Genomic DNA, 72,089 nt, shown 5'->3' on the forward strand with positions numbered 1-72,089 from the left:
ACAATATAACAGGGGGTGTAAAGGCATAACATATACGTTTTTCCATCAGCAGACTGTAATCGATCATGTCAAAAGTTACACTAACAAAAGAGTTCCCACAATCTTTTCATCATCAATTTCTCTCAGCCAATCATCAGTCATTTGTGTAAGTGCTGTGCTTGTTGAATGTTCTTTCCTATAAGCATGCAGAAAGTCTGTTGTCAATTTGTTTACTGTAAAATAGCATTGTAACAGCATTGACCAGTTACAAATAGCATTGTAACTGGTCAAACACAATGTATTCCAAATGTTTACCAAGTGTTGGTAACAGGCTGATTGGTCGGCTATTTGAGCCAGTAAAGGGGGCTTTACTATTCTTGGGTAACGGACTGACTTCAGCTTCCCTCCAGGCCTGAGGGCACACGCTCTCTAGTAGGATTAGATTTAAGATATGGCAAATAGGAGTGGCAATATCGTTTGCTATCATCCTCAGTAATTTTCCATTCAAGTTGTCAGACCCCAGTGGCTTGTCATTGTTGATAGACAACAATATTTTTTTTCACCTCTTCCACACTTACTTTAAGGAATAAAAAATGACAATGCTTATCTTTCATACTTTGGTCAGATATACTTGGATATGTTTTGATGCTGGCATCTCATGCCTAAATTTGCTAATCTTGCCAATGAAAAAAGTCATTAAAGTAGTTGGCAATATCAGTGGATTTTGGGGGTTATGAGTTTTATTTCCCAAAATGACATTTTAGGTGCTCCACAGCTTTTTACTATCTTTCTTTTTGTCATTTAACTTGGTTTCATAGTGTAGTTTCTTATTTTTTTATTCAGTTCAGTCACATGATTTATCAATTTGCAGTACCGTTTGCCAATTGGTTGTACAGCCAGACCTATTTGCCATCTCTTTTGTCCCGTCCCTTTCAACCAAACAATTCCTCATCAATCCACAGGGATCGAACAGTTTTTACAGTTATTTTCTTAATGGGTGCATGCTTATTAGTAACTGGGATAAGCAAATTCATAAATGTGTCAAGTGCAGCGTCTGTTTGCGCCTCATTACACACCACAGATGAACAAATATTATTTACATTAACAACATAGGAATCACTACAAATTGTATTGTATTACCTCTTGTACTCTATATTAGGTACAGCCTTTGGAACTTTGGTTTTCCTAGATATGGCTACTATATTGGGATAACTACATCCTATGGATTTGGATACTGCTTTCAAACAAATTTCTGAAGCATTATTAAAGATATAAAAACCCTCATAGATATCATCCTAACCAACTTGTCCTCTAAATACACCTCTGCTGTTTTCAACCAAGATCTCAGCGATTACTACCTCATTACCTGCATCCGTAATGGGTCAGCGGTCAAACGACCTCCACTCATCACTGTCAAACGCTCCCTGAAACACTTCAGCGAGCAAGCCTTTCTAATCGACCTGGCCGGGGTATCCTGGAAGGATATTGATCTCATCCCGTCAGTAGAGGATGCCTGGTTATTTAAAAAAAATGCCTTCCTCACCATCTTAAATAAGCATGCCCCATTCAAAAAATGTAGAACCAGGAACAGATATAGTCCTTGGTTCTCTCCAGACCTGACTGCCCTTAACCAACACAAAAACATCCTATGGCGTTCTGCATTAGCATCGAACAGCCCCCGTGATATGCAACTTTTCAGGGAAGCAAGAAACCAATATACACAGGCAGTTAGAAAAGCCAAGGCTAGCTTTTTCAAGCAGAAATTTGCTTCCTGCAACACAAACTCAAAAAAGTTCTGGGACACTGTAAAGTCCATGGAGAATGAGAACACCTCCTCCCAGCTGCCCACTGCACTGAGGACAGGGAACTCTGTCACCACCGATAAATCCACTATAATTGAGAATCTCAATAAGCATTTTTCTACGGCTGACCATGCTTTCCACCTGGCTACCCCTACCCCGGTCAACAGCACTGCACCCCCCACAGCAATTCGCCCAAGCCTTCCCCATTTCTCCTTCTCCCAAATCCAGTCAGCTGATGTTCTGAAAGAGCTGCAAAATCTGGACCCCTACAAATCAGCCGGGCTAGACAATCTGGACCATTTCTTTCTAAAATTATCTACCGAAATTGTTGCAACCCCTATTACTACCTGTTCAACCTCTCTTTCGTATCGTCTGAGATTCCCAAAGATTGAAAAGCAGCTGCGGTCATCCCCCTCTTCAAAGGGGGGGCACTCTTGACCCAAACTGCTATATATATCTATCCTACCCTGCCTTTCTAAGGTCTTCGAAAGCCAAGTCAACAAACAGATTACCGACCATTTTGAATCCCAACATACCTTCTCCGCTATGCAATCTGGTTTCAGAGCTGGTCATGGGTGCACCTCAGCCACTCTCAAGGTCCTAAACGATACCCTAACCGCCATCGATAAGAAACAATACTGTGCAGCCGTATTCATTGACCTGGCCAAGGCTTTCGACTCTGTCAATCACCACATCCTCATCGGCAGACTCGATAGCCTTGGTTTCTCAAATGACTGCCTCGCCTGGTTCACCAACTAGGTCAGCGTGTCAAATCGGAGGGCCTGTTGTCCGGGCCGCTTGCAGTCTCTATGGGGGTGCCACAGGGTTCAATTCTTGGACCGACTCTCTTCTCTGTATACCTCAATGATATCCCTCTTGCTGCTGGTAGGTCTCTGATCCACCTCTACGCAGACGACACCATTCTGTATACTTGTGGCCCTTCTTTGGACACTGTGTTAACAACCCTCCAGACGAGCTTCAATGCCATACAACTCTCCTTCCGTGGCCTCCAACTGCTCTTAAATACAAGTAAAACTAAATGCATGCTCTTCAACCGATCGCTGCCTGCACCTGCCCGCTCGTCCAACATCACTACTCTGGACGGTTCTGACTTAGAATATGTGGACAACTACAAATACCTAGGTGTCTGGTTAGACTGTAAACTCTCCTTCCAGACTCACATCAAACATCTCCAATCCAAAGTTAAATCTAGAATTGGCTTCCTATTTCGCAACAAAGCATCCTTCACTCATGCTGCCAAACATACCCTTGTAAAACTGACCGTCCTACTGATCCTCGACTTCGGCGATGTCATTTACAAAATATCCTCCAATACCCTACTCAATAAATTGAATGCAGTCTATCACAGTGCCATCCGTTTTGTCACCAAAGCCCCATACACTACCCACCACTGCGACCTGTACGCTCTTGTTGGCTGGCCCTCGCATCATACTCGTCGCCAAACCCACTGACTCCAGGTCATCTACAAGACCTTGCTAGGTAAAGTCCCCCCTTATCTCAGCTCGCTGGTCAACATAGCAGCACCCACCTGTAGCACGCGCTCCAGCAGGTATATCTCTCTGGTCACCCCCAAAGCCAATTCCTCCTTTGGCCGCCTCTTCTTCCAGTTCTCTGCTGCCAATGACAGGAATGAACTACAAAAATCTCTGAAACTGGAAACACTTATCTCCCTCACTAGCTTTAAGCACCAGCTGTCAGAGCAGCTCACAGATTACTGCACCTGTACATAGCCCATCTATAATTTAGCCCAAACAACTACCTCTCCCCTTATTGTATTTATTTATTTATTTATTATGCTCCTTTGCACCCCATTATTTATTTTTCTACTTTGCACATTCTTCCAGTGCAAATCTACCATTCCAGTCTTTTACTTGCTATATTGTATTTACTTTGCCACCATGGCCTTTTTTTGCCTTTACCTCCCTTATCTCACCTCATTTGCTCACATTGTATATAGACTTATTTTTCTACTGTATTATTGACTGTATGTTTGTTTTACTCCATGTGTAACTCTGTGTTGCTGTATGTGTCGAACTGCTTTGCTTTATCTTGGCCAGGTCGCAATTGTAAATGAGAACTTGTTCTCAACTTGCCTACCTGGTTAAATAAAGGTGAAATAAAATAAAAATATATAAATAAATATGATCAATACATATTGATGATTTCATTACCGTGCTGTTTGTAACTACCCTGGTAGGTTGATTGATAACCTAAACCAGGTTGCAGGCACTGGTTACAGTTTGAAGCTTTCTCTTGAGTGGACAGCCTGATGAAAGCCAGTCAATATTTACATCTCCCAGAATATATACTTCTCTGTTGATATCACATACATGATCAAGCATTTCACACATATTATCCAGATACTGACTGTTAGCGCTTGGTGGTCTATAGCAGCTTCCCACCAGAATGGGCTTTAGGTGAGGCAGATGAACCTGTAGCCATATTACTTCAACAGTATTTGACATGAGATCCTCTCTAAGCTTTACAGGAATGTGGTTCTGAATATAAACAGCCACACCTCCACTTTTTGCATTTCTGTCTTTTCTGTAGATTTTATAACCATGTATTGCTACCACTGTATCGTCAAATGTATTATCTAAGTGAGTTTCAGAAGTCGTCAGAATTTGAATGTCATCTGTTACTAGCAAATTATTGATTTCATGAACGTTGTTTCTTAAGCTACTTATGATAAAGTGGGCTAGTTTTAACACTTTTCTGGGATGCTTATTTTTCTTGCCTTACTGGGAAGCTTAGCAGAGGTAAACATGTTTATTAGTGCAGGGTGAGCTGCACACAGTGGACTTCCCACTGTGGACTTGCCACACCACCTCAGTACTAACAGTATAACTCTGGTTCCTAGGCATATGATTACTGCATACAATAGCTGTAGAATCAGCAGAGGAATTTCAGGCAGTAAGATGGACAGTCAAAAGTACCAGAAAAAGTTTGGACACAGCTACTCATTCAAGGGTTTTTCCTTAGTTGTACTATTTTCTACATTGTCGAATAATAGTGAAGACATCAAAACTATGAAATAACACATGTGTAATCATCTAGTAACCAAAAAAGTGTTAAACAAATCTAAATATATTTTAGATTCTTCAAATTAGCCTCCCTTTGCCTTAATGACAGCTTTGGACACTCTTGGCATTCTCTCAACCAACTTCATGAGCTAGTCACCTGGAATGCATTTCAATTAAAATGTGTGTCTTGTTAAATGTTCATTTGTGGAATTGCTTTCCTTCTTAATTAATGAGTTTGAACCAATCAGTTCTGTTGTCACAAGGTAGGGGTGGTATACAGAAGATAGCTCTATTTGGTAAAAAACCAAGTCCTGATTATGGCAAGAACAGCTCAGATAAGCAAAGAGAAACGACAGTCCATCATTATTTTAAGACATGAAGGTCAGTGCAGTCGACCACAACTCTTTTTTGAATACTACATGATTCCATATGTGTTATTTCATAGTTTTGATGTCTTCCCTATTATTCTACAATGTGGAAAAACGTAAAAATAAAGAAAAACTCCATAATGAGTAGGTGTGTCCAAACTTTTGACTGGTGCTGTACATTAGGTTATTTACAATAAAATCAGTTCAATATCAAATTATTAGTGTGCATGTAAACGTACTGCGTTAGCAAGCTAACTTTGTTAATAACCCAAAACAACTACTGCTTTTCTGGTTTATGAGGAAATCTAACCATAAGTAGATATGTGTTGTTGGATCAATTAGACCACACAGTAGATATGTGTTGTTGGATCAATTAGACCATACAGTAGATATGTGTTGTTGGATCAATTAGACCATACAGTAGATATGTGTTGTTGGATCAATTAGACCATACAGTAGATATGTGTTGTTGGATCAATTAGACCATACAATAGATATGTGTTGTTGGATCAATTAGACCATACAGTAGATATGTCTTGTTGGATCAATTAGACCATACAGTAGATGTGTGTTGTTGGATCAATTAGACCATACAATAGATATGTGTTGTTGGATCAATTAGACCATACAGTAGATATGTGTTGTTGGATCAATTAGACCATACAGTAGATATGTGTTGTTGGATCAATTAGACCATACAGTAGATATGTGTTGTTGCATCAATTAGACCATACAGTAGATATGTGTTGTTGGATCAATTAGACCATTCAGTAGATATGTGTTGTTGGATCAATTAGACCATACAGTAGATGTGTGTTGTTGGATCAATTAGACCATACAATAGATATGTGTTGTTGGATCAATTAGACCATACAGTAGATGTGTGTTGTTGGATCAATTAGACCATACAGTAGATATGTGTTGGATCAATTAGACCATACAGTAGATATGTGTTGTTGGATCAATTAGACCATACAGTAGATATGCGTTGTTGGATCAATTAGACCATACAGTAGATATGTGTTGTTGGATCAATTAGACCATTCAGTAGATATGTGTTGGATCAATTAGACCATACAGTAGATATGTGTTGGATCAATTAGACCATTCAGTAGATATGTGTTGGATCAATTAGACCATACAGTAGATGTGTGTTGTTGGATCAATTAGACCATTCAGTAGATATGTGTTGTTGGATCAATTAGACAATACAGTAGATATGTGTTGGATCAATTAGACCATACAATAGATATGTGTTGTTGGATCAATTAACCATACAGTAGATATGTGTTGTTGGATCAATTAGACCATACAGTAGATATGTGTTGTTGGATCAATTAACCATACAGTAGATATGTGTTGTTGGATCAATTAGACCATACAGTAGATATGTGTTGTTGGATCAATTAACCATACAGTAGATATGTGTTGTTGGATCAATTAGACCATTCAGTAGATATGTGTTGGATCAATTAGACCATACAGTAGATGTGTGTTGTTGGATCAATTAGACCATTCAGTAGATATGTGTTGTTGGATCAATTAGACAATACAGTAGATATGTGTTGGATCAATTAGACCATACAGTAGATATGTGTTGTTGGATCAATTAACCATACAGTAGATATGTGTTGTTGGATCAATTAGACCATACAGTAGATATGTGTTGTTGGATCAATTAACCATACAGTAGATATGTGTTGTTGGATCAATTAACCATACAGTAGATATGTGTTGTTGGATCAATTAGACCATACAGTAGATATGTGTTGTTGGATCAATTAACCATACAGTAGATATGTGTTGTTGGATCAATTAGACCATGCCCATTCCAATTGTATCTTTCAAAAAAAAAGAAAAATCTTACTTGCTATACCCCTCTGGTCTAGCCTTTTGACTTGAAGACCAAGTTCTGGCCAGTGGATATAAAACTATATATTATTAAACACGTCTGCTATGTGGTCCAGGAGGAAACATTTCCTCTTGGCCTGCACTTGTATTGATATATTTTATCAGTGATATATCAATGACATTCTCCAGAGTGAAACACAAATGTTCCATTACATAACTGTAACTCAGTTCTGTCGGTGGTGTCAGCCCTTTGTGTGTGTGTGTGTGTGTGTGTGTGTGTGTGTGTGTGTGTGTGTGTGTGTGTGTGTGTGTGTGTGTGTGTGTGTGTGTGTGTGTGTGTGTGTGTGTGTGTGTGTGTGTGTGTGTGTGTGTGTGTGTGTGTGTGTGTGCCTGCGTGTGTGTGATGTGTCAATACAAGCCAATTCCAAGTATACAAAGGGGTGCAGAGATGTACGTTAATGGTGATACTTTACCAAATATGGTTTAGAATGAAGACGTCGCAAGGAAGCCTTCTTCCTGAGCAAGGCAGTTAACCCACTGTTCCCTGGGCGATGAAGACGCGGATGTCGATTAAGGCAGCACCCTGCACCTCTCTGATTCAGAGGGGTTGGGATAAATGCGGAACACTAGTGGTTAGAGGGTTGGGCCGGTAAGCGAAAGGTTGCTGGATCGAATCCCCGAGGTGACAAGGTAAACATCTGTCGTTCTGTCCCTGAACAATGCTGTTGACTCACTGTTCCCCGGTAGGCCGTCATTGTAAATAAGAACTTGTTCTTAACTGACTTGTTTCAATAAATAAAAAATAAAAAATAATAATTCAGTTGAAGGCATTCAGTTGTACAACTGACTAGGTATCCCCCTTTCCCTTTCCATATAAAAATCTATTATCACAGTTCCAGTCTGTGGAAAGGGTGGTTGCTAAGCTCCCCCCAATCCCTCCTGCCTAGCAACCAGCCAGACGACTGCTTCAGACCTCAAACAAAGTTGTTTTTCTTCTAAGCTCCTCAGATGTCGATTTGGGCTCAGAACGCTCATAAAATCACCCAAAATATACTCCAATTACCGTGTGTGGGGAAAATCTGCAACATTCTGCCAAATCCTGTGCCTCTCCCATAAACACCAATGCAATAGCAGCTGGATCTGGTCTACTTTGTTCTTCCCCTCCCTCTCAACCCTGCCTGCCCTGCCCAAACCAGAAAAAAAAACAAGCCTATGAGATGTCTAACTTTCTATACCGTGTCTGATTTTACCTTGACACTTCCGGGTTTATCCTTTTAACTCAGCAAAAAGCACATTGAATTGTGGTAATGAATTGCATCGTGCTGAGAGCAACATATAATTCAGTTGTAATTGGTCAAGAGAGCATTTTAATTGATGCCTTTGGTCCCTCTCTAAATGATGTTTCACAGTCCGTCCAAACGTAAATTGTGTCTACTAAAAATAAACGCCCTTCACGTCTAATAAAAAACAGCCTCAAATTCTGACACTCTTTATGATTCTATTAAATGTAAAAATGCTTGATGGCTATACCTTTTCAGAGGCTAAAGCCATTAATTATTCAAGGTTCACCTTGCGGTACTAAAGCAATGTGGTCGCATAATAGAACTGCAAATGTTACCGCAGTAAAATTGGGAAATTATTATTTGGGCCAATTGAAATAGGACTAAATTATACCTGTCTGTAAATTAGATGTAAATACTGGACCACGGGAAGAGTAGAAAAATTATGTTTTATTTCACACGAGTGTAGCCACATTGTAGCAATAATGAATTGTAGTCGGACCTGTGTTACTGGGCTTGGTTTGTTGATGTCTGCCAGATAACAAACCAAAGTAATAGATGATTTCATACCGTTCAAATCAAATCAAATCAAACTTCATTTGTCACATGCGCCGAATACAACAAGTGTAGACCTTACCGTGAAATGCTTACTTGGTTAAGGGCTTGTAAGTAAGCATTTCACGGGTCAGGTCTACACTTGTATTCGGCCCATGTGACAAATAAAGTTTGATTTGATTTGAATGGTAGATTGATGGTAGATTGGTTTGGTGCGTGAAGTTTGAAAGTGTAAGTAGGCTTTTGTGAGACAGAATCCAGGTTTAACTAGCTAATTATATAAACTACACAGACTAATTGACAATGGAAGATGGTTTACTTTTAGACCAAGTTACAATATAAGGATTCAGAACTAAATTACGTAAATTATACTATTGTCAATGTGTGTTGTTTCTGGCCCCAAAATAATAGATTGTAAGTTATTGGCAATTTGTTACTAAGTTACTGTTAATTGGGCAGTGCAGTACTCTCCCATTGCAGATCTGAATAAATGTTCATCTTTTCCTACTGATGTGGACTTTAAAGTATACTCCTATGCTTATTTAAACAATTCCTTTAAGAGCAAAGCCAAGTTTTTGAAATCCCCACTTTCGTCCCCCATGTGTATATTATTGTGTTACCTTGCCAGGCATTTTGCTTTAAAATGTGCCAGCATTCAAACACCAAGTAAAGCCTCAATCGGCAATGTTGAAGCTGTGACAAATGATTGGGCTTTACGACTGTCTCACCAGGGGTAATTATCAGCACCCGATAAACAATCATGTCCAAATAGGCTGCAGATCTGGAGCCCGCGACATTGATTATCGATCTGTAAACATATTAGGATTATTCACGGATATTAAATAAAGGTTAAATAAATTAAAAATAATATATATAATCTATAATAGCTATGAAAAACTTGAACTATTAATCTCGGCCTACACTGCATCATAATACTGACAGAACCTGTGTCATTACAGTAATGATTGCTGATTGACTCTTATGATGCAAATCTTTTTTCATATGGTGTCCATATTAGCACAGTCACTACAGTTACAATACAAGACACTTTAAAAGAGAGGAACTTGCTGTTCAACAGCATCACTGTGGTCCGTATGTACAGTATTGGGATTCAGTAGCATGGCGGTCGATTCAGTTGTGTAAACTGATGGATAGCGTGCGATAATCCCACCTATTGTGGTCCCTCTAATTAGGTTCCCCATCTCTACAGAGATAACACTGTTTGCAAATTAAACACTGTATGTGCTTCCATAGCAGCTCTGTCCTTACAGCAAACTGGGTTTATGGCGCTAATGAAATGGCCATTCTCAGGATCACAAGGTCAGTGGCCCTTCTCGTTCACGCAAAGAATCACGGGTCATGGCCTCTCTCCATAGCCGCCTCCCCAGTCACAAAACAAGCAATACTAAATTAGTTTAATTTAAGCTGAGACATATGATGTAATTATGTCTTATCAGGCATTCTATTTTCCAAAAAGTAATATTAATTTAATTTTAAGCACACATCCAGTGCCTAGGGTTTTCATAATTGCATTTATCTGGGTGCAAATCTATTTTCTCCTCCAGACACAACATAGTGGGCTAATCCCCACCGTAAAACAGGTAATTACCATTAATTAGCCATTTGTGCAATAATTTCAATTTATACATCATTTACTGCGTCACCCGAGCCACACGTGAGTAAAACAACACATTAATGCTTCCCTTAACTTTACGGCAGCCATTTATTCATCACAACATATTTTAATGTAACCTGGGGATGCTCTGTCATAGAATATACCAAAGAAATGTATTTACAGGTTTTTGCATTATGATGCATTTACATGACACTACAACATTATATGGCGGCCATGTTAGCACCTCATTAACATTATATGGGGAATGTAAAAAAAATGCTATGCAATTGAATGTCTGGAATAGATGCTGAAAAGAGGTCAATGGAACTTGACCAAAACAATGGAATTGCCATGGAAACGCATGGGGGAAAAGAGCCACGGGGGAAAGATCCCGAGTCTCGTTAATGCACCCCCCCCCCCCCAGCAAAATGAGCCTATATTTAGATGTGCATTTCACACTATGTTGAGGTAAAAAGTACAGTTAAAAAGGAATTTGACTACCACCACCGATGTACTGTATTGTATGTTGCTAGCTATGCTAACCAGCTTATACGAATGGGCGTTGGCATTTAGCAGGCACTTCTTCTAAACCCGAAAAGGGACAACTTCTACATGTCGTGAAGAGAAAACAACCAAATATATAATATATCTCCAAATCAGACTTTAGTAACCATATTGTGGGCCTGTTACAATACACCAATCATGACGTATTTGACGAATATCCACTTTGTTAGATCAGATTTGTTGAATGTTGACCGTCTGTGTCCCATAGACTCCTTTAGCGCGTATTTTAGATCAATATTCAGAATTCTAAAAGTTGTCCCAACTCTATAATTGAATTGTTCCCGGAATATACAATTACACCTCTTCATGGATGATACAAAAGATCCAACGATCCTGTTTAAACTCTCCTGTGTTGTGAATGACGTGCATGCATTGTGTTTCACAGGTTCCATTGTTACCACTGCGGTGGTGGTAGTTAAACCTTCACATTGTACACAACGCAGAGAGACAAAGATCAACGGGGTCTGGTAAAAAAAAAAAAGGGGAGAGAAGTTTGTTTCTCTCTAATCATGTCTTAAATAGCAAACTACAGTGGAACACTATCTGTAGTCTTAAACAGTGGCTGAACTCACCGCGTTTTTCTGCTGCTCATTATGAAAAACAAGATTTGAGTCCTGGGTGTGTTATGGCAATTATTGTTGTTTGTCCCTCTTGAGGCACGGTAGCAACAACATAGGAGAGTTTAACAGGATCGTTGGATCTTTTGTATAATCCATGAAGAGGTGTAATTGTATATTCCGGGAACAATTCAATTATAGAGTTGGGACAACAAGCAATTTGTCATTCATTTTTATATTTTTGCCAAGGTTTTTGCTTGCGCAATTATACATCTAGCTAAGATGTTTGGTGCAGTATTTCTTTAGTTAAAAAATGTGCATGAAAACCAAGTAGACAGTATCAAGTCAGCTGCTGCTGGCTGTGCTCAGAACTGATTTATGAGAACATGTCTACACATTCATAATCAGCAAGCTGTCAAACTATCATAAATAAAGCACAAGCTGCTACACAATGTGCATCAGTGCCCAAAATCACTAGCTAGCAAGCTAAGTTCCATCTCTGTGTTTGTCAATGGATCAAGCTAGTACTAGTAGCTAGCAGGCACATTGAGCGGGCAGACCACATTAGAAAAATAATCTTATTAAGTCACTGGTGCTTCGTTGCTGTTTAGTTTGGACAACTGTCTAACTATTTATTACCAGAGTGTGCATCTGTCTGGCAGTGTTTCATAGAGAATCATTTCACTAAACAGGTCACAGCAGGAATGGGTTTTGAATTTTAGAATATTGACAAGTGGCAGTTGGGATGCAAGTGCGCATCACCTCAATTTGAATTTTGCCCAAAAACAGTGTTCATACTCTAGTGATCACTATCAAATAGAAACACATCCACAAGTCCCATAAAGGGCTTAGGTGCCAAGTGTTCTTTCCACATTGGTGACGTATTATTGTCTTATTTTTAACAAGTCTGAGTTGGAGGCGATGCATAATGTGCAGGTCTGTCCCCCTGTCTGGAGGTTCTGCTGCTTTGATTGGATAGAGCACAATCAGTGCAGCTATTTCTCCCTGCATGACAGTTCTTTTAGTGGACAAGTGGGCATTATTGTAATCCAAATCCAACCCTCAGTGTAAATCGTGACGACCTCAGTTACATAAATCTCAAAAAAAACTCTGTTTTGGAATATAGTTGGGGTCATTCCACCAAGTGTAACTTGGTCCCAAAAACTTTTACATTTTAACATTTTGTCATAAAGAGCACATTTTGAACTTCATAATTTTTTTTTTTAAAACACGTTGTCACATCTCGAGGTTAAATAAAAATACATGTTTATAGTAAGTACCTTTGAAATGCCGAATAAAGTAAAAGGGTTTAGGATTTCATCGTAAATCAACAATAGATCCCCTTGTGACAGGGGAATGGAACCGTGTTGTGTGCAACAGGTGTAGTCATGGGAAGTAGGGTGCTGGGAGTGAGTAACAAACCATACCTGAGGTGGGAGACAGTTCCATCTAGTCCATATAGTCATAGCTCGATATTGTATTGTACGTTGGGGACAGTGAAGAGACCCCAGGTAGCATGTCTTGTGGGGTATGTACGGGTGTCTGAGCTGTGTGATTGCACAGCCAGTTTGGTACTTTCAAAGACCCGTGATGCAGTCAATCAAATCAAATCAAATCAAATGCATTCATATAGTCCTTCGTACATCAGCTGATATCTCAAAGTGCTGTACAGAAACCCAGCCTAAAACCCCAAACAGCAAGCAATGCAGGTGTAGAAGCACAGCGGCTAGGAAAAACTCCCTAGAAAGGCCAAAACCTAGGAAGAAACCTAGAGAGGAACCATGCTATGAGGGGTGGACAGTCCTCTTCTGGCTGTGCCGGGTGGAGATTATAACAGTCAATCTCTCCTTTACTTTGATTCAGGAAGTTGGTTTCTGCATTCAGTTGAATGTCTTGGCCAGAGGAAGCATTAGCTTTTCAGTTCTCTCAGCATTTTACCCAGCAGGTTGACATTTATTGGGATGAATCTTGTCCTGGAGGCAGAGCTGTTAGGTTTCCGCTAGATGGGCCAGACGCACAGTCAAATTTGTCTATATCGTAACAAAGTCACGAAAACAGTTTAAGTTTAGGGTTAGACATAAGGTTAGTAGTGTGGTTATGGTTAGGGTTAGGTTTAACATGTTATGACTTTGAGGCTAGGCCAACTAATGACCACCCTGCAGAGATGCCTCCAGGACAAGATTCATTCCAATAAATGCCAATCTGCTTTTGCCCAGGTGATGGCGCCATGCCATCCACCGGATGCCAGTAGCAAGTTGGCACCTCTTCCTCTCTTGACTCATTGTAATTTCACAGGGTTCCGTAATGAAGAGTTTCTATCCAAATGAAATGATGTATTTCCTCCTGCCGTTTCTCTTGACACAAACCCCTAGACATACAACCATCTCAGCTCTGCAGATTTTGCTGTGAAGAGACAGAATCATTAGATCATTTATTCTGGTATTTCTGGTAACAGGTTCAGAAGTGGCTGAAAAATCACAACATTCACCTTAAACTAACCCTACAAATAGCACTGTTGGGAGCTTTGGAAAGCCATCGTCAATCAGTTAACAGTATAATAATACTCTTCGTAAAAAATGGCATCTTTAATTTACAATCTGTGGGTACTATGAGATTAGAACAGTTCGGAATTTATGCGAGACGTCACAGCACAGTCGAAAGATATATATGGCAAATTGAAATCTAGAGAGGGTTGATCTACGGAGATAGCTGGGATTGGCTGAGAGTAGCTGAGGGGTGGGGTTTAAACCTCATGATCTGTAATAGTTAGGACCAAAAAACACCATATATCATGTATACCGTACATGTCTGAGGAAATCAAACTATATAGAAGTATCATGTGTGTAAAACGCATGAAATATGTATCCAAACTGCTGCAAGAAACAACAATGTAACACAAAGTCAATGTTGTCCTTCGAAGAGGCTGGAAGGGCCAGTAAAAATAAAGAAATAAACACCTAGACATTGATTTACAGAGATAAACAGATCCCATCTTTAATGAAAGTTGTCCCTTAGGGAAAAAGGAAAATAAGATCAAGTCTACCAACATGCTATTTCAGTATGACACACCACGTCTGACCAGCCCATTTACTGGTGAATAGAGGTGGTCTTTGTGTGCAGACACAGTGCTCAGGGCACACTCTGTTATCCTTGATCATGATGGTGACACAGCAAACCCTTTGTCATAGACTCCCACAAACATGATCAGTGTTGATGGTGCTCAGTCACCAACATTACCAGTATCTATGGTGCTCAGTCACCAACATTATCAGTGTTGATGGTGCTCAGTCACCAACATTACCAGTATCTATGGTGCTCAATCACCAACATTACCAGTATCTATGGTGCTCAGTCACCAACATTATCAGTGTTGATGGTGCTCAGTCACCAACATTACCATTATCTATGGTGCTCAGTCACCAACATTATCAATGTTGATGGTGCTCAGTCCCCAACATTACCAGTATCTATGGTGCTCAGTCACCAACATTATCAGTGTTGATGGTGCTCAGTCACCAACATTATCAGTGTTGATGGTGCTCAGTCACCAACATTACCAGTATCTATGGTGCTCAGTCACCAACATTATCAATGTTGATGGTGCTCAGTCACCAACATTACCAGTATATATGGTGCTCAGTCACCAACATTATCAGTGTTGATGGTGCTCAGTCACCAACATTACCAGTATCTATGGTGCTCAGTCACCAACATTATCAGTGTTGATGGTGCTCAGTCACCAACATTACCAGTATCTATGGTGCTCAGTCACCAACATTATCAGTGTTGATGGTGCTCAGTCACAAACATTACCAGTATCTATGGTGCTCAGTCACCAACATTACCAGTATCTATGGTGCTCAGTCACCAACATTACCAGTATCTATGGTGTTCAGTCACCAACATTACCAGTATCTATGGTGCTCAGTCACCAACATTACCAGTATCTATGGTGCTCAGTCACCAACATTACCAGTATCTATGGTGCTCAGTCACCAACATTATCAGTCTCTATGGTGTTCAGTCACCAACATTACCAGTCTCTATGGTGCTCAATCACCAACATTACCAGTATCTATGGTGCTCAGTCACCAACATTACCAGTATATATGGTGCTCAGTCACCAAAATGATCAGTGTTGATGGTGTTCAGTCACCAACATTACCAGTATCTATGGTGCTCAGCATCAACATTACCAGTATCTATGGTGCTCAGTCACCAACATTACCAGTATCTATGGTGCTCAGTCACCAACATTACCAGTATATATGGTGCTTAGTCACCAACATTACCAGTCTCTATGGTGCTTAGTCACCAACATTACCAGTATCTATGGTGCTCAGTCACAAACATTACCAGTATCTATGGTGCTCAATCACCAACATTACCAGTATCTATGGTGCTCAGTCACCAACATTACTAGTATCTATGGTGCTCAGTCACCAACATTACGAGTATATATGGTGCTCAGTCACCAACATTACCAGTATCTATGGTGCTCAGTCAACAACATCACCAGTATCTATGGTGCTCAGTCACCAACATTACTAGTGTCTATGGTGCTCAGTCACCAACATTACCAGTATCTATGGTGCTCAGTCACCAACATTACTAGTGTCTATGGTGCTCAGTCACCAACATTACGAGTATATATGGTGCTCAGTCACCAACATTACCCGTATCTATGGTGCTCAGTCACCAACATTACCAGTCTCTATGGTGTTCAGTCACCAACATTACCAGTCTCTATGGTGCTCAATCACCAACATTACCAGTATATATGGTGCTCAGTCACCAACATTACCAGTCTCTATGGTGCTCAGTCACCAACATTACCAGTATCTATGGGGTTCAGTCACCAACATTACCAGTATCTATGGTGCTCAATCACCAACATTATCAGTATTTATGGTGCTCAGTCACAAACATTACCAGTATCTATGGTGTTCAGTCACCAACATTACCAGTATCTATGGTGCTCAGTCACCAACATTACCAGTATCTATGGTGCTCAGTCACCAACATCACCAGTATCTATGGTGCTCAATCATCAACATTACCAGTATCTATGGTGCTCAGTCACCAACATTACCAGTATCTATGGTGTTCAGTCACCAACATTACCAGTATCTATGGTGCTCAGTCACCAACATTACTAGTGTCTATGGTGCTCAGTCACCAACATTACGAGTATATATGGTGCTCAGTCACCAACATTACCAGTATCTATGGTGCTCAGTCAACAACATTACCCGTATCTATGGTGCTCAGTCACCAACATTACCAGTATCTATGGTGCTCAGTCACCAACATTACCAGTCTCTATGGTGTTCAGTCACCAACATTACCAGTCTCTATGGTGCTAAATCACCAACATTACCAGTATATATGGTGCTCAGTCACCAACATTACCAGTCTATATGGTGCTCAGTCACCAACATTACCAGTATCTATGGTGTTCAGTCACCAACATTACCAGTATCTATGGTGCTCAATCACCAACATTATCAGTATTTATGGTGCTCAGTCACAAACATTACCAGTATCTATGGTGTTCAGTCACCAACATTACCAGTATCTATGGTGCTCAGTCACCAACATTACCAGTATCTATGGTGCTCAGTCACCAACATCACCAGTATCTATGGTGCTCAATCATCAACATTACCAGTATCTATGGTGCTCAGTCACCAACATTACCAGTATCTATGGTGTTCAGTCACCAACATTACCAGTATCTATGGTGCTCAGTCACCAACATTACCAGTATCTATGGTGTTCAGTCACCAACATTACCAATATCTATGGTGTTCAGTCACTCACTGAGCCTGACTACGTACAGATTCAGTGAGCATAGCCTTGCTATTGAGAAAGGCAGCTTTAGGCAGACCTGGCTCTCAAGAGAAGACAGGCTATGTGCACACTGCCCACAAAATGAGGTGGAAACTGAGCTGCACTTCTTAACCTCCTGCCCAATGTATGACCATATTAGACACATATTTCCCTCAGATTACACAGATCCACAAAGAATTAGAAAACAAATCCAATTTTGATAAACTCCCATATCTACTGGGTAAAATTCCACAGTGCGCCATCACAGCAGCAAGATTTGTGACCTGTTGCCACAAGGGCAACCAGTGAAGAACAAACATCATTGTAAATACAACCCATATTTATGCTTATTTATTTTCCCTTGTGTACTTTAACCATTTGTACATTGTTACAAAACTGTATGTATACATAATATAGGAGTAGGGAGAAAGTATTATTGTCGTTGAGCGCGCACTTATGAACGTGGCTGGATGTGAATGTCATTAATTATTGCAAACATCATCGCCCTGGAAAAGTGTTTAATTTTCAGATGCACTCTGCTTCACTCAAAGTGGCCCGTGCAGCATGCTCCGGTTGAGAAAATGGATACTGGCAAGAAACCAACGGTGGACAAGTTCCTTTAAGTAACGTTCGCTGCCCCACACTGACTATTGCTTAGATAGTGCTGATCATCAACAACAGCAACAGTATAGTACATAACTGGATTTAGCCTGGTTTTATGTAACTTCGATTCTATAGTGTTAAGGCAGAACAGCCGGAGTAAATCTTGAACCACTGACCTTGTGGTTACAAGGAAAGCACTTCTCTGGCAGGTTCCCTCTCAATCAGTACATTGGTGGCAGCAATATGATAATCTCTCAGGCTTCAGGGCCTGAGATACAGGCAGTTAGATTTGGGTATGTCATTTTAGGCAAGAATTGAAAAAAGGGTGCTATCCCTAGAAGTGTTTAATGGCATAGGAAGTAGCCTTTTGTGATTGACCTGTACTTGCAGGGTCTCTGGTTCAAACCCTGTCTCAGCTGTCTCCGCCATCAATAGCTACAATATTGTTTTATAGCCTCTGTACCAGTGGGTCTGATCTGTGCCTGTTTCAGAGGTCTGACTGCATAGCTATTAATAAACATGAGCAGGGCCTGCTCCAAACGTAAGCGACATAAACGATCGCTTAGGGCCCCCAGCCACTTATAAAAAAGAGTCTGGGTCGAGTTAGAATAGGTGCAAGTCCAACATATGTTGTGCATCAGCAGTTTTTTTTCTTATTATGTCAGTCATTGACAGTCACTCAATTAGCTCACGTCAGCCAACACTTTTTTTAGATTGGTGAGTTAGTCTAGCCAGCTATCTAAACTTGTAGTAATCATGGCTGAGTACTGACCGAGCACACAGGGCAAGTGTCTACCCATTGATGTTGTTAGTCACTCTCACTCAGAAATCATTAACATGATATGTCATGGCAACATTTGTAGATTTTCAGGAAATTAGCTTTAAAATTGCAAAAAAAATGTATTTGCACCTCATGGTAAAATGGGTAGAATTCCATGAAAGGAGCTGTATAATGTACATTTATTTCTCTGCCTTCATCAGAGGGGGCCACTAAAAATGTTTTGCCTGCAGGGAGGGGGGGGGGGCCCAACCAAATCTCGCTTAGGGCCCTCAAAAGGCTAGAGCCGACCCTCAATGAGATGGACACACCTACATTCCATATGTAAATTCTTCATGCCACATACCACTTGAGAATCAGATACCATTTTGATGTGGTTTTGAGTGACAACCCACCCAGTCTCTTAAATGATTTGGCATGTTTTGGTTGTGGAGAAAAGTGAGGAGCTATTTTGCTCTCCTCACACAAATCTCTCACACAAATCTTGTCATGAATGCTAAAATTATTACTAGCTTTCAAAATCGTTTGTAGGCTACTCCCGCTGCTATGCTTGATAATTACTTTACTATATTACCTATTTTTAAGTCTAGACTAGTGCAATTTGAAATATTGTGGAAAACGGGCTTTGAAAAAGTGTAGAGGTGTGTACACCAAGCACACAATAGGGGAACTGCACACTGACGTTGCATGAACAGCCACGTACTGTACCGAGAGCAGAGAACAGAGGCTATTAGTTTTACAACACCTTGTGCAGAGCGCGCAGTCACCAGTCTCGCTCTCTCTCTCTGCAAAGCTGACAACTTCAGGAGCCTTGCTATTGTTCCAGCATGTTACATATTCGCCATTCTGTGTCCAAGCATATCGGCCTGGCAACAGTTTAATTTGCTGAGCAGTTTTGGAAGATCGTTTTTTTTTCTCTCGGCTGATGTGACATTATCCATCTGTAATGATGTGGACCTCTCAGGACTTTATTGGATTCGTTGTATTGTCTAGTTTATGTATACAATTTGGATTCTGCTTTGAAGGTAAGCTGAGACATATCGCCCTTCAACACTTCCATCAATTCTAATCTCTCTGGGCTTCGTCTGGGTTAAAAACAATATACATCGCATTTGAATTCATGTTAAAAGTGCGTATAACTTCAAGACGCAGATATTAAATAATGAATATGTTTCGATTGACGTAACAAATGCAACGTACTTCTGGGCTGTAAAATAAATGCAGAAAAAGTACCTAGTTTTGATCCAATGTTGTCCAAATGAACAAAACGCAACTGTTGATTGCTTAAAATGACACCTGGATATAATTTAGTAGTTTATAATATTATTATAATTAGTAGAACGTAGATGTTGGACTATCAGGCACAGATTAATATCGTTGTAAGAATAACTTTGAAGAGACACTGAGCGCGACATGCATTTAAAGTAACGGATATGCAGAAACAGTGTTGGAATGGCGTAGAGCGGGCAGTAGTTATTTTTCAGCACCATGTACGGTTACCCTGTTGACATATCAGTGCGAGTTTGCATCTATCCTTCGTGGTTTCTCTCTACCTTTGGATGCCTTGGTATTTCCACTGCCTCCCTAGCCTGTATCCCTTGAAAATGATCAGAAAATGTTTTTGTTTTTGTTTTTTTTAAGCGCAGTGAGTGTTGCGGGGGGAAAACTGTAGGCTACATTGAACGACAGTTATTGTGATGCTTAGAGTGTTTTCATGGATTAAACCAGTGTAACATGTTCCACATTTAAATATATATTCAGATAGGCTATGCACTCTAGGTTATACTATGCTGGTCTTATTTGAATTACACTATGCACATTCATTTGAATTGTAGTTATTGGAGAGTGAATCTGGCAAATGTGTTGAGGTTAAATCACGTTTATCTCATATGTCCGTTCTTTGAGGGGCTGATATATGTTATAAGGCATTATGTTATGATCAAGGTATGATACCCATCGCAGTGACAGTTCTAGACACATAGGAAGCCCCTTCATTTAAAATGATATATTTCACTAATTCGATTAACCTACACTTCCCTTACAAAATCGCATTTACATATGTGAAATAACTGTTTGCACGTGTTGAGCTTAAATTTCACGTGAAACCATACTTTCACATGTATTAAATTAAACCACCTTTTTCACATTTGAGGGGAAAAAAACGTTTTCACCTCATGTGAATTACAGTTGCACATGTGAAATTTGCAGTTCCACAGATGTTCAAAAGGTTCACATGAAAATCGGATATGCAGTTTCACATGTGAAAAACTTTCTCATGTGAAAATGTCACTTTCACATGTTCAATTGCAATTTCACATGTGAAAATCAATCACATTTCAAAGTAACATTTCCAGTTTCACATGTAAGGAAACATTCACGTGAAAATCTTAACTTTCACATGTGAAATTGTGGTGGTGAAATATAGTGTTATTCCTCTCACACGTTGTTGCATGTTGCAGTAGCAATGTTTGAACATATGGAATTGCAAATTCTGTAATGCCATTCTGTAAAAAGGTCACTTAGCCTACCTGAGTATAGTAATTCAAGTGCATTGAAAAATACAATTTCTTACAGTATTTCTGAGCCATCCATCTCAGAGTTTTACTGCTGCAGGTGCATGCCTCATATGCTGGTCAGTGACCAGTGAAAAGAAGCCCCGTGAAAAGAAGCCCAATGAAAAGAAGCCCAGTGAAAAGAAGCCCAGTGAAAAGAAGCCCAGTGAAAAGAAGCCCAGTGAAAAGAAGCCCAATGAAAAGAAGCCCAGTGAAAAGAAGCCCAATGAAAAGAAGCCCAATGAAAAGAAGCCCAGTGAAAAGAAGCCCAATGAAAAGAAGCCCAATGAAAAGAAGCCCAATGAAAAGAAGCCCAGTGAAAAGAAGCCCAGTGAAAAGAAGCCCAGTGAAAAGAAGCCCAGTGAAAAGAAGCCCAATGAAAAGAAGCCCAGTGAAAAGAAGCCCAGTGAAAAGAAGCCCAATGAAAAGAAGCCCAGTGAAAAGAAGCCCAGTGAAAAGAAGCCCAATGAAAAGAAGCCCCGTGAAAAGAAGCCCCGTGAAAAGAAGCCCAATGAAAAGAAGCCCAGTGAAAAGAAGCCCAGTGAAAAGAACAGAGAAGCTAGAGTTCCGTATCTCCTTATTCATCCTGTTTAACATGTTAGAATTAGTGCTCTCAGAGTTAATCAGTTAACTCCAGTTAATACACTGAAAACATCCTAAATACATGATATATACAGCTATACTGCTGCAACAATGCCATATCAGAACAAGTTGACTTTGAGGTTAAAGTGTGTTTGTCAATTTATCTGATTTGGCTAACTGTTACTTTGAACAAAATCAAGACGTCAATGTTCTCGTAATGCTTTTGTATAAAAACAATGTGTAAATTGCAGCTCAATTTTAGCAAATTATGAAATTGCGATACATCATGATTAATCACAGGAGGAAATCCTGCCATGAATTGGGAAGCATTTTTTAATTGTTTGACAGCCCTGGTTGACATTAAAATGTGAAAATCCACATGTGATGATGTAGCCCTGCATGCAACGTCAACGTTTGTGTTTGGTCTAATGGTCAAGACGTCAGATTTTCCAGTGGGAGACCTGGCTTCTAATCCTGCCAGTTACAAAAGCACGCATGTGAAACATAATATGAGAAATGTTGGGAAACCACGTGTCTTAGTCGTGAAAAAATCCATATGAAACTTTACCTGTCCAAAAACCATACGTGTCTGTTTTTCCCATGTGACTTTTTTCCCCATTTGATTTGTTCACACGTGATACATGCATGTGAAACGTCACACCTACGAAAACCACATGTCTAACTCTGTGAAAATATATATATTTCCTTTCCTTTTTGAAATCTTTCACGTGTTTCTTCACACAGGTTTTTCACGTGTTCTCTTGATTTTCTTTCATGTTTATTTGTTGTTGTTGTTGTTGTAAGGGTTTATTTACTCAACTACCATGTGTTGAAAGAAGTACCTTACACTATGACAGGTTTGTTATATGTAGGCTGTAGTTGTGGAGAGATGGACAGACAGCGATTATACTGATTGTTTTTCTCTATCTTTCAGGAAAGTTTACGGATATCCCCTCCAATCTAACGGTAAAAGAAGGTCAAAACATTGAAATGGCGTGCGCCTTCCAGAGTGGAACCACGTCAGTTTACTTAGAGATTCAATGGTGGTTTATAAGAGCACCAGAAGAACCCAGCAGCGAGGAGGAGGAGGATGATGAGGAAGAGGTATGCACTTCACTTGTTCTAAATAAAAGGGGGGAGAAGCAAAGGATTTTTTTTCCCGAGGGACTTTCTATAAAATACGACATGTCTTGGCCCTGCACATTGCAATCATGACTGCGTAGTGATGCAGTTTTAGTATAATCCCATTCCGCACAGAAACCTCAGTGAATTCTCGCATGATTGGATTATCATTACCAAGAGCATAGCCTTTTAAAATCCCTAGATTATCCTGTAAAACTTACTGTAATAAACGTTGATAACAGATTGCCACAACATGCAGTGGTAAAATAATACTGGTCTGTTTAATCTCAGCCTGTCTTTACCAAGTTGATTTAACCCAGGGCTAATTTAAGTGACTTGCATATGTAGTCTGAGGTGTGTAGTGCCATTCTGCCAGAGTTAAGAGAACTGATAGTCATTTATCATTGTAGGACCCTCAGAGGCCATGCAGGAAAAAACTTTGCTGACACATTCTTGCAAATTGGCTCGTTAAAGCCTGAACAGTGTACCGAGACCCTCCTCGACTGGCATTTGTAATGTATTTCTAGACTGGAGAGCTACTTATGACAGATTTTCCTTGCAAATAATGATCAGTTACTTTGTGTTTGTGTATTATTTTGCTCCCTCAATTGAAATGGCTGGTACATTTTAGGGGAGTTTGTCAGTTTGTCATCACAGACATCAAACAAGGAAATGTTTCCTTTGTTAAATGCTCGTCTTCCTCGCAGTGAAACCACAATGCAGAGCGAGAGAGGCTGTTCTTGGATATCCACATGGCTTTAAAACAGTTATTACTTGTCCATTGTTGTCATCCATCATGCTGGCGTTGCCAAGGCTTTGATCCGTTTGATCTATCACTCTTAGATGTCGGCTGAAGGAGCTATTGATGCTCACCACGCCATTGCTGCTCATATGATCTAGTTCTTTTCACGGTATTTGTTTGAAATGACAAGCAGTGGTTTTGTCCTGAGAGGAAAGGGTTTCGACAAAAAAAACAAGCCAAGGAGTCGTGAGGAGGACTATAAAAAGATGCTACGGGAAAAAAGTAGAGCTGAGAAAAAGAGTGGAATAGGATTCAAAGTGAAACAGACATGCACAGGGTGCTGCAGGGTCCAGTCCATGACAACAACACAATAACTGAATCCTGCTTTAAAGGGCGGGCACGTCCACTATATCACAGTGGCATCACAGTGTTCGTTCTGTAGCTGTCTGTGAGATATAGTCCCAGTGACACTATCACGTGTAGTGGTTGACATTGTTGGAAGCTCTCTGCTTTGTTTGACTGGGCTAAAATGGTGGTCTATCCCTCTACTCATGCTGAAGAGAGGATTCATCTCTCCTCAAGGCTGGATCTGTCGCTATCTGTTTAATCCACACGTCCGCAGAATAAATCTTTACAATCCTCTTCGCTAGTAATTCTATTTGGTGTGGGATTAAGGGTTGATATAAGCAAAGGAAAATGTGATTTCTCTCTCAAGGTAACAGTTGTGTCTTCCTGGGTCATTGAAAAAGCCTAAACCCATTGATTGCAATTGTGTGCCACGGCCTCTGTCAACGAGATAAGTTGCTTTTCTGTTTTCCTCTCTGTTAAAGACAAAGTGTGAAAGTCACAGACATACAGAACGTGTCCTCAGTGAGACCTGTCAACTTGTCAGGCGTGGATCAAGGAATGAAAGCACTTATTTCCTGTTTCAGCAGGAAACATACAATCCATAGCTGTACTCCAGCCTCTTGCACCTGAAGTTACTATCTCCTTCACCGGCCATCGCTCCTACTGCCCCATAAGCCTTGTACCCTGTCTGGCCCTCTGCCCTACTGCCCCATAAGCCTTGTACCCTGTCTGGCCCTCTGTCCTACTGCCCCATAAGCCTTGTACCCTGTCTGGCCCTCTGCCCTACTGCCCCATAAGCCTTGTACCCTGTCTGGCCCTCTGCCCTACTGCCCCATAAGCCTTGTACCCTGTCTGGCCCTCTGCCCTACTGCCCCATAAGCCTTGTACCCTGTCTGGCCCTCTGTCCTACTGCCCCATAAGCCTTGTACCCTGTCTGGCCCTCTGTCCTACTGCCCCATAAGCCTTGTACCCTGTCTGGCCCTCTGCCCTACTGCCCCATAAGCCTTGTACCCTGTCTGGCCCTCTGCCCTACTGCCCCATAAGCCTTGTACCCTGTCTGGCCCTCTGTCCTACTGCCCCATAAGCCTTGTACCCTGTCTGGCCCTCTGTCCTACTGCCCCATAAGCCTTGTACCCTGTCTGGCCCTCTGTCCTACTGCCCCATAAGCCTTGTACCCTGTCTGGCCCTCTGTCCTACTGCCCCATAAGCCTTGTACCCTGTCTGGCCCTCTGTCCTACTGCCCCATGAACCTTGTACCCTGTCTGGCCCTCTGTCCTAAATACACAAATTATTTGGACACCTGCTTGTCGAACATCTCATTCCAAAATCATGGGCATTATAGTACGGAGTTGGTCCCCCCTTTGGTGCTTTATTAGCCTCCACACTGCTGTGGAAACTTGCTACCATTCAGCCAGAAGAGCATTAGTGAGGAGAGATTGTCATTGTATGCTGAAGCGTTACGATTTCCTTTCACTGGAAATAAGGGGCCCGAACCATGAAAAAGTACCTGAGACCATTATTCCTTCTCCGCCAAACTTGATGCATTCGGGCAAGTAGCGTTCTCCAAACCCAGATTTGTCCGTCGGACTGCCAGATGGTGAAGCGCGATTCATCACTCCAAAGAACGCAATTTCACTGCTCCAGAGTCCAATGGCGGCGAGTTTTACACCACTCCAGCCGATGCTTGGCATTGCGCATGGTGATCTTTGGCTTGTGTGCTGCTGTTTGGCCATGGAAACCCATTTCATGAAGCTCCCGACGAACAGTTCTTGTGTGGACGTTGCTTCCAGAGGCAGTTTGGAACTCGGTAGTGTGTTGCAACCGAGGACCGATGATTTTTATGAGAAATTCGCTTCAACACTCCATTTCTGTGAGCTTGTGTGGTCTACCACTTAGCGGCTGAGCCGTTGTTGCTCCTAGACGTTTCCATTTCACAATAACAGCACTTACAGTTGACTGGGACAGCATTAGCAGGGCAGACATTTTACGAACTGAATTGTTGGAAAGGTGGCATCCTATGATGGTGCCACAATGAATGTCACTGAGCATTTCATTCTACAGGTCATTCTACTGCCAATGTGTGTCTATGGAGATTACATGGCTGTGTGCTTGATTTTATACACCTGTCAGCAAAAGTTGTGGCTGAAATAGCTGAATCCACTAGTTTGAAGGGTTGTCCACGTAGTGTGATAACATGCATAGCCAATACAATGCACAGCCTCCCATCGACTCCGGTCTCATTTTGAGACAGACACACAGCTCTAATGGATAGAATGTTTCCAGGATCACATGACCAAGGTGTCAGTGGTGGGGAACTTGTAGTAAAATAAAGTAATCATTTGGTGAGTTTTTATATTTGTCCTGTTTGAAAATGTGCTTCTTTCCATATCCCAACTCCCACTGAGAGTGGGGTCATGGCCAGACGTTATCAGTTGTGACTGTGAAGCAATTAGGAGGAAGTGCTTTGCTTTAAGGGCACATCGACAGATTTTTCACTTTGTCGGCTCGGCGATTCAAACTAGCAGCTTTCGGGTTACTGGCCCAATGACAGCTATGGACCGTTATGTCCTGCTTTCTATTCACTTGTCTTTTCCCCTGCTACTTCAACATAATGTCCTGTATTCCATCCGCTTGTCTTTTCCCCTGCTACTTCAACCTAATGGAGAGCCCGTATTACAGTGTGTCAATAACATTACTGATTTCTCATTTGGAATGACTCAATTATTGGGCCATGAGTGACTTTGGTAGGAGTCAATTAATTTGAAGGGAAGCTTGATAAAGAGATGGGTGAGAGAACATGGAGAAGTTATGGAGCGATAAGTTTGCAAGGGCTCCTGGGAAATAACAAGAGCCACACGCTGTGGGATGGTTCTTGCTAAGTATTATCATTATTGGACCAATCAGTCAATGATGGGGGGGGATTGCAGGTAATCATTGCAAAATGTCTTCCAAAAGATTAATGGAAACAGAGGCTTTCAACACAGAGTTCCATTAGATACTTATCCTCATGGCTGGTGTGGTCCCAATTGGTGTTGCGAAGCTAACGGATACTTTAAAAATACTTTGCTACAACTATTGTACTGTAATCATTTCCTCTCAGTACTTTTTTTGTCAACATGACACAATTTCATCTTTCACTCAGGGCCCCTCGGGCGGGCCTTGTGAGCCACTGGGGAGATCACAGTAACTAACTAGTGTGTCAGACAGTCCAAGAGTGTGAGGATGTCTCCTGTGTAAACCTGCCATGTGTTAGGACAGATTAATTAGACCACCTAGAGGTGCCATTGGGCAAGTTAGAGGATATAACAGCCATCTTGTTTTCAACATCCCTTCAGAGAATTCCCTGCAGAAACTCAGTGCTCATATCAATGGGTATGCTTATTGAGTGCTATATCCATTGGTTGCATGGCTCTTAGTAGTGTCCAAGGGGCTTTGGTCCAAAGACGCCAAACAGAGGTGATTTGTAGGAAGAAATATAACTAAGACAGGCTTGTAGAGCAACATAGAGAGGGATGTCTCCTGGCTTTACGGACATATTTGGTCAGAAATGAGAAAGAAAATTCTACAAGCAAGAGGCAGCTCCGACTAAACATGAGCTCGAGAGAGAAGGCGTTGTCTGGCATGCACAGCCAGCATCCTCCAATTCAATCTACTGGATCAAAACACAGTCTCACTTTTTGGAAGAGATTGGGCACAGTCAGAGAATGACTAGCAATTGATCCACCAACTCAACGGGAGACGAAAGGAAGGGGGGAAACATTGGCTGCAGGTGTATTCATGTGTGTATGCTGTGTGTGTGTTTGTGTGTGTGTGTGTACACTCATACGTGACTAACTGATGTTGTTGAGCCGTTGGATCTGACATGACAAGTGACAAAAAGTTGCAAGCATCACTACAACACATATTGTTCAAGGGACAACACAAACACCGTATCCTTTTGAGTTCCAGAGAGGATTTAATCCGACAAAGACAAGAACCCCTGCAGTTATGTGACATTCTGCTCGTGACCCCCTTATGGCCATTTTGAAACATCAGCAACACACGATGTTTCTCAATCATATCCAGATTGTCTACAATGATAGAAAGCACAGGCAGGAAAGGGCTTATATGTATCGCATAGGGACAGGAAATTAAACACGGATTTAGATGATTGGCTGCCCAGGATGCTGGGTTCCAGGGAGGATTACAGGGAGAAGGCAAAGATGGAGGTTAAAAGTTGTATAGGCTCCAGAACTGCAGTGTGACAGAATCACAAAGAGAATCGATGCGCGAGTAGATTTTTTTGGTCCACTGCATAGATCAATATTAAAGCAAGTATCCTTCTGATATGACATGCTTTTTCAAATGGCTAGTTGTGTACATTCATATGGCTTTGAGATGTCAGTCATAAGTCTGCTTCGAAAGGACATCTTGATATACACTGAGTGTACAAAACATTAAGAACACCTTTGTAATATTGACTTGATTCTGTCATGGAAAGAGCAGGTGTTCCTAAGGGCCCTTCTGCTGGTCTTTATTGTAACTTTTAATAATATTTATTCTTATTATTGTACTGATGATATGATATGTAGGTTGTAGGCCTTAATACATTGAACCAAGTAACTTATGCAATCAACACACACCAAACTAAGTTAGGAAATAACAATATTGCTGGAGTAATATATTAAAAGTCTGGTTGGAACACTTCTAAGAATCGTATTCAATTGAATTATGTAGATTACACACTGAGCAGTGGCCTATAACAACCAGCGGTCTCCTCACTTGAGGAAAGTGTTGTAGGCACCTGACCTAAATGTATTTGTTACCTCGTGCCGAGTGGAAAATCTAAAGGGATTAGTCCAATTTTACGAAGAACATTTTTATTGTAATGACATTATTGGGGGGGAAGTTATTAATCATGAGGCCTTTCTGCAGCAGGAGATCGTAGGCGTAAGTACCCCTTTGAGGGCTGTTCTAAGATCACTTTTGTCTTTTTAGATTATAATGAGTCCTATAACATTCACAAGGGGGACCTGATCCTAGATCAGCCCTCCTACTCTGAGATGCTTCAGGAATACGGCCCAGCACTTCTCCCCCTACCGAGAGACTGTAGTGACATCTCCACTTCAAGGTGTGACCCACTGTGGTCCAGTGGTATCAGGCTGGCTGCTACACAACTGTAATGAGATAAATGAAGAGCCCATTGTGGAGTTTTCAAGATGAATCTCGTGGACGTCTGACAGAAGCGTCAAATAGGTGAGTGTCTGCATATGAAAGCGGCTGATTAGATTAAACGTGACCAATCCCCTTGATGTGTGAGATGACATTGACCTTGCCACTGTGCCAGCCTCCCTCTGCAACACTCCCAGACCTATCTCTCTCTATATATATATCCCGCTCTCTCTCTCACTCTGTCTCTCTCAGTCTTACCCCCCTATCAGCTTCAAATGAACCTGGAGGAAGGGAAGGAGCAGAGAGAGAGAGAGAGAGAGAGAGAGACAGAGAGAGAGAGAGAGAGAGAGAGAGAGAGAGAGAGAGAGAGAGAGAGACAGAGAGAGAGACAGAGAGAGACAGAGAGAGAGACAGAGAGAGAGAGAGAGAGAGAGAGAGAGAGAGAGAGAGAGAGAGAGAGAGAGAGAGAGAGAGAGAGAGAGAGAGAGAGACACAGAGAGAGAGAGAGAGACAGAGAGAGAGAGAGAGAGAGAGACAGAGAGAGAGAGAGCTCCTGTATTCTGAGATAATGCAGCTGTCATACGGTTTTGATTCAGGGCATTGATTCATCCTTTAATTGCTTAGTGGATATTGGTTTGGGGGATATCACAGTAATGTATGGTCTAGCGGAACAGTATGGCACTGATCACACTGTGATATGTAATCATATATTGTCGCTGCCAATAATCCTCGTATCAGTTGTGCCCTCAATTGTTAAGGTCAGATCTCATCAAACGCCCATTTCCTGACTTCCTTGGTATACTTTGTTAATGCGTATGACTCACACCTGTACTGACTTAACTCTAATGGACAGGGTGCAGGGCACAAGCTGAACATAACAGCTATCAGCGGCTGGACCATTGTGTCCTTTGTGATGAACAGGAAACGTCCAAGAGAATAAATACTTAGCTGAGCTTGGACTGGAGGGTTACACAGGTCAACACTCAATTCACATCCCCTCTGACAGTCCCTCCACCTTGACACACTCACACCAGACTGTACTGTGTTGCTACGCACCTGTATCCACGCTGCCAACCAGGTTACCATGGTAAATGTAGTCAGAAATCGCCTAGATGAAACAGCAGTTAGCTGTTTAGAGCTTCCTGCTTAACAGTTGGACTCATATTGAGTGCAATTTTCCCATGGTGCCTTTGGAGATGAGCGAGCAACAAGAGTTCGGAATTAAGCGCCTAATTAGGACTCCCAGGGAAAATGTATTTACTGACGGATTATGACCGAGACACCAATTTTTTATATCAAGCATTTCAAGGGTACGTGGCCTCGTTTTGTGACACGCATTTTAAGTCTGACAGAGAAAAAGGCAAAGGACGTATTCAGCAGAAAAAGTTTCTCAGTGATGGAACATAACAGGGGTGGATAAAGTACCCAATGTCATACTTGAGTAAAAGTAAAGATACCGTAATAGAAAATTACTCAAGTATAAAGTCAACCAGTAAAATACTACTTGAGTAAAACTCTAAAAGTATTTGGTTTTAATTATACTTAATGAAAAATTCCACCACATCTTTTGGTGTTTGTTTCATTCGTCCATTATTGACAATCAAGATTTCAAGATATGTAACTTAATTTTTTTTTAAATAATCTGTTTATGATGCATTTTGCATCATATGACGTAAAATGCATCATAGGGGAGGATTTCTGTATTTTGAAAGTTACATATCTTGAAAAGTTGATTGCTGACAAGCAAAACATTTTGGGACAGTGTCAACAATAGACTCATTTTTCTTTAATTATTGAAAGTAAATGTAATTGCTAAAATATACTTGAGTATCAAAAGTAATAGTATTAATAATTTAATATTCCTTATATTAAGCAAACCGGAAAGCACGATTGTTCTTGTTTTTTAGTTTTTTTACAGACACACTCCAACACACAGACATCATTTACAAACGAAGCATTTGTGTTTAGTGAGTCCTCCAGATCAGAGGCAGAGAGATGACCAGGATGTTCTCTGTTTAGTGAGTCCTCCAGATCAGAGGCAGAGGGATGACCAGGGATGTTCTCTGTTTAGTGAGTCCACCAGATCAGAGGCAGAGGGATGACCAGGGATGTTCTCTGTTTAGTGAGTCCACCAGATCAGAGGCAGAGGGATGACCAGGGATGTTCTCTGTTTAGTGAGTCCACCAGATCAGAGGCAGAGGGATGACCAGGATGTTCTCTGTTTAGTGAGTCCACCAGATCAGAGGCAGAGAGATGACCAGGGATGTTCTCTGTTTAGTGAGTCCACCAGATCAGAGGCAGAGGGATGACCAGGATGTTCTCTGTTTAGTGAGTCCACCAGATCAGAGGCAGAGGGATGACCAGGATGTTCTCTGTTTAGTGAGTCCACCAGATCAGAGGCAGAGGGATGACCAGGGATGTTCTCTGTTTAGTGAGTCCACCAGATCAGAGGCAGAGGGATGACCAGGGATGTTCTCTGTTTAGTGAGTCCACCAGATCAGAGGCAGAGGGATGACCAGGGATGTTCTGTTTAGTGAGTCCACCAGATCAGAGGCAGAGGGATGACCAGGGATGTTCTCTGTTTAGTGAGTCCTCCAGATCAGAGGTAGTAGGGATGACCAGGGATGTTCTCTGTTTAGTGAGTCCTCCAGATCAGAGGCAGTAGGGATGACCAGGGATGTTCTCTGTTTAGTGAGTCCACCAGATCAGAGGCAGAGGGATGACCAGGGATGTTCTCTGTTTAGTGAGTCCACCAGATCAGAGGCAGTAGGGATGACCAGGGATGTTCTCTGTTTAGTGAGTCCACCAGATCAGAGGCAGAGGGATGACCAGGGATGTTCTCTGTTTAGTGAGTCCACCAGATCAGAGGCAGAGGGATGACCAGGGATGTTCTCTGTTTAGTGAGTCCACCAGATCAGAGGCAGAGGGATGACCAGGATGTTCTCTGTTTAGTGAGTCCACCAGATCAGAGGCAGAGAGATGACCAGGGATGTTCTCTGTTTAGTGAGTCCACCAGATCAGAGGCAGAGGGATGACCAGGATGTTCTCTGTTTAGTGAGTCCACCAGATCAGAGGCAGAGGGATGACCAGGATGTTCTCTGTTTAGTGAGTCCACCAGATCAGAGGCAGAGGGATGACCAGGGATGTTCTCTGTTTAGTGAGTCCACCAGATCAGAGGCAGAGGGATGACCAGGGATGTTCTCTGTTTAGTGAGTCCACCAGATCAGAGGCAGAGGGATGACCAGGGATGTTCTGTTTAGTGAGTCCACCAGATCAGAGGCAGAGGGATGACCAGGGATGTTCTCTGTTTAGTGAGTCCTCCAGATCAGAGGTAGTAGGGATGACCAGGGATGTTCTCTGTTTAGTGAGTCCTCCAGATCAGAGGCAGTAGGGATGACCAGGGATGTTCTCTGTTTAGTGAGTCCACCAGATCAGAGGCAGAGGGATGACCAGGGATGTTCTCTGTTTAGTGAGTCCACCAGATCAGAGGCAGTAGGGATGACCAGGGATGTTCTCTGTTTAGTGAGTCCACCAGATCAGAGGCAGAGGGATGACCAGGGATGTTCTGTTTAGTGAGTCCACCAGATCAGAGGCAGAGGGATGACCAGGGATGTTCTCTGTTTAGTGAGTCCACCAGATCAGAGGCAGAGGGATGACCAGGGATGTTCTGTTTAGTGAGTCCACCAGATCAGAGGCAGAGGGATGACCAGGGATGTTCTCTGTTTAGTGAGTCCACCAGATCAGAGGCAGAGGGATGACCAGGGATGTTCTCTGTTTAGTGAGTCCACCAGATCAGAGGCAGAGGGATGACCAGGGATGTTCTGTTTAGTGAGTCCACCAGATCAGAGGCAGAGGGATGACCAGGGATGTTCTGTTGATAAGTGTGTGAATTGGACCATTTCCCTGTCCTGCTAAGCATTCAAAATGTAACAAGTACCTTGGGTGTCAGGGAAAATGTATTGAGTAAAACTTAGATTATTTTCTTTAGGAATGTAGTGAAGTAAAAGTAAACATTTTCTAAAATATAAATATTAAACTAAAGTACACATACTCCAAAAAACGACTTAAGTAGTACTTTTAATTATTTTTGACACTGGCCATCTGGGCTACACGAAAATGTAAAATGCATCTCGGGCTAGTTAGGCACATTTTCTAGTAACTCTGTCTGAAAATTACTATCCTTGGGCTAGTGCAGTGGTATTCAAAGTCGGGGTCACGACCCCTTGTGGGGTCACAGAGTAACTGTAAAATTTCTGGAACAAACAACGAAGAGTAATGATTTTGGTATTGGATAATATACAAATGTTTTTGAGAAAGATAATTAGAAAAATAAAATTGTATTCATTAAGTGTATTTATTGGTTTCTTTTAATTTTCATAAAAGATGAAAATGCAATGAATTGAAGGTTATTTGTTTGATATAAAAATCAAACTTTACCGATTTTTAACATCAAATCAAATGTTATTGGTCACATACAATTTTTTTTGCAGATGTTAAATGCTTGTGTTCCTAGCTCCAACATTGCAGTAGTATATAACAATTCACAACAATACACACAAATCTAAAAGTATAACAATGGAATTACAAAATATATAAATATTAGGATGAACAATGTCAGAGTGGCATTGACTAAAATACAGTAGAATAGAATACAGTATATAGATAAGAGATGAGTAAAGCAGTAGGTAAACAATATTAAAGTGACTAGTGTTCCGTTATTAAAGTGGCCAGTGATTCCATGTATATGGGGCAGCAGCCTCTAAGGTGCAAGGTTGAGTAACCGGGTGGTAGCCAGCTAGTGATGGCTATTTAACAGTCTGATGGCCTTGAGATAGAAGCTGTTTTTCAGTCTCTCGGTCCCAGCTTTGATGTACCTGTACTGACCTCACCTTCTGGATGATTTGATTTGATAGCGGGGTGAACAGGCAGTGGCTCGGGTGCTCAAACACGCCAATCAGCTGGTCTGCGCATGCTCTGAGGATGCGGCTTGGGATGCAGTCTGGGCCGGCAGCCTTGCGAGGGTTAACACTCTTAAATGTCTTACTCACGTCGGCCATGTGCTAGCCTAATTTCCACCCCTGCTGCTTCGTCACTTAAATGTTCTCTGCCTTGGAAAGTTGTGGTGTTTTTGTTTGCTCCACAGACATACATCAAGACCATACTGTATCTGTTCACAAGGACACAGTTGGGGTTTTCCTAGCTGTCTGAAATACAGGGTCAATGTCAGAGCAATATAAATATCTACTTTGGAGAAGAAATCTTGGGTTTCCTTGCTCTCAGGTGGGAGAAGAGAGAAACCACTTTCGGTGACTGAAACAAGTAATTTCAGGCTGTCTATCATAGAGCAGACCAGCTATCTATATATTTGAGGGCTAGAGCTATCAATCATCCATGCACCCCTGCTGCTCTTACTGACAATATGTTGCCTCAACACCATTACGTTGAGAGATATGGTGACAGGTTATGGCATGTTGTTGTGTAATGGATTTTTACACATTCTAAACTCAGCAAAAAAAGAAATGTCCTCTCATCGTCAACTGTGTTTATTTTCAGGAAAATTATTCATATTTCTATGAACATAACAAGATTCAACAACTGAGACAAAAACTGAACAAGTTCCACAGACATGTGACTAACAGAAATGGAATAAATCGATCCTGAACAAAGGGTTGGGTCAAAATCATAAAGTAACAGTCAGTATCTGGTGTGGCCACCAGCTGCATTAAGTACTGCAGTGCATCTCCTCCTCATGGACTGCACCAGATTTACCAGTTCTTACTGTGAGATGTTACCCCACTCTTACACCAAGGCACCTGCAAGTTCCCGGACATTTCTGGGGGGTATGGCCCTAGCCCTCAGCCTCCAATCCAACAGGTCACAGACGTCCTCAATGGGATTGAGATCCGCACTCTTCGCTGGTCATGGAAGAACACTGACATTCCTATCTTGCAGGAAATCACGCACAGAACGAGCAGTTTGGCTGGTGGAATTGTGATGCTGGAGGGTCATGGCAGGATGAGCCTGCAGGAAGGGTACCACATGAGGGAGGAGGATGTCTTCCCTGTAACGCACAGCGTTGAGATTGCCTGCAATGACAACAAGCTCAGTCCGATGATGCTGTTACACACCACCCCAGACCAAGATGGACCCTCCACCTCCAAATCGATCCCGCTCCAGAGTATAGGCCTCGGTGTAACGCTCATTCCTTCGACGATAAACGTGAATCCGACCATCAACCCTGGTGAGACAAAAGCGCAACTCGTCAGTGAAGAGCAATTTTTGCCAGTCCTGTCTGGTCCAGCGACGGTGGGTTTGTGCCCATAGGCGACGTTGTTGCCAGTGATGTCTGGTGAGGACCTGCCTTACAACAGGCCTACAAGCCCTCAGTCCAGCCTCTCTCAGCCTATTACGGACAGTCTGAGCATTGATGGAGGGATTATGTGTTCCTGGTGTAACTCGGGCAGTTGTTGTTGCCATCCTGTATCCTGGATTTGATGTTTGGATGTCCGATCCTGTGCAGGTGTTCTTACACGTGGTCTGCCACTACGAGGACGATCAGCTGTCCGTCCTTTCTCCCTGTAGCGCTGTCTTAGGCGTCTCACAGTACGGACATTGCAATTTATTGCCGTGGCCACATTTGCAGTCCTCATGCCTCCTTGCAGCATGCCTAAGGCACGTTCACGCAGATGAGCAGGGACCCTGGGCATCTTTCTTTTGGTGTTTTTCAGAGTCAGTAGAAAGGCCTCTTTAGTGTCCTAAGTTTTCATAACTGTGACCTTAATTGCCTACCATCTGTAAGCTATTAGTGTCTTAACGACCATTCCACAGGTGCATGTTCATTCATTGTTTATGGTTCATTGAACAAGCATGGGAAACAGTGTTTAAACCCTGTAAAATTAAGATCTGTGAAGTTATTTGGATTTTTACAAATTATCTTTGAAAGACAGGGTCCTGAAAAAGGGATGTTTATTTTTTTGCTGAGTTTATATGTGGATATGCCCCACTCATTTACATGAAACAAAACAGTGGAAGTGACAGGATACAGCATGTGTTATTGGTATCGTTGAGGGAAATGGGTGTATTTGTTTCCAGCTGGAATCTCTTCAATTTGATTCCATTCAATATGATTGTTATCAATCCCCTTCAAGGGGAGTTTGTAATCAAAATGATTAGTATCAGTCCAGGAAATATACTTTAGTAATTAGTGTACTTTTATTATATTGGATTGCTTGTTTCTCATCATTGGTAAGGCTCTGTTATTATTGGATGTTTGAGGAAACAACCTTTCTATTACTGGTATGTGATGACCATGTATTCACTGAGTGTACAAAACAATAGGAACACCTGCACCGGTTTGAGTGTGTAAAGAACTGTAATGCTGCTGGGATTCTCTTTCTCTCTCTCTCTCTCTCTCTCTCTCTCTCTCTCTCTCTCTCTCTCTCTCTCTCTCTCTCTCTCTCTCTCTCTCTCTCTCTCTCTCTCTCTCTCTCTCTCTCTCTCTCTCAACTTTCCATTGCCTAAAAGGGGTCTGTTGCATTGAGAATCCAATTAATCCTAAAAAAAATGAATCAAAAAAAATTATGATATTATGTTATCACAAGATCTGTCATCCGCCAATGATTTTGACTTAAATACCTCAAGATGTTTTTAGTGGTTGATTGATGTGCTAATTTACTTCCATCAAATTGGATAATAGCATAAAGTGACTCTTATTAGACTGTGCATATTAAAGTTAGCTTCATAATTGCAGTGATTATTCAACATGAATGTGAATAATGTATTGTTTTGTTCTATAAACACTAAGTGTGTTTCCATGCGTAGCCACTTCTTGCCCAGAGACATTAACAACATCAGTGAAGAGATCTATAGTATATAGAAAAGGTAGGAAAAGTTTTCTTTCAACATCTCTCCATGGAAATATGGAGGTGTTCTGTAAGTTATTTTGTAAGTTGTTTGGTCTTCCTGATATTAGTTCCTTGAACTATCTTTCTGTTTTGCTTACTTTCATTTCCTGTCTTTTACTCCACAGTGAGTCATAACACACAGCCAGCATTTTTTCCCAAGACATTTTAACAGAGATGGCATTGATGGCAGAGGATGTTGTTGCTGCGTCCTTGGAACTGTTGTGTCTCACCAACACCTTGTTTCTCAGAATATCTCTGATGAACAAGAAGAGGAGAAGAGAGGAAGGACGTCACACTTAATCTATTGATTCAGCGCAAGAATGCAAAAAAAAAACCCAGAGAGACGGAAAGGGATTTGAAATATTTAATTTACCGTGAACCAGTTTCACGTTGAAAATAGGACGTGCTTGTGCATCAGATGTGATTGTCAAACCCCCTTCATGAACCCTGATTAATTCATGTATTCCCATGGTACTTTGTCATTCAATTCTCATAATGATTCTACTGTATTCAACATGCTTCAGTTGTTTACCACAGCACTTCAACATTTATCATAATAGCCTACTTTACATTGACATTTCATATCGTCTGCCTCTGTCTCAGTCTCCTCATGTGTAACATGCCAGCTCTTCCTTTCCTGTGTGTCAGAAGAGGGATATGACTGCCAGCCTGAAAATAAAACTGCCCAATCAATTGACTTTCAATATTCTCCAGTAAACATTTGTTTACGTTAACCTACAGCTATCTCTTTTTTGAGACATTGTGTCCCATTCTCTGTTCATACGTTGACATGTTCCTTGTCAGTAGTTTGTTGTGTGTTGTGTGTTGGGTGTGTGTGGGGGGGGGGGGGGGGGGGTGATCTATGATGGCACTAACAAGAGGATAACTCAACATCTGTGGGGATCATCAAAGATGGGAGAAATTCTTCTGTACCTCCACTTGTATGGGAACTGATTGGACGTCTATATGATGGCATTGCTGATTGGACTGCGAGGTTTGATGATATACTTGAAAAACCACCATGGTCTCATGCTTCACTTATATAGTCGCCAAGGTGGTGGGTAGCTAGAGGAGACTAGGGAGCCACAAGTGGCTTTGAAGCCATTTTTAGAAGCTCTTTAAACGGAATCTTGTCTCCCGTTTCCACACTGGGAACGTCTGAAGGGCTGAGTAGGAGTTTCCTCCTCTTGTTTAAAAAGAAAAGTCACATTGTGTATTCCCTCTAAACAGCCCTGAAATGCTCAGATTGTTACTTTACACTATTTATCTCAAAGTCACTCATTTCACAAGTCCTGTGCAGTGATATATGATTTAACTAGGCAAGTCAGATAAGAACAAATTCTTATTTACAATGACAGCCTACCGGGGAACAGTGGGTTAATTGCCTTGTTCAGGGGAGGAACAACATATTTTTTACCTTGCCAGCTCGGGGATTCGATTCAGCAACCTTTCGGTTACTGGCCCAACGCTCTAACCATTAGGCTACCTGCCACCTCTACACTCTAACCACTAGGCTACCTGCCACCTCTACACTCTAACCACTAGGCTACCTGCCACCTCTACACTCTAACCACTAGGCTACCTGCCACCTCTACACTCTAACCCCTAGGCTACCTGCCACCTCTACACTCTAACCACTAGGCTACCTGCCACCTCTACACTCTAACCACTAGGCTACCTGCCACCTCTACACTCTAACCACTAGGCTACCTGCCACCTCTACACTCTAACCACTAGGCTACCTGCCGCCCCTTGAGTTCTTCTCAAATGGAAAGAGGTGATAACTTATACAGATTTAATGCAAACAGTACACCAAAAATGTATGAAATGCGATCACGTACAGCAGTATTTTCCAAAACTAATTTTAAATTGTAAAAAATTCTGTCAGTTAAAACCATTGTACACTTGGAGGGCTGTTTAGCCGACTGAAGCCGAGTCCTACACTCTCTCTCATATTGGGAGATGCTGCAGTTTATCTATTGTACATGTAATTACCATCGCAGCATCTGACACTTGACCAATGGCAGTGGAGCCTTTCCAGCTTTTTCCATTTGAGAAGAACTCAAGAACATGATTGCAGTGGCCATAATTAACATTAACAACAGATCTCGCGCCATAACGTCTTGAGCGCCCACTCAAGAGTCAGTGAGCTTTGTAATTAGCGAGCACTTACAAGGCTGCATGGCATTTTATGTACTCCAGCTTAACACACTCAAACGTTATTATTGGGTACTTGATGTTATGACGAAGGACTTGTTAAAGGGGCAGAGATTTTGTAGAGAAAGTTCACTTGCAGTTCCCAAAACAAATGTAAAACTGGCACACGTCCATATTAAGGACAGCCTCAGACAATACATCAAGATCAACTGTTGTCTTTCCACGTGGGTGGTTTTTGGATGTGATTTGGATTCCAAGTCGTTCCTCACCAACTTGAAGAAGACGTACTACCGTGCACAGGGCTTCTACTTTTCAAATCAAATCCAATTTAAATTAATCTGTCACGTGCACAGGATAAAGCAGCTGTAAATGCTATAGTAAAATGCTTACTGGCCTTTAAGTCATGTGTTACCAAATGGCTGCTATTATTAAACCCTAACCGGTTGACTTTAAGTCAAGTGTTACCGAGAGTGAATCTACATCCAAGTTGACTGTTGTTCATCTGGTTGTTGGCTTGGGCAGCCTTTAGTAATGGAAGTGTATTGTATTGTTCCTCACTTCTCCAGACAGTGAGAGGGGAAGAACGTGTTGAGCTCAAGAGCCTTAGCCCATCCCTTGAAGGATGAGAGTGAGTCTTGTTGTTACAGCTGATCTTATGATTTGATTGGTTTTTAAATCAAGGCTGCTTATTGATTGCCTCTAATTAATGAAATGTAACACAGGGGGCCTATAGACAATAACCTAAGAATTATAACAGCCTCTAGTTCATTATAATGAAATATGTCAGACGATCGTAATAAAAGGTGGAAGTGCAGTACAGTTAGGTCTATATCTCAATGTAAATGATTCCATTCTTCTCTTTTGACATTCATTTGGTTGCAGGGACCTGGGCGGCCCCTTGCTTTATGCACAGTAATTGCGGGACACATTTTACAGGAAGTCAATTTCAGTTCGCATGAAGAATGGCAGTGTGTGACGGTGGAAGTTTTTTTTGTAATAAAGAGACAAGAGATTGAAACTGAGAGTGTGTGGAGCTCAGAGGCAGCCAGGCGGAGACAAAATGAAATATAAATGAGAAAATAATGTAGCTTTTGTTTCTTAGTGTCACTGCAAACTTTTTGCATCACAGTCAAAAGACGTTAATTCACTCTAAAGAACACTTGTAAATTAAACAGAACACATTTGTAGACAAAAGGGTATCATTATTGATGAAAACAGGCATTCTAAGACTAGGAGTCTATTTCCCATTTGAGGAAACAAGCTGTTTTGTTACGCTCGAGTTACAGATAGGCTAACGCTTCTGTACATTTTAATAGATTTCTCTCATCATGAAATCAACACATTTCCGTGACAGTTAAATGTCTTATGATACAACGCCAGTCTGCAAGTGGCCTATAAATGTCTATTACGCTTCATGATAAATCCCTGGATTCTGAATGAATATCGAAAAATACATTATGTCACAATTAAGTTAATTGCATTTGTACAAGGCTAAATGACTAATGGAGTTCCACAATGAAATGCCAAACATTTTTTTATGGTTCGCAAAGCCACTGTAAATTGACTAGACCCAATTGGGATAAAGTACCCTATAAAACTGTGATCCAGGACTGAACTAGAGAGAGAGGCACAAATCTCTTTCTGCTGGACCTAGTCTTTGGTCATTGATGGTTAGATGACCGTTAGACTAGTTCACATTCTACAGTACGTCCACTCTACAAAATGTTTCTGAATGTAGAGGGAAACCAGGAAGACAGATGTGAGTGGATGTATATCTTTTAGAAGATTATCCATCCTAGGTGACTTATATGGACCCTACATGGAGTATATAGTTTATTAATCAAGGGACAGTTTGTAAAGAAAATATTGAGACAGGTGACTTTGGTCAAATCTATGTCGAAGCCCCACCAATTCTCTTGACATCATCGTCCCGCAAATTGTCTATTGTTAATAGTTTTGATCACAGTTGACAGAAAGTATTCTATTGTAAGCAGTGGCTTCTCGAAAGTCATTATATACTTGACAGAAAACTCGCTAGTTCAGATTTTCTTATGTAGCTCCTGTACCTTTTCGACCTCGTGGAGCTGACATATTTCAACCCCTGAAGGTGTTTCTTTCATGGACTGGTTAGAAAGAGGCTCTGCTGCTCTGCTCAAGCCTGTCATCAACACACTTTCCCAGAAATAAGTCCATTTGGCCTTCGATGAAGATTAAATAAATGCTACCCTCTAAAATCAATGCCCAGACCATGATGTAGGCTTTGGGCTGAGTGTTTGCTGTGGTGCCAGAATACAGCCACCAGAGCCAGAATGTTCATCCTGAAGCCGTGTCCCTTTTTTTGATGTCTCTGTGTTCTCACTTCATTTGAGAGTCTCCTATTGGAAGGTTTGTTGTGGTTATAAAGACACCAGACAGTCCATTATGTCTCATCAGCATGTAGAGAAAACATTTTGCTTTTCTTAGATGATGATAATGTAGAGTTATTTGCCAGTTCAATGTCATTTCTGAGTAAATATTTGTTGCAGTCAGTTGTCAATTTGTCACAGAGTATAAACATTCTGTTTCATACTGTTTCTTTTGACTGAATATCGAAGTAACTATTTCATTGAATCTTTTCATAAAGCTTTTCATAAATCTTTTCATAAAGCTTTTCATAAAGCTAAAATGAAGGAAACCCTTTTTTCTTCCCCCATTCTGTACATTTAGAACGGAGGGGGAAAGGGTTTCCTTCATTTTAGCTGATCTTTTGTGGTGATATTGGTATGTTTTTGCTGCTTCCATGTGTGATTAACTACTTATCGATGTAGCTATCAAACATTTATAGTCGTTCATGGACGACGACGATGCTGCATTTACACCCAAACTATACTTTTGAGTGCACCGTACTAAAGGAATGCCAGAGGCTTTCTGACTAGTTATATTTGAGTGTCTGCGAAGACTAAACTGGTATAAAATATATCTCCTCGGACATTTGTTAGAGTGGCACACTCTTAGAGACCAATAATCCATTGCTGTCCACTTTTCGAATGTCTTTTCAGCTTTGTTCCTGATTTTTTAGGTGTATTTTTGTTTTCTCTGTTTTCTTAGATGGAAGTGATACCAGAGCCGGATCCAGACAATGAAGGGACTAAAATAAGTGTAAGTTACTGCATGTACAGAATGTGTATGGTGTCCATATTAAGACATCAAATTAAATTAAATGTATTTACATAAGCAGATGTCACAAAGTGCTTAAACAGAAACCCAGTCTAAAACCCCAAACAGCAAGCACTGCAGATGTAGAATATGGACACCATGTGTATGTGACTCCATAAGTATGGACACATAAAACCATCACTATGTGTTACTGTTGTGTCATTACATGGTTCTCTGTACTGCACCACTAGTCATGTGGCTTTGTGATGTAGGTTGCTCCTGCATTGTTCGTTGAACATCTTTATATCTCCCTACAGACGGTGAAGGTACAGGGAAACGACATCTCCCACAAACTGCAGATCTCCCGGGTGGGAAAGAGTGACGAGGGCCTGTACGAGTGCAGAGTCACCAACGCCAACTACGGAGAGCTGCTGGAGTACAAGGTCCAGGCCTACCTGAAGGTGAACAGCACCCGGCCCCGCATCAGGCTGGCCAAGAAGACATCCCCCTTGTCCCACCTAACAGCTGATAAGAAGCCACGCAAGACAGGCGCCACAGCAGCACAAGACAGCATGAGCCCCGACCTGAGGGTTCGCTCTACCTCCAGCTCTCAGACATCATCAGCCAAGACAATCAAACAGAGTTCAGGTGAGATAATCAAACAGAGTTCAGGTGAGATAATCAAACAGAGTTCAGGTGAGACAATCAAACAGAGTTCAGGTGAGATAATCAAACAGAGTTCAGGTGAGACAATCAAACAGAGTTCAGGTGAGACAATCAAACAGAGTTCAGGTGAGATAATCAAACAGAGTTCAGGTGAGATAATCAAACAGAGTTCAGGTGAGATAATCAAACAGAGTTCAGGTAACGCCGCCAGAGACTCGTCTGGTTCCGCTACGTCGGGTTCCGCTACGTCGGGTTCCGGTACGTCGGGTTCCGGTACTGGCTGTTTCATGTTTCATGGAATTTCAGTGGACTTGATCATTAGCCAATCCATCTATCTATTTTGTATCTTTTTTTTGTATCCTTTTTTTTCTGCCTGTATGTCAGTCTGTCTGTTTGTCTACCTGTCCATCAGCTTGTCTTCTTGTCTGTATGCCTTTCAGTCCAGGCTGCGAAGATTTTACACATTGCCCGACCTGTAAACCATGGCAATTGTTAGCCGAGTAGGAATTCAGTGCATGGTGTTGTCTGCGTTTACATGCCTGTGCAGAGAAGGCTAATGTGTCAGGTCTAGTTACCTCACAGTTTGCATACATTTGTTTTGGCATTGTTGGTTTTTTAAAGCTCTTGGATCACTTAATTAAAATACAAAGAATGTCCCAGAAGTGAGATGTACCAAAAGGCCTTCACAACTTTGTTTAAACTATGTGGCAAGTCGCCAACCCGTTGTGGGAAAAGAACAATGCTGAACAAAAATATAAATGCAACATGCAACAATTTCAAATATTTTCCAGAGATACAGTTCATAGAAAGAAATCAGTCAATTGAAATAAATTCATTAGGCCCTAATTTATGTATTTCAAATGACTGGGCAGGGGCGCAGCCATGGGTGGGCCTGGGAGGGCATAGACCCATCCACTAAGGAGATAGGTCCACCCACTGGGGAGCTAGGCCCAGCCAATCAGAGTGGGTTTTTCCTCACAAAAGGGCTTTATTACAGACAGACATACTGGATGTGGAGGTCCTGGGCTGGCGTGGTTACACGTGGACCGTGCTTGTGAGGCCAGTAGGATGTTCTGTCAAATTCTCTAAAATGACATAGGAGGCGGCTTGTGGAAAATAAATGAACATTCAATTCTTTGGCAACCGCTCTGGTGGATATTCCTGCAGTCAGCATTCCAATTGCACTCTCCCTCAACTTGAGACATTTGTGGCATTGTGTGACAAATCTGCACATTTTAGAGTGGAGTTTTATTGTCCCCAGCACAAGGAGAAATGCTCACTAATAGGGATGTAAACACATTTCAGAGAAACAAGCTTTTTGTGCACATGGACAATTTCTGGGATCTTATATTTCAGCTCATTAAAAATGGGACCAGCATGCGTTCATATATTTGTTCAGTATACTTTCATAAGATCGAATACCCCTGTGTCCTATCCAACATGGCTGAGCGTTGAACTATACTGACAACTGGGAACATTTGTGAAATGGGTGAATGACACCTAGATGCAGTGCCATCTGGTATCACCAAATCCCAGCAGGGATTTACTCGACAAATCAGACTGTTATTGCATTTTTTTTTTTCAGTAGGCCACATCCACAGCTAGCGCCATCATGTAGGCAGATAGATGGCGCAAGGCCAGCTCTCTCCTGATCTCAGTTAACCCAGAATATTAATCTCTGGGAATTTGAACAGTTTTGCGATTAACTTCTAGGTCTATACTTTTTAAGAAATTTAGATTTTCTATCGGTTTGCGGACTCTCCACCCTCGCAAAAGGAAACTCTCAGCCAAAGTCCACCCAACCCAAAAGACAGTTAAAACACTACCTCCTCCCAATCCCGATACGTCCACATAATCAGTGACGAAAACCCAAAGACCGGAGCTAATGCTGCTCCTTATCTCACGCATCCTATTCAGACCCGTTCAGATTCTTCGGTCTACATGCAGAATCTGCCCATGGGAGATTCGCTCTCTCCCTATGGTAGCAGCATAAGGCCAGGGTGATGCACTCTCCCTCAGGGTGACGCACTCTCCCTCAGTGGGGAGGTCACTCTGCCCTGCATTCCATTAGACAAAATATTGATTAAACTAGAGACTCAGTTAGACTGTAATGATTGCTAGTGGACCAGGTGACTTTACTCTGTGCAACTTAAAGCCATTTGAGTCCTGTTATAGTAAAATTAACAGTCCTTGGGTGTAGTATTTTACTCGTGCTCACTCCTGTTTTAGCCTTATTTATTAAATCAAGAGTTTGGTTGTGACAATTCATGTTTTTTTTAAGCTTTTCCTGTGATGCACTTTCTATTGTTTATCTAAGAATGACATTTAGGCTGTATTCCGTGGCGTGAGTATGTTTTCAGGTGGGGCTAGCGTGGTGTGAGATATTCACTGCACACCATCAGTGCAGTCTCCATCGGCAGTGCAGCGTAGCCCACCCTCCCAGGCTGTGAACTGATTAATGATTCTTCATGCGGAGGATGTTTTGGCCTAGCTCCTCTGTGGCACTCCTGTCCACTTGATCACCCCGGGCCAAATTAAATCTGGCAGGGAAGAACAGCGGGTCACAGGCCTCCGTCTTTTTCCTCCTCCTGATATTGAGCCGAACCAAAATGTCCCCTGACAATTCTCCTCTTAGAACATTGCTGTGCTTGGTCTGACAGACAAATCCAGTAAATGTCATCATGATTTAGGGAATATTTCATTTTCCATTTCCTGAATGCTGCCTTGTTTCGGGAGGATTACATTCTTGCTCTTTTCCCTCCCGGACACTTTTTCAGTCTCGGCAGGTTCAAGAACAAGTTCATCTTGTTTCTTTTTATGCTTTTTTGGACCTTGGATCCAGTTTTAGTTTGTGTGTTCCAGGGTGATTTAACAGAATAAAAGCTTAATATACACTAGAGCATGTACCATTGCCATTCAGAATATCTTCCCATCTCTCCCTTCTGTACTATAAGTTCTGCATCATTATCCTTAGTACAGAAATGCCTCGATGCCTTTTTTTCTGTGCTCTTGCTCTTGCTCTTATCAATTCAAGGACAATGTCCCCGAGATACAAATGAACCAAATTTGCATAAGAATGCCAGGCTATTCAATATCACACAGTTGTCAGACAGTGTGGGTTGGTCAAAATGCAGTGGAAACTGACTTCAGAACAGACAGCAGCTTGACAAGTTCAGCAAATGGTAGCTGTCCATGTAAATCCTTTCGCGAGACCGTTTGTACTTCCTGTACTTTAGGGTAAAGATTCTATCCTAATTTTGTTGTTGTTGTGGGTGTTTGGTGTAGTGAGTGTTCATTTGAATATATTTAAATGAATTGACTCACATTTGGAAGCTAGTGGACTTATCCAGCCTTCATATTTAATTTCAGAAGCAGATCATTCTATATGTGCATAATGTATATAATGTTTCAGACTAGTGTCGTAATAGCTTTTGCATACATTTCTCCTCAGCAGTTCATAATTGTTAACGACTGCGGACATATTTTGTGTGAAATTAATGCATATTCTATATAACAACGGATGAATACCTATATCACACCCAATGTACAGCTTTATAAGAACAAAATACACACATTACAACAATAAGTGTTTTTGTCAGTGATAAAAAAATGAATGCAAGATAAGCGCTGTATATGTGTTAACCGTATTCCTTCTTTCACAGGCACGAGGATAGCTACAAGCTTTGGACTCGCCATCCTGATTCTTGCCTGTGGCTTCGTGAGGGATACCTTGCTATAGTTTCAAGGACTGACGTTTTTCCTCCGAGTATCACTCCCTCTTCTCGAAGCGAAGGAGAAAATGGCCTGTTATTACCACCAAGCGGACGACACAGTTGGCCCTAATTTTCCACTACTCTGCACCCAATGCATTCTTATTACCCATTGTACCACAAGAGGCACCTTCTCAAAGGCCAGCGGCGGGATTACCTGTTGTGCCGACGTTTCTTCAATGCACCCAACAATCGAAACAAAATGGAAACTGACATTGGCTCCTTGGAATATCTTTCACAGACCTTTATTTTGAGGTTCCTGCAGTGAATCTATTGTGTCATTGCTTAAAGTAAAAAAAAAAAAATCTATATTTGTGTATATATAATATCAGTATATATAATTGTTTTATTTCAAACACCTGGAACTGTGTATAGCTTACATTCGCTATGTTTTCACTATTATGTAACTACGTCGCGCAAGGCTATTCATAGTCCTCTTAGAACAAAAGAGCTAGTCAAATACAACAACATGATGTAGAGGCCTAGTCGGATTGCTAAATGAAGGCAACTCGACAATGAATTATTTTATCATCCGTATTGTGTGTAACTTGCAAATACAGTTCTCGAACGTTGTTATTACAGATCACGTCTCATTAATGCTCACCTTCTTTACTTTTTTACAATGGTATTTCTTCTGTTTACAATTCTACTTATTTTCCGTCCCTTCTCATTTCCTATATTATGATTCATGAACATGTCAATGTCCATTATGTGACCGTGCCAGCAGACTATTCATTTAAATTGGCCTGCACTAATATTGTACAAAGCCATTCATAGTCATGCTTCAAGTACAGTACAGCTCTCCTATTTAAATGTTCTACCATCACTGGGAAACAAAGGACTGAGTATCAAGGTACTGCTGTAGCCTATTGTTCAGGGACACTATCTTTATGTAAAGAATCTTACATTAGCCAAGAAGACATCTTATACCGTTTTTGATGGTGCAATGATTCCCCCAATGATACCTAGAAGATAGGTTTCTTATCTGTAACACAAACGTAAGGACGAGGAAAGACTCTATAGGTCTTGTGATTAAAGGAAACGGTTTTAAAATTGCTCTCGCTCTTATCCCTTCACAATGTTCGATTGACACAACGCTTTGACAATCTGACCTCTTGATTCAGAACCCGTTAGCAGACGTCATGGATTTTAACGTTATTTTAACTGTTAATAGAAGTAGGAGCTTTCTAAGTATCTCTGCGTTGTTCCATAAACATTCACCACTTTGAATAATTACCATTAACTAAATGGATGCATCGATGTTATGTCGCATTATTGTTACGTAAAGTGACCACTGGACATATTCCCCCATAAATACAGATTACGGATCTTAATTTGAGCCAGTTTGCTACAGCAGGAAACTAATCCTTCAGCAGCAGGAAATTTGATGTATTATATGGTTTATAGTTAATGGACATTTTCAAAGTGTAAAATATAAATCTTTTTAAAACCTCAAATGCACTACAAGTAGTAAGTTCCCCTGCTACAGGGTGATCACATTAAGATCTTACATCTGTACTGTTTGAATGGGTGGAATTGTTCATTGATGCAGTAACAGTGCTTCAGATCTGCCATTCAGTTGAGTTGAAGAGGGTAGCCAAAGACTGAAGAGAGTCTCCATTGTAAAAATGTATCATGCAACCAAAGACAGTGGCTATGTCCATAGAATATGGCGTTCACCAACATCGATCTCTTTGCTCATACTGTAGCCTACTGCTCTCACATATTGTTCCAATTTATTTCCAATCTGGGCTTACCCAGATTCACAACGCAACATCTGTCCATATCTTCAAATCCTGTTTAAAATAATAGCATTTTGGACTTACTGGGATGGAATAATTCAAGGTATTGGAAGTACCTACACATTTTAGGGGCGACAAAGAAGCACCATTTTGCTGAAAGTCTCAATAGGCTTTTTCCACAGTTAACATAGTCCAGTCTGCTGTACACAGCACTGCTGAGATCAGTGAGAGGATCTAAACTAGGGTTTCCGAAACTGGGTGCACATTTAGATTTTTGTCCCTAGCACTACACAGCTGATTTGAACTGGGGGGGGGGGGACGTGCACCCCTTGGGGTCCCGAGGAACGCGTTTGGGAAAGGCTGATCTAAACCTGTTGATTCAGCAATTGGAGTTAGCTGACAGAGCATACCGCAGGATCCACCTAGAGACATATCCTGATCAGCAACTATTGTCAGGGTACAAGATGTGTAGGCCAAATATTTAATCTGCACTGTTCCAGTGGTGCCAGGATGACAAAACTCAGTCTAGCAAGGCTGTGTCATGCCACTCAACCTCAAATCAATACTAGGCTAAATTCCATTGAGAAAAAGTACCATCATAACTATTTAAATTAATCCTAAATGTTCAGTTTTGAAAAAGATGAGTTGACATCTGCTAGTAGAATGTTTATACTGTACAAGTTCTCTAGCCAGGGACTGGTGAAATGGATAGCATATTTGTGTGCACAGTTAAAGTGATGCTCCAGAGCTTTTGTATAATTTCAGCCAGTCGTTTTTGTTCACAAGCCAAAACGGGTCCCCGAAAACTGTGCACAGTTGTGTACTATGTCATCCATTTCGTATGATGTTACATTGTGCAAAAATATTTATTTTAGTTTTGCAATTCAGATGATATGTTATGAATTTGTAAGTGCTTAAGATCCCGAACTGCATCTTTAAATGAATGCCTTCAGTTTGTCAAATTCCTGTATAAAATTTAAATAAAAAAAATCTGTAAAACTTGTAAATTAAATAATCAGCATGTAACCTTTTTTAATCAAAATGTCTAAAAGCAGAGACAAGTGATGTTCTGTATTTGTAACAATGTTGTCATTTATTCATTTGCTAACAACAGGAAATGGAATTACGCAATTCTTTAAAAAACACTTTATTGACAGTTTGATTCACCATCAGTTACGGAGGACCTCTTCCAATGGCAACTTACCTGTTGCACGGCTTACAGTACTTCAACTCACTGGATTTTGTCAACAAGAAATGGAACCATTTCAGAGTATCATGGGTCAAGCAAAGTGAATATATATAATTTGAAGGATTGACAACAGTCATTTATTAAGGTAATTGTAAAGTCTGACAATTGTGGTGGCTTACAAGTAACAAAGTCTCAGCCATCAAACAAGATATTGGCAATCCCACATGAAGGAATTACGCTGAGACTCAGATTTTTTACTTTAAAATGTTTGCCAAACAAAATCCAATTGATATCAAAGTTTAAGAATCCACAATGACTACTTTTAAAAATGTACATTGAAAACTTGACCTTAATACATTTACTTGAAGAACAGTGCTGATGCAAAGTATGGTAACTGAATGACGGTTTGTTCTGTTGGTGCCGTCATTCTGTAACCAAACTTTGCATCTGCACTGTTCTTCAAGTAAATGTGTTTTTGTCATATTTCTGTGTAAATTGTTAAAAGAAGTCATTGTGCACAGAGTTGTTTTTATTTTAATAGGCAAGTCAGTTAAGAACAAATTCTAATTTTCAATGACGGCCTACCCCGGTCAAACCCTCCCCTAATCGTGCACCGCCCTATGGCACTCCCGATCACGGCCGGTTGTGATACAGCCTGGGATCGAACCAGGGTCTGTAGTGACGATTCTAGCACCGCTGCGCCACTCTGGAGCCCACTTTGGGAGTCGTATGGTGTGTTAAACTTTGAAATCAATTGGATTTTATTTGGCATACATTTTTTAAGTAAAAAAAAAATCTCAGTTTCAGTGTCATTCCGTTACCGGGGAATATTCCGTACAATGCAATGACAATTGAGTAGCACTATCAGTTTCCGTTCTTTTTTTTCTGATCCATTGTTTCAGCTCCACATAGATGTATTGTCTCCTTATCATGATTCATCTCCATGCAGTCTTGTCTGTTTGTTGAGCCGTCGAAAATGTTATGAACTGTAATTTTATTTTGATTTGGTAGTGTGTGTGAAGCTTCTGTACTGGAACGTTGACACAGTTTGTATTGTAATGATGATATCAGAATACTATTTAAATAAATCATTTTCACAGACTGGATTCAAACACTGCTTCCTTTGATGAGTCCATTTGTTAAGTCTGTAATATACTGTGACTTGATATGTCCTAATATAGACACCATACTTACAAAACTAGCGTGGAGATGAACTTTCTTTCTGCCATTGTTTTGATATAATATATCTATCTGTAGTTGCTGTTTGCAAGTTTGCGTTCACTTTTCTATTGTAGGAAGGTAATTGAGTTAATAGTTTGTGTTCACCCTGTATCGTAGGAAGGTAATTGAGTTAAAATAATAGTTATCAGAGATACTGTATGAGGGGGTGATCAAGCATAGATTCCTGGTCGCAGCTAATGACACCGCTTGACACTTTGACATGCAAATATGACGAGCCGCTATCTGAATTCTGGATAACTAAGCCGGGTTTACATTTTGAAAACTCATGTCAGGTTGTTATCAAATACTAATATCCAATTCCGTTTCTGACACTCTGAGGGATCAGGCATTAAAAACATGATAAAGAACCTGTTTATTATGTATTTAGTTAGAAAATAAAGATCCTATATGTTACTTGGTGTTAAAGTTTTACTTAAATTTGAATTTGACAATGGTGGATGTATGGCACCTAGCCAGAGAAGACACAGGTATTTGTGTGATTTGTTGTTGATTGCATAACTGGGCAAGCAGAGATGCAGTGTAACAACTTGGTATTACTGGAGGGCTGTAACCGTACGTGTTGATTTGAAGTCGGTCTCTGCCTCGGTACACTGTTTGTCGCAGGAAACGACTCTAATCACAACTTCACTGCCGGAAATATTTGCTTGTCACATTTCATCCAATCATTATTTTGAGTGGCGAGATAAAAAAAAAATATTTTAAATTCAAATTTGAAATGTACAACTATGGATCTAATCAGGTTTGTTTAATCAGAAGATTCGGAATGGGAAAAGAAGGACATTTAGGAAGCACAGGTGGGAACGCCAGATGAGCAACATTGTAAAATGATGCCTGGATTGTGTTTGTTAATTTGGTCAGCACCAAGTCTGTTATTTATGTGGAAATGAGCACAACCCAGCCTCCAGCACGTTGGTTCAGGCTTGCTACATCTCCATAGGGATATATGGCTGGGGATATTATTATATGAATAAATCATAGACAGCACATTCCCAATCCAGCCACTGGATTCCAAAGTGTATTAATCTGATAACAAATATGCTATATTACAGAGACGTGATCATTCCACATGTATTGCAGAAGCCCATTGTTTCTGTCTGTCTGTTCCATATTAGGGTGATATGGGAACGGAATTTCCCACTGAAAGAAGATACTAAGGGTCCAAAACCTATCTTGAGGTGTGCCTGTAAATCAAATTTTTACATTTCCAATTGACAACAATAAATGGATGTATGTGGAACTTGCGTGCTATACAGTATGCATGCTTTTCATTGGTCACGATTTCGACCATTTAGTGTCCTCAATGCATTCATGTTTCTTTGCATCAATTCCTTCCAATCATGTGAAGGAGGCTAAGCAATGACACTGAAACAAGTAAGTTAGTGCTAGGTCAGTGGAGGTTGGTGCCGTTTCAAGATGAGGGACGACCATTCTTTTTTTATGAGCATGGCCTTATTTCTATAACAGCATGTTGGATAACTGTCATTCATATTCCAATCACCCAGCTCAGTGTAACATCAATAGGTTTAGGCTACAACATGATATTAAACATTTCTAATTTTCCCTATAACCATCAGGAGGTTGCTACAACCTAGCCTACGAATAAACATTTACAATGTAGGTCCACAGGTCGAGAGACATTAGAGTAATCAAGGTGACAGACTTTGACAAATCCAATATCGCCTTGCACAATATTGCCTGCATTTAGCTGATCCAGGGTGTAATCATTAGTCCACCCGTTGCAAACAAGAGTTTCTATTGGACAAATTAAAGTCTGTTTATCCCCGCTCGTCTCCGCTCACCTTTTCCCTTCGCTTGTGGACTTCAGTGCACAACATATCATTTGTCATGTGACCAGGCAAAATCACATTTCCAAGTCAAACCTTCGTATCATAACCGCTAACCGCTACACACAGCCTACATCATTGTCACCATATTAGCTAACGTCAAGTCAACATAGTTCTAGTAGCTAACGCGTTAGTAAACACGCTACAATCATGCAGTACAGTGTACAGTTAGCAAGTATTTAGCAGTTACACTGGCGGGCCCTAATGGCAATAAATTAATAAAACGTTTACCTTCACTTGGAAGACTTCCAGTGTTGGATAGCCATAGCCAGCTAGGTAACATAGCATCGCTTTGTTTGAGCCGGGTGTTTGAGTGAGCTAAACTAGCTAGCTGCATTTGCTACCTAAGTAAGTGAAATTGAAAAATACACCAAATATAGCTAGCTCTTGCTGTCTCTCTCTCTCTCTCACCCTTGCTTCTCCTTAATTTTTGAAGAAATTAATTGGTTCAAATCTGTTCAACTATTGTCTTTCTCTCTCTTTGAGTCAACTACTCACTACATTTTATGCACTGCAGTGCTAGCTAGCTGTAGCTTATGTTCTCAACACTAGATTCATTCTCGGATCCTTTGATTGGATGGACAACATGTCAGTTCATGCTGCAAGAGCTCTGATAGGTTGGAGGACGTCCTCTGGAAGTTGTCATAATTACTGTGTAAGTCTATGAAACGGGGTAAGAACCATGAACCTTCTAGGTTTTGTATTGAACTCAATGTACACAGAGGAGGACGGAAGCTAGCTGTCCTCCGGCTACACCATGGCGCTACCCTACACAGTGCTGTTGAGGCTACTGTGACCTTCATTGCAAAACAATGTGTTGTAATAAATGATTTGGTGACATGACATAGTTTTATATCGTTTTATCTAAAAGTGTAGTTTTATCTAAAAAGGAAAACAAATTTAACGTTCCACAATTACTTTTTTTCTGAAATTGAATGAGGAGGATGGTCCTCCCTTTCCTTCTCTAATGTTAGCTAGTTCAAAGCGGCGTCCAATAACAACCCCCCCTGTGGCATGTTGAGAGTATCAAGACGTACATGCAACCCTCCTGCCCTGCCTTTTGGCCCCATGACTTGGGGTCATGCAAGAAAAAGCCATTTAATGGCTTGTTAGAAGCTGTTGGAAGAAATGCTAAAAAGACAATACAATGCAATTCAAGGACATTGCACTCTCCCAAATCTCTGTTCTTATCAATCTTTTTCACATGCACAGGCATGTGCACACAGGCACAGAGAGAGAGAGGGACTTACATTATTTATTAGTTCTCATTAAACAATCAATTGATACTGGCATTGATGTACAGCTCTTTAATGGCACTTGCAGAAATTCTTTACTTTAATGTACTATGGTTCTTTTACCTTGTTTGATTATTTTATTCTCTAAGAGTCTCGGCAGGAGAGGGGGGGGTGTTCAAATGAATCAGTCCATACTAAGCAACCCTTGGGATTTAAGAACCCTCAGGCTTTTCAGGGAAAGCGTCTTGTTATATCTGGCTCTCGGGCTTTTCAGGGAAAATGTATTGTCATCTCTACCACAAGGACAGTGAAAGAAAATACTTAAAGCACTACAAATCATGGAACATATGGCAACCATGTAAACTTCCTTCTGTAAATAATGGGGGTTAGATAAACGATTAAGGACATCACACTAACTAATATGGTGTCAGATGCAAGAGGTAGGTGGATAGGGAATTATATTGCTTTGAGTGAGTGGGTGTAAATTACTAAATGGAGCCAATAATATAGAGTGTTTAACAGTGGATATGTAGGCCTGCTTTGTTCAAATATGGAATGAGGGGTAATTGTTCAACTGCTTCCAGATAATTGTAAATAAACACATTAGTTGTAATTCTTTTTGTAATGAACCAATACCAGCAGCAAAACCATCATACATTTCAAAACATTTCTGAAATGTTTTTTGGGGGGGATTAGCACATTACAGCAAAATGTCTTGTTTGCCTGATGCAGAGAAAGGAACTATTGCCCAGTGAAACCAGAGGCATGTAATTATGGAATTACCTCTAAGCACGACTGAATTCAAATGATCCCTGGCTGCCATGGGGACATAGTCAAGGAAGAATCAAGCACACAGACCTAAGGACGTGAGAGTGACAGGCTCCCGTCAAATTAGTTCAAGTTGTTTTAGGGCATCTTTGTCCCTGGAATGAATCAGTGGCATGAATTCAGAATGGTAAAACATGTAACCCTGACAGCACATACTGTACAATGACTTTGAAGTCAAAGTTGGGCTACAGGGCTCTGAAAAAGGTTACTTAGAATCTAGATAAGACTGCAACTTTTCAATGTGATTTTGTGAGATGAAAAAATAAACATAGCTTCATTCCTTTTAGTCTGGTCCTCATTAGAAACGGAATCTATATTAGCATCGATGTTTAGCGATAAATCTGGTAAAATATGTGAAATCCATTGAAGGCCAATTAAAGGATACAGTATATGGTCAATGCTGCAAGTGGATTCGTTTTGATCCTGACGTACTGCCTAGTGTACTTCATTATAAATGTAATACAATGAGACTACACAATGCCTAGACATAACTAAGGGTTCACTTCCTGGTTACGAAGCAAATTAATTCATGTCAAAGCTTCTTCTTTTTCAGTCGCACATATGGCCTAGTCTTCTCTTTTGATCATTCATTTATTTTAAAGATATGATTGCTAAGGACTTTTCATTGTATTCTGCTCAATCTTCCCAGCCTTGCATTGTAGTTACAGTGAGGGAAAAAAGTATTTGATCCCCTGCTGATTTTGTACGTTTGCCCACTGACAAAGATATGATCAGTCTATAATTTTAATGGTAGGTTTATTTGAACAGTGAGAGACAGAATAACAACAAAAATATCCAGAAAAATGCATGTCAAAAATGTTATAAATTGATTTGCATTTTAATGAGGGAAATAAGTATTTGACCCCTTCTCAATCAAAAAGATTTCTGGCTCCCAGGTGTCTTTCATACAGGTAACGAACGGAGATTAGGAGCACACTCTTAAAGGGAGTGCTCCTAATCTCAGTTTCTTACCTGTATAAAAGATACCTGTCCACAGAAGCAATCAATCAATCAGATTCCAAACTCTCCACCATGGCCAAGACCAAAGAGCTCTCCAAGGATGTCAGGGACAAGATTGTAGACCTACACAAGGCTGGAATGGGCTACAAGACCATCGCCAAGCAGCTTGGTGAGAAGGTGACAACAGTTTCTGTGATTATTCGCAAATGGAAGAAACACAAAAGACCTGTCAATCTCCCTCAGCCTGGGGCTCCATGCAAGATCTCACCTCGTGAAGTTGCAATGATCATGAGAACGGTGAGGAATCAGCCCAGAACTACACAGGAAGATCTTGTCAATGATCTCAAGGCAGCTGGGACCATAGTCATCAAGAAAACAATTGGTAACACACTATGCCGTGAAGGACTGAAATCCTGCAGCGCCCGCAAGGTCCCCCTGCTCAAGAAAGCACATATACATGCCCGTCTGAAGTTTGCCAATGAACATCTGAATGATTCAGAGGACAACTGGGTGAACGTGTTGTGGTCAGATGAGACCAAAATGGAGTTCTTTGGCATCAACCCAACTTGCCGTGTTTGGAGGAGGAGGAATGCTGCCTATGACCCCAAGAAACCATCCCCACCGTCAAACATGGAGGTGGAAACATTATGCTTTGGGGGTGTTTTTCTGCTAAAGGGACAGGACAACTTCACCGCATCAAAGGGACGATGGACGGGGCCATGTACCGTCAAATCTTGGGTGAAAACCTCCTTCCCTCAGCCAGGGTATTGAAAATGGGTCGTGGATGGGTATTCCAGCATGACAATGACCCAAAACACACGGCCAAGGCAACAAAGGAGTGGCTCAAGAAGAAGCACATTAAGGTCCTGGAGTGGCCTAGCCAGTATCCAGACCTTAATCCCATAGAAAATCTGTGGAGGGAGCTGAAGGTTCGAGTTGCCAAACGTCAGCCTCAAAACCTTAATGACTTGAAGAAGATCTGCAAAGAGGAGTGGGACAAAATCCCTCCTGAGATGTGTGCAAACCTGGTGGCCAACTACAAGAAACGTCTGACCTCTGTGATTGCCAACAAGGGTTTTGCCACCAAGTACTAAGTCATGTTTTGCAGAGGGGTCAAATACTTATTTCCCTCATTAAAATGCAAATCAATTCATAACATTTTTGACATGCGTTTTTCTGGATTTTTTTGTTGATATTCTGTCTCTCACTGTTCAAATAAACCTACCATTAAAATTATAGACTGATCATTTCTTTGTCAGTGGGCAAACGTACAAAATCAGCAGGGGATCAAATACTTTTTTCCCTCACTGTATATGGCATGTGCCAAGACGGGGCACAGCCCAAGTAATAAGAGCTGATAGAGAGTAATATATTGTTGGCGGTTCATTCACATTCCTCTGCAGGGTTGAGTTATAATATGTATTATGAAGCCATTTAGTCAGGCCTCCTCTAGTTAGCTTTTAGGATGAGTCCGGATATAATATACAGCACATGAAGCCATCAACTGCAGAAAATGAACAATGTGCAAATCACTCAAATGAAATGACTAACCTCTGAGCGTAATTATGAAATGACAGTTATTGACATTGGCACAGTCATTATGCAACGATTATGTAATGATTGTATGTTTATTAAAACCCAATAACTAATTTTATTAACCTATTATTTCATATACATTTGCTCGAAAATACTACAAATTACCCTGTGTGTTTGATTATATAAATGCAAATCAAATTGATAAATTGTATCTCATGAATAATAATGCAAATCAAATTGATAAATTGTATCTAATGAATAATTATGCAAATCATTTAAAAAATATACAAATTAATCCCCCCCCCCCAAAAAAAAAGCATTTGTATACCACCATATATTCATAAATTAATGACTGCTTAAGGTAATAAACCTCCAAACTCTCAAAATCTTCTAAAATGCTGTAGCCTACAGTAACATTGCTCTCTTATCAAGAGGCTTCACCCTCTCCTACAGTAATAGAATTATCCTAAGATATGGTAGGACATTAAAGTTGGGTTCCCTGCTGTTTCACCACATTGGCAGTGTCCAACAGAGACAAGACTGTGTGACCTACATTTTTTTTTTTTTACTCATACTCTGGCTTCAGGGATATTGTCTAATTAACATTTTAATTAAACACAAAATATTGTTAACCCTAGGCCATTCTCAGAACCTCATCTCAGACAGACTCATTACAGCAGTGTTAGCTCCTCTCAGTTGGCCTAAAAAGAGTTGCATTAAATAGGTCTACTACAACCAGAGTCCAATTCACTGCAGCCAAAGCAATCGTTCTGTTGCTCACCGAGGGTAGGGAAGTGGGTAAGGAATGATCTCCTAGTTGTGTATAGCATGTCAACACTACCTAGGTCTATTCATGGAGGTTATTGCTTGCTGGAAGTCTGGAGACGGACCTGTGCTTATCCATCGGCAGGTCAACAGCAGCTCAGAGTGACCAAACAGACTACAGTAATAGTCAAAAGTTTGGACACACCTATTCATTCAAGGAATTTTATTTTTATTTTTACTTTACTTTTTTCTACATTGTAGAATAATTGTGAAGACATCAACACTATGAAATTACACATATGGAATCATGTAGTAACCAAAAAAGTGTTAAACAAATCCCAAAATATTTTGGATTTTAGATTCTTCAAAGTAGCCACCCTTCGCCCTGATGATAGCTTTGCTCTTGGCATTTTCTCAACCACTAAACGCAAACCAGATAGGACGGAGTATCGCTGCAGAATGTTGTGGTAGGCATGCAGGTTAAGTGTGCCTTGAATTCTAAATAAATGACTGACAGTGTCACCAGCAAAGCACGCCCACACCATCACACCTCCTCCTCCATGCTTCACGGTGGGAACCACACATGCGGTGATCATCCGTTCACCTCTGCGTCTCATAAAGACACAGCGGTAGAACAAAAAATCTAAAATTTGGTCTCATCAAACCAAAGCACATATTTCCACCGGTATAATGTCCATTGCTCATGTTTCCTGGCCCAAGAAATGATCTTCTTATTATTGGTGTCCTTTAGAAGTGATTTCTTTGCAGCAATTCGACCATGAATGCCTGATTCACACAGTCTCCTCTGAACAGTTGATGTTGAGATGTGTCTGTTACTTGAACTCTGTGAATAATTTATTTGGGCTGCAATCTGAGGTGCAGTTAACTCTAATGAACTTATTCTATGCAGCAGAGGTCACTCTGGGTCTTCCTTTCCTGTGGCGGTCCTCATGAGAGCCAGTTTCATCATAGCACTTGATGATTTTTGATACAGCAGTTGTAGAAACTTTGAAAGTCTTAGAAAATGTTCCATATTATTATTAACTGACCTTCATGTCTTAAAGCGATGATGGACTGTCGTTTCTCTTTGTTATTTGAGCTGTTCTTGCCATAATATGGACTTGGTCTTTTACCAAATAGGACTATCTTCTGTATACCACCCCTACCTTGTCACAACAGAACTGATTGGCTCAAACGCATTAAGAAGGAAAAAAATTCCATGAACTAACTAACAAGGCACACCTGTTAATTAAAATGCATTTCAGGTGAATACCTCAGGAAGCTGTTTGAGAGAATGCCAAGAGTGTGTAAAACTGTCAGCAAGGCAAAGGGTGGCTACTTTGAAGAATCTCAAATATAAAATATATTGTTTAACACTTTTTTGCTTACTACATAATTCCATATGTGTTATTTTATAGTTAAGATGTCTTCACTATTATTCTACAATGTAGAAAATAGCAAAAATAAATAAAAACCCTGGAATGAGTAGGTGTGTCCAAACTTTTGACTGGTACTGTAAATCCAATTTATATTTGACATTTTTGTCATTTAGCAGACGCTTTTATCCAGAGCAATTAGGGTTAAGTGCCTTGCTCAAGGGCACATCGACAGATTTTTTCACCTAGTCGGTTCAGGGATTCAAACCAGCAACCTTTCGGTTACTGGCCCAAACACTCTTAGCCGCTAGGCTACCTGCCGCACAAATCCAATGTCAAGTCCCCCGAATACAAACATGTGTAGACCGTACAGTGAAATGCTTACTTACAAGCCCCTAACCAACAATGTAAATAGTCTGGGTAGTCATTTGATTAGGTGTTCAGGAGTCTTATGGTTTGGTGGTAGAAACTGTTTAGAAGCCTCTTGGACCTATAATTACGAGGCCTTTCCTAACAATTCAGAGTTAAAAAGTCTGAAAAAATGTGCTAAATAAAAAAAGGAAATAGTAACATAATAAAATAACTAAAAGAAAAGTATTATATAGAAGGAGCATCAGCAACGATTCAATGTGCAGGGGTACAAGGTAGTTCTGCATTAGCATCGAGGCCTTTCTAATCGACCTGGCCGGGGTATCCTGGAATGACATTGACCTCATCCCGTCAGTAGATGATGCCTGGCTATTCTTTAAAAGTGCCTTCCTCACCATCTTAAATAAGCATGCCCCATTCAAAAAATGTAGAACTAGGAATAGATATAGTCCTTGGTTCACTCCAGACCTGTCTGCCCTTGACCAGCACAAAAACATCAAACAGCCCCCGTGATATGCAACTTTTCAGGGAAGTTAAAAACCAATATACACAGGCAGTTAGAAAAGCCAAGGCTAGCTTTTTCAAGCAGAAATTTGCTTCCTGCAACACAAATTCAAAAAAGTTCTGGCACACTGTAAAGTCCATGGAGAATAAGAACACCTCCTCCCAGCTGCCCACTGCGCTGAGGATAGGAAACTCTGTCACCACCGATAAATCCACTATAATTGAGAATTTCAATAAGCATTTTTCTACGGCTGGCCATGCTTTCCACCTGGCTACCCCTACCCCGGTCAACAGCACTGCACCCACCACAGCAACTCGCCCAAGCGTTACCCATTTCTCCTTCTCCCAAATCCAGTCAGCTGATGTTCTGAAAGAGCTGCAAAATCTGGACCCCTACAAATCAGCCGGGCTAGACAATCTGGACCATTTCTTTCTAAAATTATCTGCCGAAATTGTTGCAACCCCTATTACTAGCCTGTTCAACCTCTCTTTCGTGTCGTCTGAGATTAACCAAAGATTGGAAAGCAGCTGCGGTCATCCCCCTCTTCAAAAGGGGGGACACTCTTGACCCAAACTGCTACAGACCTATATCTATCCTACCCTGCCTTTCTAAGATCTTCAAAAGCCAAGTCAACAAACAGATTACCGACCATTTTGAATCCCACCGCACCTTCTCCGCTATGCAATCTGGTTTCAGAGCTGGTCATGGGTGCACCTCAGCCACGCTCAAGGTCCTAAACGATATCTTAACCGCCATCGATAAGAAACAATACTGTGCAGCCGTATTCATTGACCAGGCCAAGGCTTTCGACTCTGTCAATCACCACATCCTCATCGGCATACTCGATGGCCTTGGTTTCTCAAATGATTGCCTCGCCTGATAGAGTTCAGTGTGTCAAACCGGAAGGCCTGTTGTCTGGGCTTCTGGCAGTCTCTATGGGGATGCCACAGGGTTCAATTCTTGGGCCGACTCTCTTCTCTGTATACATCAATGATGTCGCTCTTGCTGCTGGTGAGTCTCTGATCCACCTCTACGCAGACGACACCATTCTGTATACTTCTGGCCCTTCTTTGGACATTGTGTTAAACTTCTTAGGGCTGCAATCCCATTAACGGGATCGATATGACAACAGCCAGTTAAAGTGCAGGGCGCTAAATTCAAACAACAGAAATCTCATAATTAAAATTCCTCAGCATACAAGTATTTCACACCATTTTAAAGATACACTTCTTGTTAATCCCACCACAGTTAGGTCACCGCCAAATCACAGAAAAACACAGCCATTTTTCCAGCCAAAGACAGGAGTCACAAAAAGCAGAAATAGAGCTAAAATGAATCACTAACCTTTGATGATCTTCATCAGATGACACTCATAGGACTTCATGTTACACAATACATATATATTTTGTTCGATAAAGTTCATATTTATATCCAAAAACCTCTGTTTACATTGGCGCCATGTTCAGAAATGCCTCGAAAATATCAGGAGAAATTGCAGAGAGCCACATCAAATAACAGAAATACTCATCATAAACTTTGATGAAAGATACATGTTTTACATAGAATTAAAGATAAGCTTGTTCTTAATGCAACCGCTGTGTCAGATTTCAAAAAAGCTTTAAGGAAATAGCAAAAACCATGCAATAATCTGAGACGGCGCTCAGAGGCCATTCAAGCCATACAGGTACCCGCCATATTGTGCAGTCAACAGAAGTCAGAAATAACATTATAAATATTCACTTACCTTTGATGATCTTCATCAGAATACACACCCACAAATCCCAGTTCCACAATAAATGTTTGATTTGTTCGGTAATGTCCATCATTTATGTCCAAATAGCTACTTTTGTTAGCGCGTTTGGTAAACAAATCCAAAGTCACGAAGCGCGTTCACTAAAAGCAGACAAAATGTCAAAATGTTCCGTAGCAATCAGTAGAAACATGTCAAACGATGTGTTGAATCAATCTTTAGGATGTTTTTAACATAAATCTTCAATAATGTTCCAACCGGAGAATTCCGTTGTCTTCAGAAATGCGATAGAACAGAGCTCGCTCTCACATGAACGCGCATGGTCAGCGCATGTTCAGCTCATGATAGACCTTACTCAATCCCCTCTCCTTCGGCCCCACTTCACAGTAGAAGCATCAGACAAGGTTCTAAAGACTGTTGACATCTAGTGGAAGCTGTAGGAAGTGCAAAATGACCCATATCCCACTGTGTATTCGATAGGCGATGAGTTGAAAACCTACAAACCTCAGATTTCCCACTTCCTGGTTGGATTTCTTTCTCAGGTTTTTGCCTGCCATATGAGTTATGTTATACTCACAGACATCATTCAAACAGTTTTAGAAACTTCAGAGTGTTTTCTATCCAAATATACAAATAGCATGCATATATTAGCAACTGGGACTGAGGAGCAGGCAGTTTACTCTGGGCACCTTTTCATCCAAGCTACTCAATACTGCCTCTGCAGCCATAAGAAGTTAACAACCCTCCAGACGAGCGTCAATGCCATACAACTCTCCTTCCGTGGCCTCCAACTGCTCTTAAATACAAGTAAAACTAAATGCATGCTCTTCAACCGATCGCTGCCTGCACCTGCCCGCCCGTCATCACTAATCTGGACGGTTCTGACTTAGAACATGTGGACAACTACAAATACCTAGGTGTCTGGTTAGACTGTAAACTCTCCTTCCAGACTCACATCAAACATCTCAATTCCAAACTTAAATCTAGAATTGGCTTCCTATTTCGCAACAAAGCATCCTTCACTCATGCTTCCAAACATACCCTCGTAAAACTGACCATCCTACCGATCCTCGACTTCAGCGATGTCATTTACAAAATAGCCTCCAATACCCTACTCAATAAATTGGATGCAGTCTATCACAGTGCCATCCGTTTTGTCACCAAAGCCCCATATACTACCCACCACTGCGACCTGTACGCTCTCGTTGGCTGGCCCTCGCTTCATACTCATCGCCAAACCTACTGGCTCCAGGTCATCTACAAGACCCTGCTAGGTAAAGTCCCCCCTTATCTCAGCTCGCTGGTCAACATAGCAGCACCCACCTGTAGCACGCGCTCCAGCAGGTATATCTCTCTGGTCACCCCTAAAGCCAATTCCTCCTTTGGCCGCCTCTCCTTCCAGTTCTCTGCTGCAAATGATTGGAACGAATTACAAAAATCTCTGAAACTGGAAACACATCTCCCACACTAGCTTTAAGCACCAGCCGTCAGAGCAGCTCACAGATTACTGCACCTGTACATAGCCCATCTATAATTTAGCCCAAACAACTACCTCTTCCCCTACTGTATTTATTTATTTATTTTGCTCCTTTGAACCGCATTATTTATATTTCTATTTTGCACATTCTTCCACTGCAAATTAATCATTCCAGTGTTTTACTTGCTATATTGTATTTACTTCGCCACCATGGCCTTTTTTGCCTTTACCTCCCTTATCTCACCTAATTTGCTCACATTGTATATATACTTATTTTTCTACTGTATTATTATTATTATGCCTACATGGTTAAATAAAGGTGAAATAAAATAAAAAGTTGAGGTAATATTTGCATGTATGTAGGTGTCACGTGTGTTCCCTCTCCGCCCTCTAGGTCACCAGGCTGCTCGTTATGGCGCTCACCTTTCAACATCGTTACGCGCACCTGCGCGTCATCAGACTCAATCACCTCCTATATTACCTGCCCTATATATGTCACTCCATTTGGTTCCTTCCCCAGGTGTTATTGTTTCTGTTCCAGTGTCATGTCTGTGCGTTGGTCGTGTTCTCTAGTTTTGTATGTTGTTCCCTTTATTTATCACAACACTTACTCCCTGAACTTGCTTCCCGACTCTCAGCGCACATCATTACAGGAGGGGTACACATCATTACAGTAGGGGTACACATCATTACAGTAGGGGTACACATCATTACAGGAGGGGTACACATCATTACAGTAGGGCTACACATCATTACAGGAGGGGTACACATCATTACAGGAGGGGTACACATCATTAAAGTAGGGGTACACATCATTACAGTAGGGGTACACATCAATACAGTAGAGGTACACATCATTACAGTAGAGGTACACATCATTACAGTAGGGGTACACATCATTACAGTAGGGGTACACATCATTACAGTAGGGGTACACATCATTACAGTAGGGCTACACATCATTACAGGAGGGCTACGCATCATTACAGGAGGGGTACACATCATTACAGGAGGGGTACACATCATTACAGTAGGGGTACACATCATTACAGTAGGGCTACACATCATTACAGGAGGGGTACACATCATTACAGTAGGGGTACACATCATTACAGTAGGGGTACACATCATTACAGTAGGGGTACACATCATTACAGTAGGGCTACACATCATTACAGTAGGGGTACACATCATTACAGTAGGGTTACACATCATTACAGTAGGGGTACACATCATTACAGGAGGGGTACACATCATTACAGTAGGGGTACACATCATTACAGTAGGGCTACACATCATTACAGGAGGGGTACACATCATTACAGTAGGGGTACACATCATTACAGGAGGGGTACACATCATTACAGGAGGGGTACACATCATTACAGTAGGGGTACACATCATTACAGGAGGGTTACACATCATTACAGTAGGGGTACACATCATTACAGTAGGGGTACACATCATTACAGTAGAGGTACACATCATTACAGTAGGGGTACACATCATTACAGGAGGGGTACACATCATTACAGGAGGGGTACACATCATTACAGTAGGGGTACACATCATTACAGTAGGGGTACACATCATTACAGGAGGGCTACACATCATTACAGTAGGGGTACACATCATTACAGGAGGGGTACACATCATTACAGTAGGGGTACACATCATTACAGTAGGGGTACACATCATTACAGTAGGGGTACACATCATTACAGGAGGGGTACACATCATTACAGTAGGGGTACACATCATTACAGTAGGGGTACACATCATTACAGTAGAGGTACACATCATTACAGTAGAGGTACACATCATTACAGTAGGGGTACACATCATTACAGGAGGGGTACACATCATTACAGTAGGGGTACACATCATTACAGGAGGGGTACACATCATTACAGTAGGGGTACACATCATTACAGTAGGGGTACACATCATTACAGTAGGGGTACACATCATTACAGTAGAGGTACACATCATTACAGGAGGGGTACACATCATTACAGGAGGGGTACACATCATTACAGGAGGGGTACACATCATTACAGTAGGGGTAGACTATTTACTATTTACTATTTACGTTGACCCCCCATTTAGTTCTTACACTGCTGCTACTCGCTGTTTATTATCTCTGCATAGTCACTTTACCCCTACATTGACTCGGTAGCGGTACCCCCTGTATATAGCCTCGTTATTGTTATTTTATTGTGTTACTTTTTATAATATATATATATATATATTTATTTTTTTAGCTCTTTCTTGAATTGCATTATTGGTTGAGGACTTTTAATAAGTAAGCATTTCACGGTAAGGTGGACACCAAGGGAACGCGACGCATGTGACATATAAGGTTTTGATTTGATTTGACAACCAGAATACCGTATTACCTATTAATAACCAGTATACTGTATTACCTATTAGATAACCTGAATACTGTACTACCTTCCAGATAACCAGTATACTGTATTACCTATTAGATAACCAGTATACTGTATGACCTATTAGATGACCTGAGTACTGTACTACCTTCCAGATAACCAGTATATTGTATTACCTATTAGATAACCAGTATACTGTATTACCTATTAGATAACCTGAATACTGTACTACCTTCCAGATAACCAGTATACTATATTACCTATCAGATAACCAGAATACTGTATTACCTATTAGATAACCAGAATACTGTATTACCTATTAGATAACCAGTATACTGTATTACCTATTAGATAACCTGAATACTGTACTACCTTCAAGATAACCAGTATACTGTATTACCTATTAGATAACCAGTATACTATATTACCTATTAGATAACCTGAATACTGTACTACCTTCCAGATAACCAGTATACTATATTACCTATCAGATAACCAGAATACTGTATTACCTATTAGATAACCAGTATACTGTATTACCTATTAGATAACCAGTATACTGTATTACCTATTAGATAACCAGTATACTGTATTACCTATTAGATAACCAGTATACTGTATTACCTATTAGATATACCGTATTAGCTACCAGACAACCAGAATAATGTATTACATATCAGATAAGCAGTATATTGTATTAGCTATCAGATAATTAGAATCATTATTTGGATGAGCAATGTCTGAGTGGCATTGACTAAATTACAGTAGAATAGAATACAGCATATACATATGAGATGAGTAATGCAAAATATATAAACATTATTAAAGTGACTAATGTTCCATTATTGAAGTGACCAGTGATTTCAAGTCTATGTATATAGGGCAGCAGCCTCTAAAGTGCTAGTGATGACTATTTAACAGACTGATGGCCTTGAGATAGAAGCTGTTTTTCAGTCTCTCGGTCCCAGCTTTGATGCACCTGTACTGACCTTGCCTTCTGGATGATAGTGAGGTGAACAGGCAGTGGCTCAGGTGCTTGTTGTCCTTGATGATCTTTTTGGCCTTCCTGTGACATCGGGTGCTGTAGGTGTCCTGGAAGGCAGGTATTTTGCCCCTGGTGATGCGTTGGACAGACCGCACCACCCTCTGGAAAGCCCTGCGATTGCGGGCGGTGCAGTTGCCGTACCAGGTGGTGATACAGCCCAACAGGATGCTCTCAGTTGTGCATCTGTAAAAGTTTGTGAGGGTTTGATAAAATAATTAATAAGTTAAAAGATAATGATTAAATAATTATACCCTGAAACTTAACAATTAGGGATTATAGGTTATGTAGCATGTATAAGGAATAATTTAAATATTAAACATAAGTTGGACTGGGAAAGAGAGGTATGTGTGTGTGTGCCTAAGAAAACACAGAGAACAATTAAACTGTGTTTGAAACGACCCGGCTAGAACTCTGAGAAATGTATGATAGGACAGGGAGTACCCCGCAAGGTTTCCCTAATCTCGGGGGAATGGAACTGTCGGCTGGGTAGTGATATACAGTGGTGAGAACTCTGGAGAAGAAGATAACTCACCTAATGTTCATGTGCATGTGTAAGTAAGTAAGGAGCATGGTATAACATGGATGTCTTTCTATATGAACTGGAGAGTGCTCTCGTGAATAAACGTTGATTTGACTATTGTAAGCTGGGAATTCTGTCTGTTTCATTTAAATCAGAAACTTACAAACTCTGAGTTGCAGACCGAGTAGATTAATTTAAGTTTATGAACATTGATATCAAAATTCTCATATCAGCCTTCTTCACCACACTGTCTGTGTGGGAGGACCATTTCAGTTTGTCAGTGATGTGTACGCCGAGGAACTTGAAGCTTTCCACCTTCTCCACTTCTCCCGTCGATGTGGATAGCGGGGTGCTCCCTCTGCAGTTTCCTGAAGTCCACGATCAGCTCCTTTGTTTTGTTGACGTTGAGTGAGAGGTTATTTTCCTGGCACCACACTCCCAGGGCCCTCACCTCCTCCCTGTAGGCTGTCTCGTCGTTGTTGGTAATCAGGCCTACTAATGTTGTGTCGTCTGCAAACTTGATGATTGAGTTGGAGGTGTGTGTGGCCACGCAGACATGGGTGAACAGGGAGTGCTAGAGTAAGTAGAATACTGTATTAATACTGTATTAATACTGTATAATAAGTAGAATACTGTATTACCTATCAGATAACCAGTATACTGTATTACCTACCAGATAAGTAGAATACTGTATTACCTACCAGATAACCAGTATACTGTATTACCTATCAGATAAACAGAATATTGTATTACCTACCAGATAAGTAGAATACTGTATTACCTTCCAGATAACCAGTATACTGTACTACCTACCAGATAAGTAGAATACTGTATTACCTGCCAGATTACCAGAATATTGTATTACCTTCCAGATAAGTAGAATACTGTATTACCTGCCAGATTACCCGAATATTGTATTACCTTCCAGATAAGTAGAATACTGTATTACCTGCCAGATTACCAGAATATTGTATTACCTTCCAGATAAGTAGAATACTGTATTACCTGCCAGATTACCAGAATATTGTATTACCTTCCAGATAAGTAGAATACTGTATTACCTGCCAGATTACCAGAATATTGTATTACCTTCCAGATAAGTAGAATATTGTATTACCTTCCAGATAAGTAGAATACTGTATTACCAACCAGATTACCAGAATACTGTATTACCAACCAGATTACCAGAATACTGTATTACCTACCAGATTACCAGAATACTGTATTACCTTCCAGATAAGTAGAATACTGTATTACCTACCAGATTACCAGAATACTGTATTACCTACCAGATTACCAGAATACTGTATTACCAACCAGATTACCAGAATACTTGTAAGTCGCTCTGGATAAGAGCGTCTGCTAAATGACTTAAATGTAAATGTAAATACTGTATTACCTGGTCCACAAAATATTGACAGCAATCAAGAGGACTTTAGAGGTTGTCTACTTCGTCATTCCATGAAAGTGCCTATATTTTTCTAGAAATTGTGCACCAATCTTGAATTGTAATATTAAATGAAGTGACCTTTAATATAGACCACATTGAGAATTCAATTAATTCGATTTTTGATATGAATTAAGAATTACTCATGTTTGTTTCTTTGACAAAGTCATTTCTGTAGATGATTATTTATGTTATGTTAGCTATTAATTTACATTTGTCTCATTTTAAGGTCAACCCTGTTACACAAACTGTACTCTTGTTTTAATCTGGTGAAACTATTACTTTTTACATATTTTTGTGGTGGAAAATTGAGCTGTTTGAGCATAACACGTCAACCCTGTTACCCATAGATAGACAGGCAAAAAATGTTTTTACCACTACATTTTTTATGTGAAGCTTGCATTCAATGGCCCCTCCCTGTTGCATACAACAAGCTTCCATTCCACCTTTCACAACGGGATTTATGATTGATTTAAGATGAAATCATCAAACCTGTTACTGTCAACACCGCAACTTTATTTGGTGCTTAACAGGCACTTCCTACAATATTTTTAGGGACATTTTAATTTTTTTATAAACTTGAACATGTGCTCTTTATTACAGAATGTTACAATATATTTTTTTTATCAAGCTACACTTCTCAAAAAACACCGAATTGATGGAATGACCCTACAGATGCAAGATCTTAATTTGAGACATTTGCTACAGGGAAATTACTTTTGAATTATTATGTGGATTAAAATGAATGGACATTTTTGTAGGGGTTGATACATTTTAAGGAAAATTCAGGTCGGAAATTTCAAAGTGTAATTTAAAAACTTCAGATGCCTTTTTAAACCTCAAATACACTTATCCTGCAACACTTATTCATGTGTTGTTGACACTCACTCGGAAGGGGATTGGCAGAGGCATAAGGTTACTGAGAGTTTCATTGCTAGTTATCAAGTCTGGACACTGCTATAGCAAATTGAATTCCAGACTGTTTATTTTGTCATTTAGCAGACGCACTTATCCAGAGTAAAAAGGGTTCAGTGCCTTGCTCAACGGCACATCAACAGGTTTTTCTCCTAGTCGGCTCCGGGATTCAAACCAGCAACCTTTCAGTTGCTGGACCAATCCCTCTTAACCGCTAGGCTACCTGCCGCGCTATATGCACAGATGTCAGATCTTCATTTGATCACTGTGTTGTTGCAAGAAATGTCTTAATATTAGCAATATCCACCCACCCCCCCCCCCCAATTTCCGACTAGATTTGCCCTCACTAACAATGCACCAACCCCTAAATCCACACAACAATTCACATTTCCTGTTGCTGCAGGATTATTTTCCTGCTGTGAGAAACAGGTCAAATGAAGATTCTACACCTGTAGTATTCACAACGACATCTGGGAATTGGAAATTATCCTATCGAGATGGGTCCTCCATTTAAATTAATGCTATTGGTGCAATTATTTGTTTAGGTCCATGGCAGAGAAATCTATAGAGGAAATACGTAGTCACAATTGAAAGTCAGTGCTATTGATTTTGAATCTGAAGTACAGTGCTTTACGTCCGACAGGCTCATCAACATTCACAACTGGCCAGTGAGGAATGGCGATGGAGTTCACCTGAGCACAACATTTGTTTTGCCAGCAACCAACTATACAAAAAAAGGAACGTGTTGTTTGTAGTTGTTGGGCTAAGGAAAGGTTTCTCAATATCCACAGCAATGGTTCAGAATACATGTTGCTACTCAATGATATTTTGCAAGTCGCTGGGGCCTAGCAGTGTTGTTTGTTTTTATTTTGCATTCAAGACTTGTTTTTTGGAATTTCATGTGTATAGACACACAGTTTACAAGAACAAATACGTTGCTGGTGATTCAAATGTCACAGTAGAACAGTGTAAATGTAGGATTCAAATGTCACAGTAGAACAGTGTAAATGTAGGATTCAAATGTCACAGTAGAACAGTGTAAATGTAGGATTCAAATGTCACAGTAGAACAGTGTAAATGTAGGATTCAAATGTCACAGTAGAACAGTGTAAATGTAGGATTCAAATGTCACAGTAGAACAGTGTAAATGTAGGATTCAAATGTCACAGTAGAACAGTGTAAATGTAGGATTCAAATGTCACAGTAGAACAGTGTAAATGTATGATTCAAATGTCACAGTAGAACAGTGTAAATGTATGATTCAAATGTCACAGTAGAACAGTGTAAATGTAGGATTCAAATGTCACAGTAGAACAGTGTAAATGTATGATTCAAATGTCACAGTAGAACAGTGTAAATGTATGATTCAAATGTCACAGTAGAACAGTGTAAATGTAGGATTCAAATGTCACAGTAGAACAGTGTAAATGTAGGATTCAAAAGAAACTTGCCAGTCGTTTGTCTGAGGGAGATTTAGAGGGACTGACGTTTTTTTCGTCTTTTACTGTTCTTTTTTTCAATGCGGTCCGGACCGGCCTTTCAACATCCACGGACGATGATTTTGGTCCGGTCCATCCCAACTCTGAACCAATCATAGATGTCTATATTTGGTTCAGATTTGGTCCGAACCATCCTTGATTTCAACGTCCGGTCCGGAATGGCCTAAATTTGGCACAAACATAGACGTCTATATTTGGTTCGAATATGTTCCAGTCCGGATCAGCCTTGATTTGTCCCAAACACGGTTTGATTGCAACGGGTGATAGGTAGCCTCAAGGTTAGAGCATTGGGTCAGTAATCTAAAAGTTGTTAGTTTGAGTACTAGAGCCAACAATATGAATATTCTGTAGCTGTGCCCTTGAGCAAGGCACTTAACCCTAATAGCTCCAGGGGTGCTGTACAATGGTGACCTTCGCCTTGACCCCATTACTTGGGTGAGAAAACCGTGACGTTGGCCAGATTTATACGCTTTTGTTGTCAGGATTTGTTTACTCTTC

The 72,089-nt window shown here is 40.8% G+C and overlaps 1 protein-coding gene across 1 annotated transcript; it reads left to right on the plus strand.

Annotated features, from left to right (window-relative positions):
* Positions 1 to 19,229: 19,229 nt before the first annotated feature.
* Positions 19,230 to 50,994, plus strand: LOC139583292 (V-set and transmembrane domain-containing protein 2A-like). Its single transcript, XM_071414199.1, has 5 exons — positions 19,230 to 19,853; positions 22,897 to 23,066; positions 42,474 to 42,524; positions 42,839 to 43,169; positions 46,850 to 50,994. The coding sequence occupies exons 1-5, from the start codon at positions 19,775 to 19,777 to the stop codon at positions 46,924 to 46,926; spliced, it is 708 nt and encodes a 235-aa protein (XP_071270300.1). The 5' UTR covers positions 19,230 to 19,774; the 3' UTR covers positions 46,927 to 50,994.
* Positions 50,995 to 72,089: the final 21,095 nt, after the last annotated feature.

Source organism: Salvelinus alpinus, chromosome 8 (assembly GCF_045679555.1).
Source record: "Salvelinus alpinus chromosome 8, SLU_Salpinus.1, whole genome shotgun sequence".
In the NCBI taxonomy this organism is placed as follows: Eukaryota; Metazoa; Chordata; class Actinopteri; order Salmoniformes; family Salmonidae; genus Salvelinus; species Salvelinus alpinus.

Bases quoted from the DNA above. Each gene is read 5' to 3' on its own strand.
- LOC139583292 (XM_071414199.1), top strand. From the start codon at position 19,775: ATGATGTGGACCTCTCAGGACTTTATTGGATTCGTTGTATTGTCTAGT. The intron at 23,067-42,473 runs GTATGCACTTCA...CTGTTTTCTTAG, and splicing joins AGGAGGATGATGAGGAAGAG to ATGGAAGTGATACCAGAGCC. The intron at 43,170-46,849 runs GTGAGATAATCA...CTTCTTTCACAG, and splicing joins GACAATCAAACAGAGTTCAG to GCACGAGGATAGCTACAAGC.